The sequence below is a fragment of the Pipistrellus hanaki genome (genome assembly GCF_964339955.1).
Source record: "Pipistrellus hanaki genome assembly, chromosome: 2".
In the NCBI taxonomy this organism is placed as follows: Eukaryota; Metazoa; Chordata; class Mammalia; order Chiroptera; family Vespertilionidae; genus Pipistrellus; species Pipistrellus hanaki.
Window position 1 is genome coordinate 136,569,540 of NC_140504.1, and position 52,031 is coordinate 136,621,570.

General features: G+C 39.6%; 1 long non-coding RNA gene across 1 annotated transcript; it reads left to right on the forward strand.

Annotated features, from left to right (window-relative positions):
• The first annotated feature begins 15,267 nt into the window (after positions 1-15,267).
• Positions 15,268-18,280, forward strand: LOC311616683. The gene is made up of 3 exons (XR_014793972.1): positions 15,268-15,344; positions 15,495-15,538; positions 18,227-18,280. It is a non-coding gene; the product is annotated as an uncharacterized lncRNA (long non-coding RNA).
• Positions 18,281-52,031: the final 33,751 nt, after the last annotated feature.

Below are 52,031 nucleotides of genomic sequence, written 5' to 3' on the forward strand. Positions count from 1 at the left end.
AGAACCTGAAATTCATTCATTCAGATCAAGGGGTAAATAATTCATAAGGCTTAATGGCCAGCCCTCCCAGGTATCTATCTAATAAGGAGGGAATATGCTAACTGACTGCCCCACCCTCAAAGATGGAAGTGCCCACAGCCAATAAGGAGGGAATATTCTAATTAACTGCCATAGCCTCAAAGATGGCAGTGCCTAAAGCCAATAAGGAGGGAATATGCTACTTGATTGCCAAGCTCTCAAAGATGGAGGCACCCAGTCCCCTCAGCCTCCCAGCTGTCCAGGGCTGCCTGAGGCTCAGATAACCAGGGCCGGCCAAGGCTTGCACTGCTGGCAGTGGCAGCAGCAGAGGTGTGATGGGGTGTCGCTTTCCCCTATCACCAGATAGCCTCCCACCCCTGAGGGCTTCCAGACTGTGAGAGGGGGCAGGCCGGGCTGAGGGATGCCCTCCTCCAGTGCATGAATTTTCATGCACCATGCCTCTTGTACCTACATAAAGTCTCAGTCTCAAACTAAAGTTATAGATTTTCAAGGTGGGCAGTGATTCCTTCTGAGGCCCCTAAAATTGTAATTGCATCCCACATTCCATTTAGGCACAATAACAGCTTTAAAACTAGGGAAAGGATGCCAGCAACAAACAAACAAACTAAAACCTGGCTCTACTTGCTATTACTTAAAAAAAAAAAAAAAAAAAAAAATATATATATATATATATATATATATATATATATATATTTAAGTACAATCAATAAAGAAATATATATATATATATATATATATATATATATATATATATATATATTCAGAGAGGAAGGGAGAAGGAGAGAGAGATAGATACATCAATGATGAGAGTGAATCATTGATCGGCTGCCTCCTGCAAACCTCCTACTGGGGATTGAGCCATGATTCTAGGCATGTGCCCTTGGCCAGAATCAAACCCGGGACCCTTCAGTCCTCAGGCTGACGTTTTATCTACTGAGCCAAGCCGGCCAGGGTGCTATTACTTTTTAAATGTACTGTTACCAGGTTGCCTCTAGTGACTACAAAATTCAGTGCCATCCCTGTCCTGTTCCTCCAGCCCCAACAAGCTAACTTGGCTGTGGGACTCCCGGCAAATGGTGTGGAGGTTGTCACACCTCTCAAATCTTCTATCCTCCGGGCCTTCTGCAGGAGAGTGGGGTGGGGTCCAAGCACAGAGGAGAGTCCGGGAAGGCTGTGTGACCCGCCCTAGCACATCCTGGCCTTGCCAGCCAAAAGCCCTTCTAAGACATAAGAATTCTGAAGGTCATGTCCTTGCATTTGTCCTAGATAATTACAACTGCCTATAAAAGGACAAGGAAAATATGGTTTTAGTCAGCCTTTCTGAAAAGTAACCAGTCATGGCAGAGGTTCCTTCCAGCTAAGCAGTAAGTTCAGAAGAAATATCCCTTGATTACTACAGCAGTCCAACTGTAAGGAAATGATGGTGGTTTTGGTTAAATTTTACTCAAAAATGATTCAACTTAAGCTTTGAAGAAAGCTTTGGCCAACAATTAGTCAGCACCTAGTTTCTGCCAAGTGTGAACTGAACTTTCCAAAGCCATGTTGGGGTTGGAAAGAGCCAATGGGAAAATAGGAAGCAAGAGGTCATGTTGAGTTCAGCTCAGGATTGGGGGTGTGCGTTCCAAAACTTTGCCATTCCTGGCTGCCCACGGGTTAAGCAGTGCAAAATGATTAACAAAGCTGCATGTATGTGTGTGTACTGAGGGCACAGTCAACCATTTCAAAAATGCCCTGACCGACAAGAATGCACTCCTCAACCATGGCTCAAGAGAAAAATGATCCCACTCGTAGCCGATTTTGGACATGCACTCGTTGCTTATGGTGAAAATCTCAGAAATTTAACTGTGTAGCGAAATAACTTCCACTCTGTTCCTTCCTGGTTACCTGGAAACCCTCAAAGGTAGAGACAACAGCTTAGTTGTTTTGACTCCCTATCATTCAACACACTGTACGATACACAATAAATGCTTGATTAATATTTGTTAAATGACAGGATCACATCAGCAGATTAATACAAGGGAACAACGTCATAATCTGGCTGTGCGGTGAGGCCTCAGCCAGGGGTAAGCATGTGCAGAGGTAAGTTCACTGGGAAAATATCCTAACTCAGAGCCAGTCACTTCCGTGTGGTGAAAACCAGGAAGTGCAAAACACACAGAGCCATGGATTAGTGGATCAGGCAAGGTAGCTGTCACTTGGCATTGGGTCCACGGGAATGTCCATATGTAAGACAGAGTAGGGAATGAAAGTGCTGGGGAGGGGGTCTGAGAGCAGAGAAAAGAGAAGGAGACACTTTAAAGGAAAAAGGGATTGGGATTCTTAAGAGATTAGAAGAGAAGGGATCTATTCCGGTGGATATTCAGACTTCCGGGCCGGCTAGACATCCTGAGCTTCTAACAGTACAGAAAGTAGTAGCAGATGTTTTGGTTTGAACCAAATGCTTAATAAGATGCAGGCAGATCTCCATCCTTCCTTGTCATTAAGCAATAAGAACAGTACAGGCAACACACCAAATTTCCTTTCCTCAGGATAATACTTCACCCCTGTTTCCATTAAGCATTGACAAGAACACTTGCCTTGATTGTTCCTGCCTCCTTTTCGGCCACCTCTGCTCCTGTGGTGAGAGAAATGGGGTGAAAGGGGTTTGAAGTGAAAAGCCAGGAGCCTGGCTGGCTCATACCTGGTAATATAGCTCAGGGAGGAAAAGTCAGAATCAGACAGCAACAGGTAGGGGGCAGGATGGGATTCTTGAGCTCCTGCAGACCTCTGCCCTTCCCACCCTGCCTCTGGTGAGGGTGTCTGATTGTGACCACCCTGTAGCTGTGCAATAAGAGGTGCCCATCACTACTGGGGGAATTGTGTTGGGGATGAGTCCCACTGAACACCATAATGACACTCCGTTGCCTTTGAACATTTCAGCCAGGAATGGTTGTCCTGAGCAGAACACCAACCTTTCTGGGCTTCTCCTCTGCCAACGCTACAACTCTGGCCTTGATCTCATTTGTCTAAAAAAGGCACAACCTCTGCTTTCTGGTGTCTTGGTGCTTCTCTGGTCCCGAGGCTCCAGGGACCCACATCTTTTCTTGTCCTTCCCAGACCCTGCCTCCTAGGGGAAGTCCTTTTTCCGAACTGGGAAAAGCCCCTCTGTCTTGTTTCTTCCGAGACACTCTGCTTATAATTTCCCTTTTCCTTTTTTACGAATCTTCTAAATTCTCCCATGGGTTTGGACCTTGTGAAATAAAACCCGGAACTGTTGCTTTTGGCCTTGCTACTGCCCTCTCTGAAAGCCATGATATGCAGAGCCAGCTACTGGTTGGACAGAGGGCGAGAAAAGGAGAAGATAATAGGGGAGAAAAAAAAAGAAACTCATAAATGAAAAGCTTACAAATATTTTCCAAGTATATATGTATTTGTAGGTGCTCCAATCCCAAATAATCACAATAACATGAAGAAATAAAACTTTGGGCACTTCAAGGAGAGATATTTATAGACAGATACAACTTATGGGGCCCTTCAGATGCCACTATGTTTGCAACTGTCCCCAAGTGAATATAAAACTACCCCTGAACACAGTATCTTGGAATATTTGGTTTGTTTACTAATATTTCCTGCCATTTCCCAAAAACTTGAGTTCTGTTTTTTTTCTTAACTTTTTCTCATTCCAGTTTTGCTTTACTAATTGCAGGTCCTGGTGGATCAGATTTCCTTACCTCTTCCTCCTATCATCATTGGTTTATTTGCCCTGATTTTCTTCTTGCAAACTTTTACAAACATTACAAAAAGTTTGAAAATTTATTATAAACTTGCCTCTTTATATTATTTATTTATAAATATTTTTATTGAGGAAGGGAGAGGGAGAAAGGATAGAAACATCAATGATGAGAGAGAATCATTGATCAGCTGCCTCCCGCACACTAGGGATTGAGCCCGCAACCCAAGCATGTGTTCTTGACCAGAATCAAACACGGGACTCCCTGGTTCATAGGTCGACACTCAACCACTGAGCTATGTAGGCCGGGTTAAAATTTATTTTTAAATCTTCTTCCTCCCCTGCTCCCTTTCTTCTGCCCTCTGACTCTCTCTCCCTGTCTTTTGTCCCTTTCAAGTGCTGTAGAGTGCTGCAGCCCTAAAAAAACAAAACAAAAACCAAACAAATGACCCTCTGCTGCCCTCTTGTGGATACCCGTTGATTAGCAGGCATGCTTCTCAAAACTAATGAAACTGGCTGGTAAAATGGTTAAGAGAATTGGGATCCCCACCTGCCTCCCACCAGTTTGCTTTGCTCTCTGTTAGGGACAAGGGTACTGACCCAGTAGTTATTTGATTTAATGTGAGACTCAGCTAGTTTTCTGTTGCTGGTAGCATACAAGAAAGTTCTCCTATTTTTCTGTCTCTGTCCCGATTCTCATCTTGGATGGGACAGCTTGACTCTTGCTGGATTTTTACCAGGCAGAATCTGCAAAGTCCTTCCCTGGTGTCCAGGCTGACCATTCTGGCCACCAGGAAGTTACCAGCAGCTTTTTCTGCTGCTGCTTCTTTTATCCCCCTTCCCAAGGGTGAGGCATAATTTATTTTACTATAAATGTAACATGTTTATTTATTCAGTGTTTAGGAAAAGCAGGTAGTGAAACAAGTAATAAATGTCACCTGTGAAAGTCGACAAACTGTCATGCTGACAGCTTCCACTGTATCCTATTTGTAGATGTATCTCTGAAAATGTGCATCCAACTGTTGAATGAATAGAAGTGTGTTTTTTAAAGCTTCGTACTACTTTACTTTTTAAAATTAATTTCTTTATTGATTAAGGTATCACATATTTGTCCTCAACCCCCATTCCAATCCCCCTCCCCCTCATGCCTTTACTCCCATATTGTCCTTGACCACTGGTTAGGCTCATATGTGTGTACATAAGTCCTTTGGTTGATCTCTCCTTTACTTTTATTTAAAATGTGTTTTTATTGATTTTTAGAGAGAGTAAGGGAGGGGGAGAGAGAGACAGAAACATCAATAAAGGAGAAATATCAACACCGATCAGCTGCCTCCTACACGTCCTCTGCCAGGATTGAACCCACAAGCCTGGAATCAAACCTGTGACCTTTTGGTACATGGGTTGATGCTCAACCATTGAGCCACACCACCTGGGCTAGACGTGGTTTTATATCATTCTTTTCACTAACAACATAGCGCTAACATTTGCCATGTAAGTTGCCCATCTTTTCATGCTGTGTAGCCTGTCATGCTTGCCTCGCGGTCTTTACTCTGGGCTTGCCTTTGTGAGGACAGGAAGATTTAGGAGGTATTTCCTGGTTGGCTCCTTGTCATTCGAGCCTCAGATCAACTACTGCCATCCCAATGTAGCCTTCTATGACCCCTCAATCTAGGGGGCTCCTTGGTCATTTGTCATTTCCTCCATGCCCTGTGTCAATCCTATCTGACGTGAACTTGTTCATTGCTTGATTTGGGGTTTTCCCATAGTAGAATGTAGTCTGCCTGTAAGCCAAAATCTTCTTTACCTTCTTTATCACTCTATCCTCAGGCTTAGAGTATTATAGTATGTGATAAACATAATTTATTCAGATGGTATAGCTGAGTAAATTTAAATACATTTTAAAGATTTTTATTTATACATTTTAATTATATTTTAAATATATTTTTTATTGATTTAAGAGAGGAAGAGAGAGGGAAAGAGATAGAAACATCAGTGATGAGAAAGAATCACCAATCGGCTGCCTCCTGCATGTGCCCTACTGGGGATCAAGTCTGTAACTCAGGCATATGCCCTTGACTGGAATCAAACCGAGGACCCTTCTGTCTATAGGCTGACACTCTTATCCACTGAGCCTATCCAGTTAGGGCTCAGGTAATATTTTTGACTGACTGAATTCATTCTCTGGCTGAACTGACTGTACCAATGCTTTTAAACCATTTCTTATTGCAGAATATTTAGATTGTACTTTGTCTTTTACTTTTTTTTTTTTACAGCATTAGAAAAAGTCTTGTGCATATGAACAGTTTTTTTTCCTTTTCAATGTCAAATTGAAGCATTTTAAAGATATAGAAAAGTAGAAAGAATAGTGTAATGAATACCCATATACCTTCCATCAAAATAAAAAAATTGTTAATATTTTGCCACATTTATTTTCTCTCCTTTCTTTACATGTCTTTTCTTGATGAACCATTTAAAAATAAGACTTCAAAATTCTTCACCCCTAAGAATCTCAGCATGCAACCTCTAAGAATAATGACTCCTAAATAAACAGATTGCAAGCAGCACACCAAGGAAAGTTAATAATAGTTAATAATTGTCTAATAGAACCTTATAGCCTATATTTTAATGGTCCCAATTACCTCTAAAAGTAGTTTCATGACTGTTTTATTTATTTCAACTTTGGGGCCATATTTCATGCCTTGTATGTTTTTGAATATCTTTTCAGATTCATTCTCTAAGAGGCATCCTGTGTTTTGTTTTTTTGTTCATTTTTAATGACCTTGACTTTTTGAACAAACTGGATTAGTTTTCTTATAGAATACCCCATAGGATCTGCCTACTCATTTCCTCATGATGTCATTTACCTTGTTTTCCTTTCCCTCATGTTTCCTAACACTTAAAGTTAGATCTACATACTTGCCTAGATTATCTATACATATAAAAGCCTAATGTGCTACATGTCTGACCATTCCATTGACTGCTCAACCAGTCACTATGATGTGCTCTGCCCACCAGGGGCAGACACTCTGACTGATATATTAGCTGGCTGCTGGAGTCCAGATGATTGGGACTGGGCAAGATGGGCTGGACATGCCCTGGAGCCCTCCGGAGTCCCTCTTGGCCTCTAAAATATTTCTTCTAATTAATTTCCTTTCAATGTGCATCAATTCTTACATTGAGCCTCTAGTATTATTATAACCACTTACCGTCATAACTAAAGGCCCAGTGCACAAAAATTCATGCACTTGGGGGATCCCTCACCCTGGCCTGCATCCTCTCGCAGCCCAGGAATCCTCAGGGGATGTCCATCTGCTGACTTAGGCCTGTTCCCCAGGGGACTGGGCCTAAGCTGGCAGTCAGACATCCCTCTGGGAGCCCTCAGGGGATGTGTGACTAACAGCTTAGGACGCTCCCTCTGGAGACATCCTTAGCATTGCTGCAGAAGTGGGAGAGACTCCTGCCACCACCGCTGTGCTGGCCAGCCATGAGCCGGCTTCTGGAGGAGCGGCACTCTCCCTGTGGAAGTGCACTGACCATGAGGGGGCAGCTTCTGCTTTGAGCATCTGCCCCCTGGTGGTCAGCGTGCATCATAGCGACCAGTCATTCTTGATTGTTCTGCCAATAGGATCAATTTGCATGTAATCCTTTTTTATATTAAAATTGTCCCAAATTTGTCTATGGGATGTCCCATTAAGCTAGCTTCTGTTTCCTTTTTGATACAACCCCATTCATCTTTAGGCATGCTCTTGGTTTTTGGCACCAAATCATCCTTGAGCATAATCCCCTGAGAGTGAAGGGTGCAGATTCCCTTCTAGTTCACACTTTCTTTGAAATTTTATTCCATTGTCTGCCTCCTTGACTGCAATTAGAATCACCTGGTGAAGCATCTTTGAAAAACTCTCCTGCTCAGCTCCAAGTCCAGACCTATTAAATTGGTCTCTGGGATGAATCCAGAATTCAGGTATGAGTATTTTATAAAAGAAGCTCAGTTGATGTTTATCTGTAGCAAATATTAAAAGTAACTGTTTTGTCTTTTAACATCCAAAGGAAGTTTTCTACTAGATTTGTTGTTATTGTTTGTTAGTTGGTTGGTTTTTTGGATCCCAACATCCTCTACTGACACAGCTCAACCTTTGAACACTTATCAAAAGAAAAATAGTCAGAGTGTTAAACTGTTCCTCTCTCTATTTTTTTCTTTTTTCTTTTATGGACAGGGAATGAAGGCATAGTTAGAGTTCAGAGGCAATGAACTGATAAATAGAAATATCACACCGAGAATCACAGGAGGTATGGTAGTGAACATACATAATATGTTAACAGTGAACATGTTTAGTGCAGTGCCTGGAATATGGTAGGTGATTGATATATATAATAGTACTAATGTATTTTCTATACATCACATTCTAGTTTTATTATCAAACGAGGCTGAGATTCTAATTACTAGTAATGACTCTCTCTCTTTCTTTTTAATCTCCGTCCAAGGATATTTTTCCATTGGTTTTAGAGAGAGTGGAAGAAAAAGGGAAAGACAGAAAGAAACATCACTGTGAGAGAAATATATCAATTGGTTGCCTCCTGCATGAACCCCGACCAGGGCCTGGGCAGGGAGGAGCCTGCAACCAAGGTACATACCCTCGACTGGAATTGAACCCAGTTCTTTCCACAGGCTGACACTCTATCCACTGAACCAAACTGGTAATTAATGACTCTTAAGAGATGTGAGATGATGAATAATAATCATAGGGTTGAGATAATATCTATTCTCTGTAAAGCTAAGAAAAGGCAGAGCAATTACTTATTTACCTTATATGCATTAAGGAGCATACTGACCAATTATTACTATTATTTAAGACTTTAGAATGCATTATTTACTTACTTGCATATTTATGTATATTTATCTTTAAATTTATCTTTATTGTTGGAAGTATTAAAGATGTCCCCCTTCTCCCCTATTGATCACCTTCACTCCCCTCCTGCCCCCCTCCCTAAGCCTTCACTGCACTATTGTCTGTGCCCATGGGTTATCCATATATGCATATAAGTTCTTTGGTTAATTTCTTCCCACCCTACCCCCCACTCTTTTTCCTCTGAAATACATCAGTTTGTTGCATACTTCAATGTTGCTGGACCTATTTTGTTTGTCAGTTTATTTTGTTCATTAGATTCCACATATAAGTGAGATCATGTGATACTTCTCTTTCTGTGACTGGCTTATTTCACTTAGCATAGTACTCTCCAGGTCCCTCCATGTGTCTCAGAATGTGAAAGATCCTTCTTTTTTATTGCTGCAAAGTATTCTATGGTATAAATGTATCACAGCTTTTATATCCACTCATCTACTGATGGGCACTGTGCTGTTTCCAGATCTTAGCTAGTATAAATTGTGCTGCTATGATAATTAGTGGTGCATATATTCTTACTGATTGTTGTTTCAGGCTTCTTGGGATATATTCCTAGAGGTGGGATCACTGGGTCAAATTGAAGATCCATTTTCAATTTTTTGAGGGAATGTCACATTGTTTTCCGTAGTGGTTATATCAGACTGTGTTATGCCCAGATTTCAAGATCCCCAAGGACCACCAGGGAGCCAAGTCTGATGCAAAAGCAAAGAGCCTTTGTTAGCTAGCTCTGCGAGCGACTAACCGGGTGACTGCTCCACGCAGGGAGACCAGAGAGCAGCTGCGACACTTTTAAGCACATTAACCACATCCTGTTTTTGCAGAACAAGTAACCCAAGAGAAAACAGTTTTTCCCAAGCAACATCAGAGTCATGCTATTGATGACCATGTTGTTCAGAGGGTCATCCTTTCTTCAGAAAGCTGACAGTGATCTATGAAAGAAGACCTATGTGCTGGGAAGGGGCCATGAGACTGTATCTCAAGGCCTGGCCTGATGTCAGCACTGACAACTCTATCCAGGGCATAGTTCATGGCCTCTCTGGACACATGCTCAAAAATTCCCACTTTCCAACAACTGCAACAATGCACTGGGGCTCCTTTTTCTCCACATTCTTGCCAGCACGTGTTATTTGTTGATTTGTTGATGATAGTCATTCTGGCAGAGGTAGAATGATACCTCATTGTCATTTTAATTTGCATCTCTCTGATATTAGTGATATTAGGCATTTTTTCATAGTCTCTTGGCTATTTGTATGTCTTCTTTGGAGAAGTGTCCATTCAGGTCCTCTGCCTCCTTTTTAAATTGGATTGTTTGTCTTCTTTTTATTGAGTTGTTTGAGACTTTTTATTTTGGAAATTAACCCCTTATCAGATGTATCATTGGCAAATATGTTCTCCCATAGGTGGGTTCCCTTTTCATTTTGATGCTGTTTTTTGTTTGTTTGTTTGTTTTGTTTTGTTTTTCTGTGCAAAAGTTTTTTAATTTGATGTAGTCACATTTGTTTATGTTTTCCTTGGTATCTCTTGCTCTGAGTGATGTATCTGTGAAAATTCTGCTACATAAAATGACTGATATTTTGCTGTTTGTGCTTTTTTAAGGATTTTTGTGGGTTTTAAACTTACATTTAAGTCTTTTATCCAGTATGAGTTTATTTTTGTGTATGATGTAAGTTGGTGGTTCAGTTTCATTTTTTTTGCATGTACTTGTCCAATTTTCCCAACACTGTTGTTTGAAGAGACTATCTTTACTCCATTGAATACCCTTGCTGCATTGTCAAATATTAATAGAGTGTAATGTCTTGGGTCAATTTCTGAATTCTCTGTTATGTTCCATTGATATATATGCCTGTTCTTGTGCCAGTACCAAGCTGTTTTGATTATGGTGGCTTCATAGTATAATTTGATATCTAATATAGTGACCCCTCCAACTTTTTTCTTCTTTCTCAAGATTGCTGCAGTTATTTGGGGTCTTTTTGGTTCCTCATGAATTTTTGGAGTATTTTTTCTAGCTTTGTTGAATATGACATTGGTACTTTAATAGGAACTGCATTGAATCAATAGATTGCTTTGGGTAATATGAACATTTTAATGATTTTGATTATACCAATTCATGAACACTGAATATTTTGCTAATAATGCCACCCTTTCCCCACTCATTGATCTCCTCTACTTCCTTCTGATACTGTCTGCTCATTCTGTCTTTTGCCTCTGTAGCAGTGAAGTCATGGGTCATGGTATCAGTCAGCATAATGCTATCTCAAGTGTTTCTTCTATTCTCTCAGGCTTTTCTTTAAGGTGTCAAAGACAGTCCAGTTTATACAAGCAAAGCCTGTGAGTTTAGGGGGTGTGTTTAAGACTTCTATGGCAACTCTCCATCAATGGGAAACATGGGTTGTTGGATAAATCCTCACACTGCTCTTCTAGATTGTTCTTCACAGTATCTGCATTAATATTGATCTTCACTTTCTTACAAGTTTAACTCAATAATTCATATTTTTTACTTTTTAATTTTCTCTGTCATATTATCCCTTTTTCTCTTCCTTCTTCTGGCTTCCTGTCACCACTTTCCAAATAAATTACAGTATGTGCATCCAAATCTCTTCTTCTAGGAGGGGGAAACCAAGTTAAAACACATTCTCTCCAGAAGAGCTTAAGACCTTACTACTTCTCTCATAATTTTAATTATTCTTTAAAGAACCTACAATTCTTGCCAATGTTTATATCAGGAGACATACAGAGGCAACATTATCTTTATATATACATGATATATTTGCATATGTGAATTTTATTTTTATTTTAACCATATTTCTGTGAAATCTATACTGATATCAATAAAGCACTTTTCACAGGAAGATTTATGATATTGAATTACCACATGATGGCAGTGCCTGCAAGCCTTTGTATCTTTGGTATGTCCTTGTGCTGCATCCGCAGTATAACTGTGCTTGGGATGGATGGACTATATCTAGAGAGTGCAGATGGAAATACCCCCACTACCTTGACATGTTCCCAATGTTACGCTTCTGTGCTCACTCAGAAAGGCCTGCAGACCTGGGAAGGTGTTCCCTCACTCCCTTCCAAATCAGGCTCTTCCTTGTTATCATTAGCCATATTCCGTCACCGCTTGTTTCTCTTTGGCCTATCTAGGGGCTACTGGCAGTGCTAGGTGGGTGGGAGTTAGACAGTTAGTTGTGCAGATCTGAGAATGCCCAGGCACACAGGGAGGGACTCACTTGGATAATGCTCAGACAAATGGACTAAATAATTCCTTTCTCACATCTGTGCTCCAAAACATCAATCATGTTTATATGCTATTTGACCCAAATGTCCTTAGAAGCAGGCACAGATGGAGATTCTGGAATTGGACCATTGACTTGTAAGACAATGATATATGTGGGGATTACCCCATGTTAAGTTCTAGAATGTGGCAGTATCACAGTGACCTAAATCAGGGGTGAGCAAACTATGGCCCATAGGCCAAATCTGTCTCATTGTCTACTTTTGCAAATACAGTCTTATTGGAACACAGCCACACCCAGTTGTTTATGATCATCTATGATGCTGTTGCTCAATAGTTGTGACAGAGACCCTAAAATATTTATTCGCTGTGTGGCCTGTTACGAAAAGAATGGGCAGGAAGGACAGCTTAGTGTCTGACCTGCAAGGGTCTGGGGCTGGCTTTAGTTCTGGGGAAGCCAAGACTCTTTGCAAAATAACAGTCAGATGCAAGGTGCTCCACTCTTTTCTCATAAACAAACGTACACACCCAATCACTTTCTTGTCTGACTGAATCAGTTCCATTGGACCTGAGCCAGCTGGCTAAATTTCTGTAGACAGGAGGTGCCTCTGTTGGGAGAGGGTTCATGAATTTGGATGAAGTATAAGAATAGATGCTGCTCCGAAACCGGTTTGGCTCAGTGGTAGAGCGTCAGTCTGCGGACTGAAAGGTCCCGGGTTCGATTCCGGTCAAGGGCATGTACCTTGGTTGCGGGCACATCCCTGGTAGGGGGTGTGCAAGAGGCAGCTGGCTGATGTTTCTCTCTCATCGACGTTTCTAGCTCTCTATCTCTCTCTCTCTTCCTCTCTGTAAAATATCAATAAAATATATTAAAATAAAAAAAAAAAGAATAGATGCTGAGCAAAATGTCAATCTCTGGATAATGCAATGAGTGGTTATTCATTTTTATGTTACTTATCTTTATATTCTAATGATTGTATTATAAAGGATACTTGTTAAATTAGCTATGTAGATTAGAGGACATATTCAAAATGTTAATAGCTATTCACTAACCATAGGCTCAGGAATCCCACCAAGAAAAAAATGCTTGAAATATACTTGGTTTTGCACCTTTGCTTAAATTCCTGCCATGAATTTTCTGTTTTCCTTGTGTGCCAAGGAAAATTAACCAAGTGGGAGAGATGTATTGAGAAGAAAGGCCGTGAAAGCCTTTCAAGATGGAAGGACATACGATAGCTGGTGGAGTGTGTTTACTAAGGTGCAAGTGAGTTGAGTAAGTGAATTTTTGTAACCTCCTCTCAGCCTGCACCAAACAGCCATACTCATGCCTTTTCCAGATGGTTCAAATGCCTCTGTTAACTATAAAAATATCATGAATTGCTTTTACTTTAGGTTCCATCGGTCCACCATTTTCCTGGGACGACGACTAACTACCTCAGTCTTTTGAAATCCCTGTAAAGGAGGGACAAAGGGGTCGGAGGAGCAACCAACAGCTGAGAAGCGGCTAAGACCATTCTTAGATCTGTGCTCAGGGATGTCCATGTTTAAATGTCACTTCATCTGAAATTGAGGACTTGATTTCAGATTCAGAGTGACCCCTGAACAATGGGTAGGGAGCACAGCTTGCCTATTGTCTGACAGACAAGGCTCTGTGACTGGCTTTAGTTTTGGGGAAGCCAAAATACGTTCATTCGTTTCCTGAATCTTGAATAGGAAAGTGTTGAGAAAACATTTAAAAAAATATAAACTGGTAGTTTATCATACAAATTAGAGATAAATTTGCAGTCTTATCTCTACTAAGCGTCTCTCCTAAGTTGGCAGGTTGCCATGGCATCTAGACCCAACATGATGGCCCCCATTTGCCTGATGGAAAAAACAAAAAAACAAAACAAATAAAAGTGTTATTTTGTTTGAGAATGCCGGAGAAAAGTAGGTACATTATTTTTTATTAAATTTTATGTTACGTATATTTTATATAACAAATACAAAATTTTATTTTGAGTAGTTTTAATTTAAATTCAATAAATAAATGTATAAAACTTAACATGTGTTTTTATTTCAAGTTTTTAACACTAAACTTCACTACAGTTAGAAATTTACAAAAAAATCAATATCAGGTAAGTAGAGGGTCTACCCAAAACCGAAAAACATGGCAAGAGGTCTACGGCACAAACAAGTTTGGGAACCTCTGATGTAGATGAAATCTTGAAAGCCATTCCTGAACAAGATGGAACAGCTGCACTTTCCTTCTTTGAAGTTAAAACTTTTGTGGCTCATTTACATCTGAGAAACCAGAGACCTCGTTTTTTGTTTTTTGTTTTAATATATTTTATTGATTTTTTACAGAGAGGAAGGAAGAGGGATAGAGAGCTAGAAACATCAATGAGAGAGAAACATCGACCAGCTGCCTCCTGCACACCCCCCACTGGGGATGTGCCGGCAACCAAGGTACATGCCCTTGACCAGAATTGAACCTGGGACCTTTCAGTCCGCAGGCCTACGCTCTATCCACTGAACCAAACCGGTTTCGGGTTTCGGTAGAGACCTCGTTTTTATAAAGGTGTTTGCAGTCATCTCCTTACAGCTCCTTTAATCTCCTCTCTAAAGAGGGGAGCGTATAATTCTAGTCCTTATAAGGCAGCTGTAAGAGCCTCATGTCCTACCCTATATTCTTTGCTCTTGACAGTGAAGAATCAAACTGAAGTAGGTGATATAGAACTATATATAGAACAGTGTATTCGAACTAGCTTACTATTTTGCTCTGATAAAAATTTTATTGTACACCTTGTTTCCTAGTGATCTACAGTTTGTAGGTCATGCTGAAATGCATAACCAATGGGACTTTTTGCTTAATGCAATGATTGTAGCTTAATCTCCATCTAATTCAACACACAGATACTAAACTATTGTTTTGTGCTGCATGCTATGCTAAGATATAAGCTTATATATCTTATTTTATTATCACAGCATCCTCCAGGCTGGACCTATAATTTTATTTACATGTATCTTCCTCAAGTTCAATAATTTAATAAAATGGATGATAGGAGTCAGGAAAAAATTTACTTACAAGATTACTAGTTTATTTAAGAAAGAAAAATAATTCAGAACAGCCAGACGCCGAGATGCAAAAGGCCAGGTGTCAGGGGAGGGGCGTGAACGTCCATGCTCTCTCTGGGTGCCCTCTGAGCACCTCCAGGTGCTTACCAAGCTCTCTGGACACATGTAGATAGAGCTTCTAATGGGGGCTTCATTAAAAAGGCACACTTGATTAAATCATTGGCCACTGGCGATTAACTCAATGCCCAGAGCCTCTTCTCTCCCCAGAGGTTCCAGGAAGTGTGCGGCTGAAAGTTCAACTGTCTAAGCCAGGTGTCGGCAACCTAGGGCTCCAGAGCCTCATGCGGCTCTTTTGAAGCTTTACCGCAGCTCCGACAACTTGCAAGCCTGTGTGAAAATGAAGGTAACATCTTACAGCCCTGATGTGCTGACACTGTGCACTGAGGTTCAGGAGCAAAAATCCCATTAACTAAAAATTAAATATTTTAATTAGCTATTAATTTGCAAAAATATATTTTACATTGTTAAGTGAAAAAGTCCTTTTTTTCTTCAGATTGACAGCTAACTGCACGATCCAATCTGGTATATAGCATTAAGGTAAGAAACAATATATGCAGTGTTATATTTGTTTTAAATGTAGCAATGGTTTTGCGGATCTCAGGTTTTTTTTTCCTTCGGAAATGGGTCCAAGTGGCTTTTTATGTCTTAAAGGTTGCAGACCCCTGGTCTAAGCAGTGGTTGGCCTGCACTCTGTGGTTATCTAGGGGCTTTCCAAAAATCACCTTATTAGCATATGTTTAGGTGTGATTGAAAGGGGGTTGTTGTAAGAAACAAAAGAACCTCCTTTCACCTTTAATTCCCTGGAGCTCTTTCATGATCTGAGGACAAAAGGCCAAATATTATAACAAAATATACCCTCATTGCTATCATCACTCAGAAAATTACAAGGGTTTTAGGAACTGGGTGCCAGCAGTAAGAAAAAAGATATATGTCACAATATCTTACATCTATAACATCTTGCTGCAGGTGTCTGCAGGTCAGTTTTCCCATGCGGTGCCCACTGTTACTCTTCGGCTAAGATCCAAATTAGGCAAAAGAGGCTAGTCTTTTAGGCAGCCCCAGTCAGGTTAGAGCATTGTAAGCAAATTCTTCTCTGCTCTGTTCAGTTTGAAGGAGGGAATCCGAAACTGAGCTGTTGCCTTAGATAGTCTATTTTAAGTCTTCACTCATAATATCTTGGCCTAGACTTCTGAGGGTTAGGTTAGCTGCAGCTTTTCTCAGCAATGCCCACTGCTCCTTTCCAACCGAGATGCCACCACCTCCTCCTCCCTGGCCCATTTGAAATCCATGTGAGGTGAAATAAAGACTTGAAGAAAAGACTTGAATAGCTCTAAACTAAAATAGAACATTGTAAATAAAGCCTGCACTGTTTCCTCTGGATAAAGGGAGGGCACTGGGTAGTCACCTCCCGTAGACAAAGACCTGGGAAGTATGGGGTTGGGGGGAGGACAAGCATAAACACCACAGAATTTCTTACCATTTTGAATGTGGCTTTTAAAAGTTTTTATTGGGTGTTTGCTAGGTTACTTTAGGCCTTTGACTATTTTGTGGAATTGCTATAAAGTTATTTTAGCTAACTTGGGGTTGCTTTTTGATGTCACCATGTAAGACAAGGACTTAAAGCTTTCTAGTCTGCCATTTTGCTTGATTGTCTAGGTTTTTTTTTCTTTTTTTTCTTTTTTTTTTTTTAAATATATTTTATTGATTTTTTGCAGATAGTAAAGGAGAAGGATAGAGAATTAGAAACATCGATGAGAGAGAAACATCAATCAGCTGCCTCCTGTACACGCCCTACTGGGGATGTGCCTACAACCAAGGTACATGCCCTTGATCAGAATCGAACCTGGGACCTTCAGTCTGCAGGCCAATGCTCTATCAACATCCACTGAGCCAAACCGGTTAGGGCTGATTGTTTAGGTTTTTAATCCTGACCCTATAACTTATTCACTCAGCCTTTGTGAGACTCATTTTTGTTGTTGTTGTTGTTAATCCTTATTTGAGGATATTTTTCCATTGATTTTTAGGGAGAGTGGAAGAGAGGGGGAAAGACAGAGAGAAACATCGATGTGAGAGAAACACATTGATTGATTGCCTCCATCCAGGGCCAGGGCCCAAGGACCCTGAAACCAAGGCTTGTGCCCTTTACCAGAATCAAACCTGGAATCCTTTGGTTTGCAGGCAGACACTCCATTCACTGAGCCAAAAATACATCTCATTGCAAAATGGGTATAATAATTTTGAGCTTGCAGGTTCTCGAAAGTACAAATGAGGCCAGGTATGGAAGGTATGTATCATAGAGTTTGGAATATTGTAGTCCTTCAGTGTATGATAATAATTGTTTTAATTTTATAATAAATAAAACTTTATTATAAATAAAACTAACCTTATATATCATCACTAATATAAGCAGAGATTTGGGGGAATGATGGAGCCAGCTGTCTGCAGTCTGCTATTCAAGGTTACATTTGGTCCCATAGAAAGTACGGAAGTCTCAGTTAGTCCTAAGTTGATTTGGATAAGTTATCCTGAGTGCTTTGGATAACTCTGCGACAGAGAATAAATTTGCAATCTTATCTCTACTAAGCATCTCTCCTAAGTTGGCAGGTTGCCATGGCATCTAGACCCAACATGATGGCCCCCATTTGCCTGATGGAAAAAAACAATGAGCATCTGTCAGTGAATCAGGAAGCTCTAAAGATTCTTGACCAGATTTCTCAGCCAGTGGTGGTCGTGGCCATTGCAGGACTGCAGGACTGTATCGTCCTACAATGTTTGAATATCTATTATCTTAAAAATCCTTTGTGAGTTCACATTTAATTTTGGCTACTAGCCATTTGATCACTTTGCTTGGCAAAAGGATATTTTCTCAATTTCCTTTTTCCACTTTTCCCTTCCCATGTCTCTCTTTAATCCACTTCTTCCTGCCTTTGAACTTCACTTTTCTTTCAAAATGTCCTTGTCATGATTATCAATGACTTCTATTTTGTCTGGTTTATGGATATCTGTTTGTCTCATTCTGGAGTTCTAGCCTCACTGGTATTCTCTCAGTTAACATAGTCTTCTCCTTGAAATAGATGACACACAAAGTAGGAAATCCTTAAGAAATGGAGAAAGCAATACCTTGTATGCTGGGATACTTACATTTTAACAAGTCTGATAATGTAGAATCTTGAGTGCTTAGGTTATCTGCTGTCATTGTATGTTTCTTTTCCATGTCCCTTGCAGGCTTCCCTCTGGGCTCTACGGTGCAGTCTAAAACCAAGGGCATCTGGATGTGGTGTGTGCCTCACCCCTCTAAGCCTGATTACACCCTGGTCCTTCTAGACACCAACGGTCAGGTGATGTGGAAAAGGTAGTCAGAGAGTCACAGATACATCCTTTTCAATCTGTATTTTCTCCTTATTTCTTCATGATATTTGGTGGTTTAACTGCTGTGACCTATTTGTGAAATCTAGAAATCCAACTCTAGTAAATGAAGCAAATTTTGGTTTATTTGCCTTTCACTTCTAGGTAAGGTATCCTGGTATATTTAACCGATTTTTCATTATTGCTTGGCACTGGGTGAATGATTTGACTCAATTTAATAAATGATTATTGAACATCTGATTTCTAGTTCTCTGGCATTAGCAATGTAAAAATTAATGACCAAAGTAAAGGTCTTACCCTCAAAGAATCTGCTGTCTTCTGGTGAAGATCATCAAGTGCTCCTAGAGCCTTCTAGAAGGCTTTGAGATACTTCTGAATGAGCTGCTTCTATAAAAGCATGTTTGTTGTACAACAAATATTTTTAAATGAATTTTTGATATTATAGCTTTAGGTCCAAAGAGGAGTTACAAATTCTGTGTTAATTTTTAAAATCATATATCAAACAATGATATAGTCTTACTGTCTAAATATTTTGTCATGAGTGCCATTTCTTATTTTAATTGAGTACTTCTAAAAAATTGTGGTCAGAAAAATAAATAAATCAATAGGCTATTTTTTCCCCTCCAAACTCTTGTATTGAGTCTTTTCAGTATAAATTTCAGTGTTTACATTTGCTCTACAGAACAGCTTTTAATGCTGTTTAGAATAGAAATAATTTATGGTTTATGCCACTATTTAGACAAAGTTATAATTTATACAAACAAATTAGCTTGCCTTTTAAGGCCCTTTGGCTATACTAGGCTCACTATCCAGCCCTAATTTCTGCATCTAACCTCTGGTCCAGTCAAGTCAAATAACTCAAAAACTATCTATTTGGCCATCTTCTGTCTTTCACCTGTGGGATTACTTTCATTTCTTCTTCTTCTCCTTCTCCTCCTCTTTCTTCTCCTCTTCCTCCTCTTCCTCCTTCTTCTTCTCCTTTTTTTTTTTTTTTTTTTTTTACATATTAAAGGAAGGTTTATTCACCAGTAATGAATGGGACTCATTACGGAGGTAGAGAAATCAGAATTAAAGGAGAGGGGAGAGGAGAAAGGGGGGACCCACCCAGGCTGACTCCACAGGTGGAGAGAGAACAGCTACCTTAATTTCTTCAACTCCACATTCTAACAATTCTTTAACACTTAGTTTAGGACTTTGACATATCATGTGCTCTTTTCTTACTTTCTGAGCTCTGCTCTTCCTTGATGGACTTCTAACTTGTAATTTAATGTCATAGCTATAGATTCCACTGCTTATATACACTACATATAGATATTGTCATTTTTGTTGGATTTATTGCTATGGATAATTGCCACTGTTTTGAATAGTCATCTTAAAAGAAATAATTGTCATTTAAAACTTTGAGTTTTAAACTTAAGAAGAGAAGGAAATATTGATTAGCTTTCCATAAAAACATTTGTTGAATTTAATTGAACATAGTTTGAAAGACTAATTATGTCAACCACAGTATAATATATATGGCCTAAGACCAATACATAAGTATAGACTGAATACATGCTAATACCTACCACTGAATACCTAATTGCACTCCAGGTGCTCCATTAGTTTTTCTATATATGTTATTTTATTTAATCCAATTGAACTGAAAAAAGATTTGTAAAAATGAGAATTCTTTTACCTATGAAAAAGTCAGTCACAAGAAATGTCTTTCTAATTGTCAAAGCTGATATTTATGTCTGTCTTCAAACTTACTTATTTACATGGTGAGTACATTACCTGAAATAAAGTGAAGGACTGCTAGACTTAGTGTCTGAATGAATTTCTATAGGGTAAACCCCTGAATGTCTTGCCCTCATGTACTTCCAGGGTGACCCTAAGAATGACTCATGGATCTTTGCCCTCGCCGTGCTTCTGTGTAGCAGCTTCGTCTACAACAGCATGAACACTATCAACCACCAGGCCCAGGAGCAGCTGCAGTATCCTTCCAGGAACCCAACCTCCATGTGCCATGGAGTCTTTGAGAATGGAGATTTCTCCTTGCTTGTCTTTGGTGGAGCAGAAGGACCCAGAACAAAAGAGAATGCTTATAATATATCATGTTTATTAGAGAAATGTGGGAATTGTGGTTAGAAAGTTTATTTTCCTTAGCCAGGTCCTAGTTATGTGACAGAGCTCACAGAACTCATCAGGGCAAAGTCATACCCTAGACACGTTGGAATAGAAGATTTAACAGAGTTTCTGAGTTTCTTTCCAGACTATCTGGGCTGTACAAGATTTCATCCTGGAGCTGAAGTTAAATGGCCACCCTATCATAGCAGATGAGTACCTGGAGAATGCCTTGAAGCTGATTTCAGATATCAGTGCATGACTTGGGCTATGAACATCAACCATGTCAAACTCAAATGCTAACACAGACCAAATAAACAAGGTATAAGTTCATGTGGACTGCAAAAAAACGAAAAGTTTCAATTTTCAATGTATAACTTTGGTACACTAATAGCATCATTACATAACAAGCAAATTATTTTATTTTTTACTTCACAGCAAAAATACTCCAATTCCCACTTTGCTTGGAAATTTCGATGTTTGTCAGCAATTTTTTGTTTATTTTTACTACCACTGGATTTTGATAGAGACATGCTGAATACAAAAGGCTGAAATAAATGAATAATCATTAACATAAAATAATAGAACATTTTAATAAAAATTAACATTTTTTCTTGAACATTAACTTATTAGACACTGAATAACTGCACAAATTAATAAGTATAATGCAAATAAATTTATTTTTCTTGTTCTCCAAAAGCAAAATATTTCCTTTTGCACACACCAAACAAGTCAGTACAAGACTAATGATGTGGTGATTGGCTGTTAAAATATTCGCTACTAGTATTAGTGGGGAGAAATGGTGCGTCTGCGTGTAAGGCCTGTAAGGAAAATCAATGCAACATGATTATAGTAATCAGTCATTAGCGAACGTTATAGTTTGTTGTTATTAATAATTTTGTATAACAGGATTTTGTAAAAATCAAGTTATGAAATTTTATTAAAATGTTTCTTACATACTGTTATGTTAGCTGGGTTTCAAAAATATTCTTTGTGGGCTGTAAGTTTGATATTCTTGCAATACAAGGTGGGAGGTACTAAATGTTGTCCATGATCTCTGGGATTGTATTTGTGTTTTAGACTAGATGAAGTCTGTAGAAGTGGTGATTGGAAGATGGGTTGAAAAGCTCTATGGACTGGAGTTTAAGTTCACTTAAGAAAAGTAGAGTATAATTACTCAAACCAATTTGTTCTTTACACATAGTAATTTAGAATCCAATTGTAACTTTGAATACAGTGGTGCTAAAACTTTCTAAAGATCAGACAGTTGTATTCTTTATTATGGCTTCTGCTTTTTTGTTTTGAGAAAAACAACTGACCAGAGATTTGTTATACATGGAATTACAATTAAAACCATATATAATGAAAATTTTTTCACATAATTAGATTCTTACTCTTCTGACACAAGGATATAACTTTCTATTGACTTTATAGATACATCATATAAAAATAATTTTATGTTCCAAAAACCTGAAGCATGCATCTTTTCAATCTATGCTGCTCTCATATCTCTGATAAATACCAGAACATTCATTTTATCTTCTATAGCATAGCTTTTAAAAAATTCCCACATTTACCTGTGCTATAATTTTAAAACAATAAATTATTTTAATAGGATACATTTATGTGGGTAAATGTATTTATGTATCTGATAAAACCTCAAGAGAAGTATTAATTTTGAGTTATTTATTCCTGTCTTCGTATTTCTATTTATGTTTTCTCAAAACACTTAATGAGAAATTGGCTAGGCAGAAGAGCAACACTGTCAAATCAAATATACTTTTTATATTAAAGAGTTTATAGTTTAGGTGTATAACATCATAAAATAACACTTTAAGTTTTTGCTACAAAAAGAACTAAAACTATACACATTATTTTTAATATTAAAATAGTTTTCTTTAAATAATCAGGGTATCATTCTTAATATTGCTTCGTAATCCCTTGTTTGTTATTCTTCTTTTTGATTCCATAACTAAATTTCTACATGGAATAAAATAGATAGAAAATTTAAAATTTTTATTTCAATAGTCATTTATTTAGTAAACCTTTACCCTGGGTAGGTCTGGAGATGCCAGCAATAGGTTTTTATTTTTTGCTTAAATTACAATAGATGTCTCCCCTAGGTTTGTATCATTGGTAAGTTTCAGGTTTAAAGAAGCATTGGCTAAAGGAGTTAAAAACAGAAGTCACAAACATATGGGATGGCAAAGATATAAAAATCTTGTCATAAAAATCTTTAGCCTCTTGTCCTCAGACAGTTCCTTCTTCATCTTCATCTTTTTTTTTTTTTTTTTTTTTTTTTTTTTTTTTTTTTAATCTTTCAGGCAGGAATCCCAAAGCCCAAATATCCAAACTCCCTAGAGAGATTTCTTTCCAAAAGGAAGTGTTTTGTCTTTGACTGGCCAACAAATGACAAAGAACTCCTAACCTGTAATGAGAATGTTCCAGAAAAACAACTGGATCCTAAATTTCAGAAACAAACAAAGAACTTCTGTTCTTACATCCTCACCCAGGCGAGGACCAAGACCCTCAGAGAGGGAATCACGGTCACAGTCACTGGGAAATGTATCTCCTTTTTACATTCTGAAAGGCTCAGTATAAGTTAAATAAATTATGGGTATGTTTCCTAATATTTTTGTTGGGTTCTATATATAACTTTGGGTTTAAAGGTATTCATATTCTGTGAACAAATCTTTATGTTTTATAATTATCACTTTTTTGGCATTTTACAAAATCTTATAGAAATCATACATTTTATCAGTAACATCTGTGGCTTACAATATTTGAAAAAATATTGATAATAAAATCTCTAACTAGGTATAAAAGCAGAACATATGCCTTGGGAGTGTTCCTCAGTGGTTGATCATTAGCCCATGAACCAGAATGTCATGATTTGATTCCCTGTCAGAGGACATGCCTGTGTTGTGGGATTGATCCCCAATGTGCAGGAGGAAATCTGATCAATATTTCTCTCTCATCAGTGTTTCCATCTCTCTATCCCTCTCCCTTCCTCTCTAAAATCAGTAAACTATATATATTTTTTATTTTTTTAAAGAACATAATATTTTCTCAAGGTAAACCCTATATAATAAGTGTAATTTGCATGAAGAATACAAAAGGTAGCTTAGGAGTTGAAAGCACTCCAAGAATAACTATCAACCCATAAATCCCTGAAAATCCATTGGGAACTTCAGAATTAGGAGTGAAAATATCTCACTTATCTACCTATGTAAACAAAGTTACTTATAATTTTTTAAAATTAATTTTGTGATTTATTCCATTTCAATGAGTTTGTCAAGATTACTTTTAATTTTTTAATGGGTAATTGTTTCCAGTATCCTTTGGTATGGTAGATGAAGGTAGATATGGGATTATTTTTTTAACCCTTGTGACCTGAAGAACCATAAAAATAAGGAGTCAGTAGGAAAATGAAGGTGATGCTAGTAGGAAGAGGTAGGTAGGGTTGTGTGTGTGTGATTCATAAATGTGATCTCATATTCTTTGATTTGTTGAGTGATAACTTGATATTTTCTCCTTAAATTTCCTGAGCTCAGTGTGCCAGCATTGGTGGGCTCTTGATAAGAGCCCTATTTCTGCTTTGCCAGGGGCTGTTTTCTTGATGTGTCTTCACATGGTGGAAAGGGTGGGGGGAGCTTCTATGATTCTTTGTTATAAGGGCCCCACCCTCATTACCTAATTGCCTTCCAAAGGACCTACTTCCAAATACCATCACATTGGAACATTGGGGGTTAGGGTTTCATCAAATAAAATTTAAAAGAACACAACATTCATTTCAAAATATGGTTGGAGTCATAGCCAGCTGGGCCTGATTCTGAAGATGGTGAATACAACAGGGCATCTGTAGGGTTATAAGGGTTGGGGAAAACAACCAAATGAAATCTAGATGTCACCAGGAGGCTTAGAGATAGTCAGAATAACATGTCACAACCTGCAGCCTGAGGTTGAGACCCTGAACCTGTCTCTTGGAGGATGGGACAAGATCACAAGACAGAAGATCTTGCAACCTTGGGACAGGAAATACAACGTTAATAATTTTCCCAGCCTTTCTTTAGGTTACACCTCTGCCCATTTACTTGGTACCTGTGTCCTAGGGAAATTGGGATGATGAAACAATTTGAGCACTGTTGGAATCAGGATCCAAGTTAGCAGTGATACCAGATACGGGAAAGATATCACAGTCTCCCCGTTAAATAGGGGCACATAGTGTTCAAATAATAAATGCTGTCCTGGTCCAGGTGCAACTACTTGGTATCTCGTATTTGTTTTCAAATAAAAGTGAGTTTCATTTGAGGATAGGAACCATTATATCTCCTGCACATCTCCGGGGAGTGTTTTTAGGCACAGACTTCTGGAAAAAGAAAAGGTTGACACTTACATGATGTTTTTAATTGCCAGAATGCCATGAATACATCAAATATTTGAGGCAATGGATAGTTTGGATTTTTGCTATCCGATGAAGATCTCTAAGGTGATTTAAAGGTAGCACAACAACACAACAACAGCAACAACAAACCCTTTTCTGGGAAAGCCTGTGTGACTTCATGTGTCATAATCTCTGTGAAGAAATAACCACATTTGCAATGGAGATTTTCCAGTTGTGACTTCAAGTGTTCAGAGGAAAGAATGGCTTTGTCTTGTTAAGAAGAAATCATACAGTAATGAATATGTGGCCAACAAGTAAAAGGGGTCAATGGAAAAGCAAACTATTCTATGGAAATCTCTGTTCCTACTGAGAGTGTGAATTGATCTTCTAATCCTTTAGGGACACCCTGGATTAAAAAAACAAAAAGAGAAAATCTTGACTATTTTAGATGCCACATGTAAGTGATATCACACAGTACTTTTTTATTCTGTCTGACTTATCTCACTTAGTATAATGTACTTAAGGTCCACCCATGTCCTCTCTCCTGGCTGAGTAATGTTCCATTGTGTATACATATATACCATATTTTATCCATTCATTTATTGACGGGCATTTAACTTGTTTCAGCATCTTGGCTATTGTGATTAATATTGGGATAAACATCAGAGTGCATGTATCTCTTTGAAATATTCTTTTCACTAAAACATTTAAAAAATGAACATGTATTAATCACTTTAAAATATATAAAAATGCTTTGAAAAATAGTTAACAATTTATTCAGACATCTATTATTCACTAAAGAATAATGTCAATTATTTGCAGTGTTTGCTAAATTCTCATTTTTGACCTGCTTTTGTTTCTGTATTCAGTGGAGAGAGAAAGGCAAAGATTGTGTCCTCATGTAGCTTGTAATCTATAAGTAAAAATAAATAACATTTTTTTAGAGATCAATAAATACTGCAAACACATATTTGTGCAGTGGACAGTGATTAAAGCTCAGAATAAAAACCAACAGCCTTCCTTTAAGTTTAGCTTCAATATAATTCTAATTGTGTAGAAATATAATTGCTTGTTTCTTGAGGAAATATTCAGTATTGAGTTGTAAGGACCAAATACTATAATATTAAAGCACTAGAGGCCCAGTGCACAAAATTTGTGCTCAGAGTTGGGGGAGGGGGGTCCCTCAGTCCGGCTTGCACCCTCTCGCAATCTGGGATACATTGGGGGATGTCCGACTGCTGGTTTAGGTCCGATCCTGCAGGGGTTGGGCCTAAATCGGCAGTCTGATATCCCTCTCGCAATCTGAAACTGCTGGCTCCTAACCACTTGCCTGCCTGCCTGATTGCCCTTCACTGCCTCTGCTTACCTACCTGATCGCCCCTAACTGCCTCTGCCTTGACCCTCTGTACCCGGGACCCATGCTTCCCTCCCTCTGGCCAGCCACAGGCACCCGGGACCTGGGTTTCCCTCCCTCCAACTGGCTGCAAGCACCTGGGACCTGAGCCTGCTTCGCCTGGGCCAGCTGCAGGCACCTGGGACCCTGGGCAGCTTCACCTTGGCCCCAGCTTTGTCAGGAAGGACATCCAGAATGACATTTGGAAGATGTCTGGTCTATCTGATCTAATCAGCATATTGCCCTTTTATTAGTATGCTAGAGGCCTGGTGCATGAAATTCATGCACAGGAGTAGAGGGGTCCCTCAGCCCAACCTGCCTGCATCCTCTCCAATCTGGGACATCTCTCTCGCAATCCGGGACTGCTGGCTCCTAACCGCTCATTTGCCTGACTGCCTAATTGCCTCTAACCTCTCTGCCTGCCTGCCTAATTACCCCTAACTGGCCTTCCCTGCAGACCTGGTCTCCCCAACTGCTCTCACCTGTAGGCTTGGGTTCCACCTCCCCAACTTCCCTTCCCTGCAGGCCTGGTCACCCCTAACTGCCCTCCCTTGCAGGCTTGGTCCCTCCCAACTGCCCTCCCCTGCTGGCCATCTTGTGTCCACATAGGGGCAGTCATCTTTGACCACATAGGAGTAGCCATCTTGTGTGTTGGAGTGATAATCAATTTTCATATTATTCTTTTATTAGATAGAATTAGGTAGGTTAAAGGCCTGGTGCACAGGTGTGGGATGGCTGGTTTGCCCTGAAGGATGTCCCGGATCAGGGTGGAGGTTCCCTTGGGGTGTGGAGTGGCCTGGGTGAAGGGCCTGTGGTGGTTTTCAGGCCAGCCACACTCCTGAGTGACCCAAGTGGAGGCCCTGGTATTTGGGATTTATTTATTTTCTATAATTGAAACTTTGGAGCCTTGAGAGAAGGCCAGAACTGTGGGAGCTTGGCTTCCTCCATCACTGTGGCAACTCAAGCCTCCTGCTCTCTCCAGCTCTGTGGCTGCTGCCATTTTTTGGGGGGATTTATTTATCTCCTATAATTGAACTTTTGTAACCTTGAGTGCAGGCCTGGGCCTGCCAGGGTGTGTGGGAAGCTTGGTTTCCTCCATTGCCAGGGAAACCCAAGTCAGATATAGAGTTCAAAGTAATTGTTATAAGTATACTCAGATGTTATGTGGACACCCCTTTCTGGCTCTGGAACTCCTGGCTGTGGAGCCCAGTCTGAGGTTTTGGCCCTTCACTTATCAGGGGGAACCCCCATAGCTGATATATCCCACCAGAACCTCAGCCTTCCCCTCTGGGAGTGGGGCCAGGCCTTTTTGCGTCCTACCAGTTGATTATAAGACTTCTCTTCAGCTAGTCTTTGGTGGTAATTCAGTATGCTCTTTAATTTAGTTGCAGTTCCAGTTTGGTCCTGGCAGGAGATGATTGCAGCTTCCACCTACTCTGCTGCCATCTTAGAAAATGGTGCATAACCATCTCTTTGTGGGCATTTGTCCCATGCTGGAGTGAATATGGTGCCAACTCCTTGTCCAATTGATTGGTCCAGGAAAAGACCCTGAAAAATAGGAATTAATTAATCATTTTCCCTGATATATTTTGTCTAGGGGATGCTCCAATTCCTCTTGTGTCTATTGAATTCAAATCTATAATAATAAAAGTGTAATATGCTAATTAGACCGAAAGCCCTTCCGGATGAAGCTATGGTGGTGGGGGCCAAGGCAGCTGCCACCACAGAGGGAGACAAGTGCCTTGCATGAATGTTGTGTATCGGGCCCCTATTTATCATCTATCTATCTATCTATCTATCTATCTATCTATCTATCTATCATCTATCTATCTATCTATCTATCTATCTATCTATCTATCTATCTATCTATCATCTATCTATCTAAAACCCTAATGTGCAGGTAGACTGAACTGCGGAACAACCAAACAACCAGTTGCTATGATGTGTGCTGACCACCAGGGGGCAAGTGCGGAACATGGCAAGTGTTGGCAGCATGGGGCAGAGAACAGAACATGGCAGGTATTGGCCACAGTGGGATGGTGGAGCAGTTGAGCTGGGGCACCAGACCAGGGCAAGGCACCAGTCATTGTCATCAGGGTGAACCTCTGGTGTTTACTGACAATTCTTTACTCCCATCTGCCACAGTCCCACCCGGCACTCACACCCACTGCCAGTGCAGGCCTCACTCGCACCCATAGCCAGTGCCAGAGCCTCTGCTTGCACCCACTGCCAGCACCCAGCACAGGTCCCGATCACTTGGTGCCATCAGTGAGTGCGAGCATTGGCTGCCAGCCCAGATTGCCCCTGAGGGTTTTTCCACCTCTTCCTGCTTTTGAGGGGTGATGACGCCAGCCCTGCTTGCATCTGCTGCTGGCGCCAGCCCCAATTACTTGGCGCTGTCAGCAGGTGCAAGAGGGGCGGAAGCCATCAGCGCATGGGAGCAGTGGTGGTGGGAGCGGGGCTGCCAGCAGACAGGGAACTGTGGGCTGGTCAGGGGAGTGGAGGATGTGCTGAGATCTGCTCCTGTGGCTTCGGCAGCTTCGCGGCCCACAGTTCCTTTCAAGGTGCACGTATTCCTGCACTGGGCCCCTAGTTAATATATATAAAATGCAGAAATGATCGCATTCTGTTTTCCTTTAATTAAAGCACTTAAAAGTTTTTTTTTTATTGTTATAGTGACATATACACAAAACAAGATTTACTATTTTAGCTATTTTAAAGCATACAATTTAGTGGAATTAAATGTATTTTTAATTGTTATGCAACTATCACCACCATCCATCTCCAGACTTTTTCATCATCCCAGAAGGAAACTTTGTATCCATGAAATAATAAGCCTCTGTTTCCTTTCCCCAAGTTTCTGCTAATCACTAGTCAGTTTTATGCTTCTATGAATTTAACTCTGGATAACAAGAACTTCTCATCCTGGCACTGAAACCTGAGCTGGAGGGCCTGCTGCAGGGCTGGGACTCCTCATTCCTCAGTGGGGACCTTCATAGCTGAGATATCCCTCCTGATTTTTAACCACCACATGTGGCTGTGGTACCAGCCATTTTGTGTATCCGTCCCTCCTACCAGTCTCAATGTGGCTTCTTCTTTACATTCTTAGTTATAGGACTTCTGTTCTGCTAGATTTCAGGTGGTTCTGAATAATGCCTGTTATAAAGTTTAGTTGTAACTTAGATGTAGTTGTGGGAGGATGCATGTACTAAATTTACGTATACTGCCATCTTGACCGAAGCCAGTTCTTTTATAAAAATAAAATATTCAGAATAATATGATATGAAGAATTGAACTCAGAACAAAATTTAAAACTCTCATTATTAGCAAAATCCCTAAACATTCTTGGTTTTGTATTACTTGTTTATCTTTTAGAGACAATGTTTTTTTTTTTTTTTTTTTAAATCACAGAAGCATCAAAGGCAAACCAAACGCACAGGATGATGGTGATGATGGCAGCAACAAGTACAACACTACAAGAGCACACCTTCATCAATTAATGTTTTGTTAAAGACAGTTGATTCTCCATAATTTTTTCAAGGTTCTAATGCAGAGAGCAAAACTCATATGTTCCTGTCTGACATCAAAGTATGCACTTTTAAATGTGACTGCATTTCATCACTCAATAAATATGTATTGGCCACTGACCATGGGCTGGACAATGGGGAAGGCATTGAGGACTGTGTGGTTAGCATATTAGGCATGGTCCCTGTGCTCATGCATTTTTTAGTTCAGAAGTAAGACAGTAAAATAAGTTACACAAACAAATGTAACATTGAAATTCAGATAAAACATTGTAAAGGAATAGCACAGGGTACATTGTTGGAGACAGGGTGTAAGCTGATAAGGCCCTTGCATTCGAGGGGGCTAGCAAGGCTGACCCCCTACCCACACAGTTTTCCCAGACTTGTTGGATGGCTACTATCAGTAGAATGAGAGCAATCTTTCAGAGCTTGCCAAACAGTCTGTAACTATTTACTGAGATTTGCTGTACCAAGAATTTGTTCTTCTGCTCTGTCTCTCCCTTAGAGATTAAGAGGAACAAAGTGTACATTCCTCTCGACAGATTTCCTATTCAAGTGTTTGTGTATAAAAGGCATTACACAGTTAATAAAGCTGCTACAGTCGGTCAATGGCTTCCTGTAGTCCTCCCAACCCCGTTTTCCTGTCTTTCTTTTCTCAATTCCCACCTCCCTACCTCAGCCCGGTTCAACCGTCAGGCTGGCCCTGGCAGTACATGAGTTAAGTAAAAAGAAGATTCAATTTAGAATAGTCAGCTGGAGCCTCCCCTGATGAAATGAGATTTAAGGTGAATTTTTAGTATGAGCACAATTTGCAAAGAAATGAGAGAAGTGAATTATATGCAGAAGGGGAGTTGGTGTACAAAAGTCCAGATTAGTGAAGAGAAGGGTGTATTTGGTATTTGAATGAAGGTCCATGTGCTGAAGCTAAGATAACATGTGATAAGGAGAGGGGCAAGCAGAAGCCTGATTGTTCAGGATCTTGCAGTCATAATATGGATAAAGAAAGCTTATAATGCTTTTGTGTAGAAAAAAAAATGACTTAATTTTTGTTTTAAAAAATTCACCATCACTTCTGTGTGAATATGAATTAACACTGCCAAAACTGATTATTTCTGGCCATGCTTTTAACTCTAAAAACAGGCCAACCAGCACCTTTTTAAAATTACTAGCCTGTTAGTTAAAGACTTAAATAAGTGCCACATATTTGTTCTTGCAATTGACAATGAGAGGTGCTGGAATGCTTAAATAAGATGTTTCCCCCCTTCCCCTCCAGATTGCACACACTTGCAGTCATTACTTTTTCTTTCCAGCTTTAGTGATATATATAAGATCAATGATACACACACAATATTCTGTAAGTTCCAGTTGAATAATAATTGGGTTTTAAAATAACCTAGTATGAAGATTTTTCAGCCAGCAAAACAATCTGTTAGGTCATTCAAGGCCACGGGAAATGGCGTTTTCTGGAAATGTTCTTTCTGAAACTGAAAGCAATGAAGAGCTACTTTCATAACGGGCCCGTTTCTGTGAAATCAGCTTCTTTTCTGTAGAAGGAATCCAGGAGCCTGGTTTTTATAATCTAAATTCATAGCAGAATGTGCAAAAAGTATTCATACAATTAAACAATTGTCCCTAATGTGCTTTTGCACACTCTCTTTACCTTATCCCCCTTCCCCCCCCCCCCCCGCCCCCGACACATACCCATTGGGGTCCACTTGTATTTCACAGGCAATAATAATAATAATAATAATAATAATAATAATAAGGTGCACCTGCTGCTCCAGAAAGCTATAATTAAACCTTTGGAATTAAGTTTAAGATGCATGCTTCTGTCCTCCTCTGGTACATTTTACTACAGAATTTCCAAAGTAAAGGTATCTGGGCACTATTTGATCTCAGAATTGTTCATGCACAGCCTCCTTTCTTATAGCAGAATAGATAGGCATTGACATATTATATTATAAAAAGATAACATATAAAATGATGAAACAAAAGTTGATTATTTTAATATCTGACCCCCAAGCTGTTAATAGAGAAGAAGATATGTGCATTTGTAAAAATTCATTCATTTAATCCTATGCTTCACACAATCTAGTGTTTATTCCTTTTAGTGTATTTTGCATTTCAGATATTGCATTCTTCATTTATTACTGCTTTTTTATGTTTTCTGTGTCCCTTTTCACGTTGTTATAGTTCTCACTAAGTTTTTGAACATCCATGTAATCATTCTTTTAATTCTATATCTGGGAAATTGCTTACCTCCATTTCATTTAGTAGTTTTCTAGAGATTTCTTCTCTCTCTCTTCTTTTTTTATTTGGGGCATCTTTCTTTGTCTCCCCATTTTGGCTGTTCTTTGTGTTTATTTCTATGTATTATGTAGATTTGCTGTGATTCTCTATCTTGGCATGTTGGCCTTATATATTAGGTGTTTTGTGGGACCTTATGGTGCATTTTTCATGATCACCTGTGCTGGGTGGTCCAGGAATGACCCTTGTGTGGGTTATAAGGGCCCTCTTTCTGTAATTCGGTCTTGATTGCTATTGGCTATTTTGTGTGTGGGGTTAATACTCAGGATGGCTGACTTATGAAGATCAATCCCCATCACAGTGTGAAGGTCAATCCCTATCACAGTGTACAAGGTTCTGAATTTGCCTCAGCAGAGTCTTGTGCCTGCTGAGATCTCTCTTTGGACATGCCACTTGTGAAGCTAATTGGATCTCGTGCAAGTCAGTTCACTGAAGCTGGACATTGTGTTCATTGGTTGTGGGCCCTCTTGTAAGAGATTCTGGTACAGATCAATGTCAAACACTGATTGTGACTGGCCCTGGGCACTTATTTGGAACTTCAAAATTATGGCTACCTTTGCTGAGACTGATTGTACATGAGAATTATCAAACTGTTCACCAACGCTGGCTTTTTCCAGCACCACGCCCAGGAAAAGGTCAGCAAAAGTCCCAAGGAATTTTGAGGGCCACTTCCATCTGCCTTTGACTGACAGCTGAAATAACCGCTGGCAGTACTTGAGTTGTATGAAATAGGTTCTCTGTGAGTCACCAGGTAGGGGTGATTGATGTTCACCAGATTGATGTAGTTTCAAACTTGGTGATAGTCCTGGGATTGAGCAAATGTCCCAAAGTATAACAAATCTAGCTGCCACCTGCTGATTGCTCACATGACTTTGTAGTGGGGCAGGGTCTCAATGAGCCAACAGAGTGAGGCCAGTAGAGTTTATGAGGCCCTAATAGACCTAGATTTGGCATGTGAAGGGAAGGCTCAGCACTGGTAAGGTGTGCACAGAAAAATTTTCCTTGTCTTAGAGCCACCCAACTTAGTCTGTCCCAAAGTCTGCCAGGATCCTGATCTCAGCAAAGTGGACCCGCTGGGAGAGGGGGAGGTACAGGTAAGGTTTGTGGAAAGGTAGGGAATGTTACCCCTGCCTCAGAGCCACACAACTCTGTATTACCCAGATTTTTCTCAGATCTTATCAGGGTGGAGTCACCAAGAGTCAAGAGAGTGGGCCTCTGGGAGCTAGGAGAGTGTGGTTAGTGCATCTTCCCTGAGTGGAGGGAGCAAGTCAGATTCATGGTAATGTGCGGGGATATCCCTCTCCCTAAAGCCATGCAATAGGTCACTGACATCCCCTGAGTCTGTCTAGACCTTTGCACCATGGTCTAAATAACAGTCTCCGCAGCAAAGTATGAGCTCTACAGTGTGGGGTGAAAGAGAGTTCAGAAGGTGGCACTCTTGCATTCACCCAGGCTAATTCTGTAAGGTGGGCTATGCTCTGACCAAGAAAGATGGCATCTGCAGTGTGGTAGAGTGATTGAGGACTGGGGGTCTATCCCCTCAATTCTCCTCCAAGAACCACAGACCAGATTCTCCTCATACAACTTTAGTGCATTCCATGCTCTCTCTGCCATAACCCAAGGTGAGTGATTGCAAAAAAAAGATTTTATTTGTTGGCCCTTTGAAAGTGTGTCTGTGTCTCTAGCAAATGCCTATCGCTTCTAGACAGACAAAATCCTTGCTGATTTTCACAGCCAGATGTTATGAGATAGCTTGTTTCAGCTCTTGTGCACGGGATTGGGAGCCTGGTATGGGGTTGAAACCTCATATTCTAAGGGAGAACCTTTCCAGCTGAGATATTCTCTCTCTTTCCCCCCCCCCCACCCCCCTCCATGTACTAGGCCTCTAGTAACTATGAATAAAGAACAGTCTGAGATAAAGAAGGACATAGCACAAATAAATAATACGTTGGAAAGAATACACAGCAGATTAGGGGAAGTTGAGGACTGAATTAGTGAATTAGAAGACAGAGTTGAAAATATCACTCAATCAATGAACCAAAAAACAAAACAACAACAACAAAAAAAAAACCCAAAAATATGATAAAAAAGCAGGAAGAGAGCTTAAGGGAGCTGTGGGACAGTGTGAAATGTAACAATATTAGAATAGCAGGCATGCCAGAAGATACAGAAAGGGAGAAAGGATTAGAGAATATGTTTGAAGAAATATTGTCAGAAAACTTCCCTAAACTGGTAAAGGAAAATGTCACAGTACAGGAGACACAGAGAACCACTAACAAGAAGAACCCAAATAGGCCCATACCCAGACACATCATAATTAAAATGCCAAAAATTAAAGACAAAAGAGAGAATCTTAAAGGCAGCAAGAGAAAACTGTTACCTACAAAGGAGTTCCCATAAGGCTCGCAACTGATTTCTCATCAGAAATTCTACAGGCCTGAAGGGAATGGCATGAGGTACTCAAGGTAATGGAAAGCAAGGATTTGAGACCAAGATTATTATATCTAGCAAGGCTATCATTCAAAATAGATGGTCAAATAAAGAGCTTCCCAGACAAAAAAAAAAAAAAAAAAAAAAAAAAAAGGCTAAAGAAGTTCATTACCACCAAGAAATAATACCTATACTCCTCAAACTATTTCAGAAAATCCAAGAGAAAGGAACACTTCCAAACTCTGTTTATGAGGCCAGCATTATCCTAATTCCAAAACCAGATAAAACATTACAAAGAAAGAGAATTACAGGCCAATATCCCTGATGAATATATCAATAGATGCTAAAATCCTCAACAAAATATTAGCAAATCGCATCTAGCAATATATTAAAAAGATCATCTACCATGATCAAGTGGAATTTATTCCAGAGATGCAAGGCTGGTACAATATTTGCAAATCAATAAACATGATATATCAAATAAACAAATCGAAAGACAAAAATCACATGATCATATCAATAGATGCAGAAAAAACATTTGACAAAATCAACACCCATTTTTGATAAAAACTCTTAGAATAGAGGGAACATAACTCAACATAATAAAGGCCATATGTGGCAAATCTATTATTTATATTTATATTTAGTTTTTGCCAACATTATACTCTGTTAACGAAAAAAAACCATTGAAACCTGTAAAGAAATTTTTTGTGAGTTTATTTGAGACTAACTGTCGACATATGCCGGGAAGCAGAACCTCAACGGATTGAGATAATGCTCCGGAGAATGGTGGGTTACATTTCTATATTTATACATTGCAATCAAAGGAAAGGGACTAGGTTAGTTACATGAAATTCATTGGTGATAGATTAGGGAGGTGGGACAAAGCTAAGCGGGGGAGACCTCTGGGATAGGGTAAAAGGTTAAATGATGGACATGAGCTTCTTTTACAGAGGTGGATACAGGATACTCTAACATAATTAACAGTTGACAATTAACTTGATAACAATAACAATGAGGGAATGTCTCTAGGCCATTTGTTGTTCCATGAGGGGTCGGGGTAAAAAGGAAGTTACAAGTTACCCAAACATCTCACAGATATGTTATCTCAGATGCAGGAAGGCAGATGAGCTCAGTAAAAGATCAAAGTTGATCTTTGTCAGGTGAAATATCTGGGACATGACTACCTACTATAACTTGTTAGATATTTAATTTTCAAACCATCTTTTGTGGTTATCTTAGGTCTCTGGGTTTGTAAGACTGAGCTTGTCATCTGTGGCTCTTTTCTTTCACACTCTGTGGGAAAAACTAAAACCATTTCTCCTAAGACCAGGAACAAGACAGGGATGCACATTTTCCACATAGTACTGGAAGTGCTAGTCATAGCCACCAGACAAAAAGAAGAAGTAAAAGGCATCCAAATTAGAGAAGAAGAAGTAAAACTGTCATTATTCACAGATGACATGATATTGTACATAGAAAATCCTATAGACTCTATCAAATAACTCTATCAAATAAATAAATGAATTTGGTAATGTAGCAGGATACAAAATTAACCCCCAATAATCTATAGCTTTTTTACACACCAATAATGAACTCACAGAAAAAGAAAGTAAAAAAAAAAAAAAAATTCCATTTACCATTGCAAACAAAAAATTAAAATACCTAGGAATAAAGTGAACTGAAAATCCTGATGAGGAAGTAGTCATACAAGGAAAAAGCCTGATCTTGAAGTTGTTGACCTTGTGGTTTGAGGGCATAACTTTGCAGAAGTAAAAAGTGCATAATAATCACATTATTGCTTAGAAAGCATGATGTTGGTAACAGTGGTCGGCAAACTCATTAGTCAACAGAGCCAAATATTAACAGTACAACGCTTAAGAGCCGAAAACCAACTTATGAGCATGGGCCACGAAGTTTCAATTGCATTGTTTGTGTGCACCCGCACGTGGTATTTTGTGGAAGAGCCGCACTCAGCGGCCAAAGAGCCACATGTGCCTCGTGAGCCACAGTTTGCTGACCACTGGTATAGGAGAATCAACAGAGACTCCCTGTATTTTATTGATCAAGGTGTACATGGAGTAATCACTGTTTTAAATAATTAGTCTACCATTTAGTGGTTGCAGAGCAAGGCATGGTAAAATGTCATCCAGGTTTCAAATTTTGGGTCTAAAACTTGCTTACTATATACCCTTGAGGGAAATCCTCTACTTTTCTGAATTTCATTACAGCATTTAAGTGGGTGTAGGATGCTTAACTCAGAGTGTCCTTATAAATATCAAAGAGATCAGGTATGTGATTCTTTCATCTATACATGTCTAAATTTTATAACTTTTTTAAAGAGCAACAATTTTTGACCTAGTGATACTTTTCAAAGTAGGACATAGACTCCTCTTGTTCTGACCATGCAGAGCACTTGTTCCCATTTATTAGAATCACCACATTTCCTTCTACATTATAGCTTTTGGCTCTACTCCTAGAAGAGATTATAATCATTTTGTATTTATATTTTTACACGTGTATCTGACCATCAAGCAAATCATCTTCTTGAGGGCTTGACTTAACTTTCTGTTACCCAGGACATGTGAGATATCAATTCTTTCTTTTGGCTATCAGAGAGACTACCCCTTGTACCTATGGAATAATTTAATATCCAGAAACACTTAAATTTGTCCTTTCTAAAACCTGACAAGACAATTTTGGCTTTTCCCAGGCATCCAAAAAATGTCTCTCCAAATTATTTCCTAGTGAACAATTTATACATTTTACTAGACATCTGAAGACAAATAAAACAAAAACAAACCCTCAAGAAGTCCTTCTAGATCCACACTGCCCTTTGCAGCACTTCAAAGGGATTTTATAGATGCCCTAGCTGCAGGCTATTCTCACTATTTGGTCATTATCCACATGCTCAGTGCATGAACTGAATGCTCTACAAGTAGATGTGCTAATACCACAACATTGGTGACAAAAATTAGTAACTGAGATAATCTGTGTTGCATTTCTTTTTATGGACTGAACAGGAGCAGGAGTAAACCACCTCCTTGCACAAACTCTGGGGTACTAATAAAAATGTCATACCCCATATCATCTTCAACCATCAGGGCAAATAAAACATAAAAATCTTTGGAAAAGACCTGCCAAGAAACAGGACATGGTCAGAAGCGTTGATCTTGGCCCTAATTATAAAGATCTGGAATACTCAAAATAGGAGAAATGGATTGACCCTTTTAAATAATATTTGAACACCAGATGCCTACTGTCATCTTTAAATCTTCTATTCTTGGATTAAGTGAATCTCATGGGAATTTAAGTGAACAAATTGATGTCTATGACTAGCTATGTACAGGAACTAACTAGCGTACTTGAAGCATATAGGCAGCAGGTAAAAGAAGCATAGTCTCAATCAACTGACGAGCCTTGCCATCCTTTTTGACCAAGAGCCTGGGTGTATATTAGACTTTTTAGGAAAAACACACACTATTACTTCCATAGAAAGGAGCACCTACACTGCCATCAAAATTAAAAAAAAAAAATCCTCCAGGAACCAAGCAAGACACACCAAAATAGACCTAGACCATCACTCTCAAACCCTCTGGGAGATAGTCCCTACTTTGGCCTTCAATTAAGGATTTTTCCCATGTAAAAGGTGTCCTTCCTACACCAGGATTGCTAGGGTTAAATAATTCAGAACTGAAAATTCTGTGTAATCCAATATCACTGCCTCTTTTCTAATTTACTAGTGTTTTAGACTTCTCACTGGTGAGTACCCAAACCTTGCTTAGATTATGTTCTCATGAGCACATTCATTGTTCTGCCAATTTCTCACTAATTTATTGTCTCTGTTTAAAAAGTATAAAAAGGTGTCTGATTCAATGATTTCTTTGAGCCTCCCTTTACGATCTGAGTATTATAATGTATTTCCTGTCTGCCTATATTAAATTGCTTTTTATCTTGTTAATCCAATCTTGTGTCAATTATTATATATTGTTTTATTATTAGTCCAGCCATAAGAAATAAAGAAGGATAAAGAGGGAGAATTCTACCCCTTCCAGACATCATCAATGCCCAATTAATACTTGTTGTATTTGCATCTGTGTCCCTAAGTTTTCCCAAGACTGATAAAGATTTGCTAAAGAAATACTTGTTCCCTTACTGTGCACCTACTCTGTTCTAAGCCTTTCTAAGTATTTCAGACACATTGACAGCATTATTCACTTTTTAAAATTCTCATCTTACCACCTCTTCCTCTTTGTCAACCTTCAGCTTGTTCTCTATATCTATGAGTCTGTTTTGGTTTTGCTTTTTTAACTCATTTTTTAAAAAATAAATCTTTATTGTTCATATTATTACATATTATTACAAATGTTCCTCTTTTTTCCCCCCTCTGTTACTCCCCTCCACCAGGTTCCAACTCCACCCTCTGCTCTTTCCCCACCCATCATTGTCCTCATCCATAGGTGCAGAGTTTATGTTCAGTCTCTTCCCACACCCCCATCTCCCCTTTTCCCCGATAATAATTAGTTCACTCCCCTTCCATACCTCTGATTCTATTATATTCAACAGTTAATATTGTTCATCAGATTTAAAAAAAATTTTTTTTGGTTTTTAGATTCACTTGTTGATAGTTACGTATTTGTTGTTCATAGTTTTTATCTTTATTTACTTTCTCTTCTGAAAGAACTCCCTTCAGCAATTCATATAATTCTGGTTTGGTGGTGATGAACTCCTTTAGCTTTTTTTTTTTTTATTGATGAAGCTCTTTATCTGGCCTTAGATTCTGAGTGATAGCTTTGCTGGGTAGATTATTTTTGGCTGTAGGTTCTTACTATTCATCACCTTGAATATTTCTTGCCATTCCCGTCTGGCCTGCATGGTTTCTGTTGAGAAATCAGCTAACAATCGTATAAGTGCTCCTTTATAGGTAACTACCTGCTTTTCTCTTGCTGCTTTTAATATTCTCTCTTTGTCTTTTGCCCTTGTAATTTTAATTATGATTTGTCTTGGTGTGGTCTTCTTTGGATTCCTTTTGTTTGGAGTTCTGTGCGCTTCCTGGACTTGTAAGTCTAATTCTTTCACCAGGTGTGGGAAGTTTTCTGTCAATATTTCTTTCAGCATGTTTTTGGTATCTTGCTTTCTCTCATCTTCTTCCCATAATTCTGATGTTGGTTCACTTGAAGTTGTCCCAGAGGTTTCTTACATTATCTTCAACTTTCTGGATTCTCTTGCCTTCTTGCTTCTGCAGAGGAGTGTCTTCTGGCTCTTTATGTTCCAAATCTTTGACTTGATTCTTGTGATCTTCCATTCTGTTTTTAGGACTCTATATAATATTTTTTATTTCAGACAATGTATTCTTTATTTCTTGTTGATCCCTTATTATTTCTTGTTGATCCCTTATTATTTCTTGTTGATCCTTTATTATTTCTTGTTGATCCCTTATTATTTCTAGTTGATCCCTTTTCATATCCTCATCGGTCTTGTTTATTTTATAGGCCTTTTCTAGGAGATTCTTGAACAACCTTTTAAGTGTGGTTTTGAACTCTATATCCAGTCACTTTTTGTCCTCCATTTCTTTCGTTTATGATCTATTTCCTTGTCTCGGCATTTTCGCAGCTTCCCTGAGTTGGTAGCCTTAAAAGTCTCTGTGTTCTGCCTGGATGGGGCGGAGTTTCAGGGTGGAGCCTACAGCCTTGGCTTCCATCAGCCATGCCCTATGCGGCTCCTGAGTCTCAGTTTTTCTCAGGGTCCTTCAGTACTCGCTGCAAGCACCTCTGAGAGTGAGGTGCCCTCGAGTTTCTCCTGCTACCAAACAGTCTAGTCTCTCCCCCAATGAGCCTGGAACTGGGGTTCAGTTCAGTTGGAAGTGGGATTGGAAGTGGGGTTCAGAGCAGTCTGGAGCTTTTGTCTCCTTCCCACCAGGGCAATCCTGCAGCACAGCCAACCGTTCCTTCTCTGCGTGCAATGTGCGTGCCTCCGGGGGCTCTGCCTTTGGTTGCTCCCCCGGGGTTCCGCCTTACAGCCCAGTCTTCCTCTGTATGAGCCTGGGTCCCTGGGGTCTGGCCTAGAACTGGGGTTCAGAGCAGTCGGAACTGGGGCTCAGCACAGTCCGGAGCTTTTGTCTCCTTCCCACTAGGGTAGGGGTGTCGAACTCAATCAGAGAAGGGGCCAAAATCTAAAATCCAGCCTAAATCGCGGGCCGAATGGTTTACTGAACAGTCATAAACTGACAATGTCATAAACTGACAGTGGAGTGCAGTGATGACAGCGCGGTGCGGGCCACATTGCAAGGCCTGGCGGGCTGGATTTGGCCCGCGGGCCTTGTGTTTGACACATGTGCACTAGGGCAATCTGGCAGCAGAGTCAACAGTCTGTCCTCTGCGCACAATGTGCGAGTCTTTGGGGGCTCTGCTTTTCGCTGCTCCCCCTGGTTTCTGCCTTACAGCCCAGGCTCCCTCTGTATGAGCCTGGGTCCCCAGGGTCTGGCCTAGAACTGGGGTTCAGCGCTGTCGGGTTTGAGGTTCAGCACAGTCTGGAGCTTTTATTTCCTTCCTGCTAGGGAACTCCAGCCAGGCACTCAGCCTCTCCCTCCTCTCCGGCTCTGTCCTCTCCACGTATGCCGCGTGTCTCTGTACCTTAGGCTTTTACAGCTCCTCCACTCTTCCTTCTCGTTTTCTCCTTGCTTCTCATTGTAGAATTTCCAGTCAGTCGACTTTCCTGTAGTTCTGGGTAATGTCCATTTTTATATTTTAGTTGTTATTTATTGAAATTGTTGTGTGCGGCTGCGGTTAGGTATTTACCTGTGCAGCCATCTTGGATCCTCCCACCTGTTTGTTTTGTTTTTAATTCCACATGTAAGTGAAATCATATAGTATTTATCTTTTTCTTTTTGACTCACTCCACTTAACATAAGACTCTTTAGATCCATCCTTATTGTCACAAATGGCTAGATTTCATTCTATTTTATTCCTGAATAACAATCATTTACTTTTTTTTTAATAGTTAAAGAAATGAAGGCCCTGAGCGGGGTTAATGTAATAGCAAAGCTGAAGTTTGAACATAAGATTCTCTTCAAAACTTGTATTTTTTGCCGAAACCGGTTTGGCTCAGTTGCTAGAGCATCAGCCTGTGGACTGAAAGGTCCCAGGTTCGATTTTGGTCAAGGGCATGTACCTTGGTTGTGGGCACATCCCTAGTAGGAGATTGATATTTTTCTCTCATCGATGCTTCTAGCTCTCTGTCTCCCTCCCTTCCTCTCTGTAAAAAAATCAATAAAATAAATTTAAAAAAGGAAGAAGACTGTAAAAATGATTTAAAAATATTTTAAAAAAACCCTTGTATTTACCCCTCCCCCTTATTATTTTGCTATATATCCTACATATCCTGAAATAGTGAATGAATAAATGAATGAATGGAGAATAAATTCCTAAAGCCTTCTCTGCAATATGCTTGCTTCTTAGGTTGACTGTAAGACTGCCTCATGGATCTTTGTGCTGTCTATCCTCTGAGCAGCACTGTTGTTCACTACAGCTTGAACACCATCAGCCACTAGGCTCTAAAGTAGCTACTGTATCGTTGGAGAAAGAGGCAAGAAGTGACTTTAAGTTTTACCCAAGAGCTAGACCTAGGCAATTGGAAGTTCCCTACTCCCTTCTCTGGGCTTGGAATGTACCCTCTGCTTGAATTTGCCCCAGGACACAGCCTTGAGGTAGTATGTGGTGACAACATTATCTGGACTGAGTTTGTGACTTAACCTTGTTAAAGCCTCTTGTGTGCGTGACTGAGCCCAGTTAAAACCTCTCTATAAACGTCTAAAATTTAGCTGATGGCTGTAGAAATTTACTTGTATTGCAGCTGTCAGGATAAGCCTTGTAAACCACATCCCTTGTTTGTGTGCTAAATCTGTCACCATGAACAATCTAGAGTGGTCTGTTTTTCTCTTTGGTCCCTCTCTGCTCTTCCTGTGAGTGTGGGAACTTGTTTCAAATTATATATGGGAAGCTCTCCCTGGCTGCTTTATACTCTTGTTTGAGGAATTGTGCATAACATACTCTGGCAAAGAAATAAAACAAATGGCTGTTTCAGTGGCTGCCTCTTTCTGGGCAATTCTGCTGAGCACCGATGCCCAACTAGAGGCCTAACTAAAAGTAGGAAGTTGGGAAAAGAGCTAAGATTAGAGAGGGACATGCTGTTGTTTGTTCACTTCCAGGCCATTTACTGTGAACTTACTCTGCTCTAAGCACTGTATTAAATACTTTACACGCACGGTATAATTCACTTCCTTTTAAAAAACATTTTATTCTCATGCCCCCATCCCCCTCTCCTCTGGCAACCATCAACTTGTTCTCTGACACTGAGTCTGTTTCTGTTTTGCTTTATTTAGTCATTTTGTTTTGGAGACCAGCAGAGATGGTGAAAGAGCAGGATAATAAATGAGCATGCAGTTTTGCAAAGCTAGGAGGGTGCAAACTTCTTTGGATTAAGATCAGAAGGCTTGTGACAAAGCCTGATTAGGATACCAGAGGTGGAATCCCTGGGAAAGTGAAAGCAATAGGATGTTATGATGATTGACAGTAAAGCAGATGCAGTGCCTCAGGCCCTCTGACCCCTAATACAAAGGCAAATTTTTAAATACCATCTAACCCAAAATTCCTAGAAGAAGACTTGCATTTACTCTGTCTCTTGAAGTTATAGATATTATCATGTCTCTTAAAGGTAAACACTCTAGGAGCTAACCAAAACTGAGGAAAAAATAAAAATGGCTTTTATAATATAGACAGCTATAAGACGTAGACACAGACCACAGGGTGCTGATAGCCAGAGCGAAAGGGGGATGGAGGTAGGGGAGGTGGGCAAAGGGGGAGTGGGTATGGGCATACCTTGCAGTGTGCAGATGATGTTTTGAGTTGTACATTTGAAATCTGTATGATTTTGAGAACCAATTGAAGTATGGTAGCAATTATTTCAGGTAGAAACTGCAGGTTTAAAAAAAAATTAATAAATCTTTATGTTCATATTATTACAATTGTTTCTCCTTTTTCCCCCCATAGCTCCCTTGCACCTGGTTTCTACCCCAGCCCCTGTCCTTACATCCCCTCCACTGCCTCATCCATAGGTATACGATTTTTATACAGTCTCTTCCTGCACCCCCCATACCTGAGAATTATCAGTCCACTCCCTTTCTATGCCTCTGATTCTATTATATTTACCAATTTATTCTATTCCTCAGATTTTTAATTCACTTGATTTTTAGGTTCCCTTGTTTATAGATATGTATTTGTTGTTCATCATTTTTATCTTTACTATTTTATTCTTCCTCTTCTTAAAGAATACCTTACAGCATTTCATATAATACTACTTTGGTGGTGATGAACTCTTTTAACTTTTTCTTATCTGGGAAGCTCTTTATCTGACCTTCCATTCTAAATGATAACTTTGCTGGGTAGAATAATCTTGGTTGCAGGTTCTTGCTATTTATCACTTTGAATATTTCTTGCCACTTCTATCTGGCCTGCATAGTTTCTTTTGAGAAATCAGTTGACAATCATATGGGTGCTCCCATATAGGTAACTAACTGTTTTTCTCTTGCTGCTTGTAAGATTCCCTCTTTGTCTTTTGCTCTTGGCATTTTAATTATGATGTGTCTTGGTGTAGTCTCCTTTGGATTCCTTTTGTTTGGGGTTCTGTGTCCTTCCTGGATTTGTAAGTCTAATTCTTTCACCAGGTGGGGGAAGTTTTCTGACATTATTTCTTCAAATAGGTTTTTAGTATCGTGATCTCTCTCTTCTTCTGGCACCCCCATAATTCGGTTGTTAGTATGTTTGAAGTTTTCCCAGAGGCTTCTAACTCTACCTTCAACTTTTGGATTCCTTTTTCTTTTTTCTTTCCAAGTTGAGTTTTTTTTTTTTTTTTTTTTGCTTCTTTATATTTCAGATCTTTGACTTGATCCTTGTATTCCTCTAATCTGCTGTAGGGTCTCTGCATACTATTTTTTATTTTAGTCAGTGTATGTTTAATTTCTAGTTGGTCCATTTTCATATACTCAGGGTCTCATTAAATTTATCGGCCTTTTCTAGGACATTCTTGAAAAACCTTATAACCTTGGTTTTGAATTCTATATCCAGTTGTTTGTTTTCCTCCATTTCTTTCATTTGTGATCTGTTTCTTTGTCTTCACATTTTCGCTGCTTCCCTGAGTTGGTAGTGTAGCTTCGTGTGCTAGGTTTCCTATATGGCCCAGTGGCTCAGCCTTCCTAGTTACCTGAGGTGGACACTCTTGGTGCACCCCTTTGTGGTCTCTGTGTACAGCCTTGTTGTAGTTAAGTCTTGATTGTTGTTGGTATCACTGGGAGGAATTTATCTCCAGGATAATTGGTTGTGAGTATCAGCTGTGTCTATGCTGGGAGATCTTCCGTGCTGGAGACAGCCTTATGGGACCAGACTTGCAAAATTTCAAAAGCTTCTGTGCTCAGCTTGGATGGGGCAGAGTCTCAGGGCTGCGCAGACAGTCTTGGCTTCCTGTCAGCCTTTCCCAAGGCACCTGGGTCTCAGTCCCTCAGTAATCGCTGCAAGCATTTCTGAGAGAAAGCTGCCCTCAAGTTTTGCCTGCTGCCAGACAGTCCAGTTTCTACCCCAGTGAATCTGGATTCCCAGATTCTCACCTGGCACTGGTGTTCAGAGCAGTTGGGAGCTTTTGGTTCCCTCTAGTCAGTCACACACTCAGTAGTCAGTCCTCTCTGCATGTACTCGTGTGCATGCCTCCTTTCGCAGCTCCCCTGAGTTTCCTCCTGACAGTCCAGATTCTCCCTGTAATAACATGTGTTCCCAGGGGCTCACCTGGAACTGGGGTTCAGTGCAGTCAGGAACTTCTGACTCCCTTCTGCTAGGGAAAGCCAGTGGCAACCTCCACAGTCAGACTTCTCTGTGCACACTCATTCGTGCGCCTCCAGACACCTGCATGCCATGGCTTTCCCAAGTCTCCGAGTCTCCTTGTGCCTTTCTCTCTACCTGACAGTCCAGAATCCCCCCTGTATGAGCCTGGGTCCACAGGGTTTTGCCCAGAACTGGGGTTAAGTGCAGTTGGGAGCTTCCTTCTCCCTCTCAGAGAAAGTCAGCCAGGCACTCAGCCACCCTTCTTCACTGCGTGCATGTCTCCGTACCTCAGCCCTTTTCAGCTCCTCAAATTCTCCATAAACTTTTATCTTTCCTTCTAGTTGTAAAATTTCCACTCAGCCAGCTCATCCTGTGGTTCTAGATAATGTCTGTTCTGTCTATTAGTTGTAGTTTTGAAATTGTTGTGCAAGGCAGCAATTTGCTGCCATCTTGGTTTCTCTCAAAACTTCAATTTTTAATCTTAACTTAACCTGCTATTTGGCTTCTGTATTCATTTGCTTGCTAAAATAATAGAAGAGTTATTTTGATTTTCTGAACTTATGTATGATTGAATACTCCCTTGATGGAGGCTTAAATATACCATTGGTTGTGGTCTCACTGGTTACTGAAACACATTCTTCTAGGAGCCAGGACAGCTCAATTATCCCAATTGTCTCAGTAGCTACAGATAACCGAGCTTTGGTTGACTCAGTGGTCCTAAAACCAGAACAGCACAATTTTCCTAAATTTCCTCAGTAACTACTGATAATGCATTCTGGTTGACTCAGTGATCCCGGAACAATTATTCTAAATTGCCTCGGTGGTCCCAGATAATGTGTTTCTGTTGATTCAGTGATCTGTAGACCCAAAACTATACGTTAGATCAATTTTGCTTCTTTAACTGCTTGTGCAAACAAGATTCCTCATTCCAGACCCAATGATGTAATTGTGATATTCTGCCAATAAAAGCCAGATCTGGCAAGATGTTTGGGGATTCAACACAATTTCACTCCAATAAACTCAATTAACAAAATTAAAAGTTGATTTTAAAAGAGCTAAGGTGTTTTTTTTTTATTATTGTTATTTATTTTTTATTTTTTTATTTTTTTAATTTTACAAAACTACCAGAAAATAATAAGGATAAAAGAAAATCTGTATATGGGAAGTATAGTATGTTTTCGATTGAAGAAGGTATGAAAAGGAGATTATAAAGGATACTTCTGTTTGTTTTATTTTGTTTCTGGTAAAGAAATAGAAGTAATTTTGTCCTACAGTAAAATGTATTGATGTAAAAACAAAAACAAAAACAAAAACAAAAAACAAAAAACAAAAAAACAAAAAAAACACACATTGAAACCTGTAAAAAAATTTTGTGAGTTTATTTGAGCCAAACTGTTGACATATGCCAGGAAGCAGAAACTCAATGAATTGAAATAATACTCTGGAGATTGGTGGGTTACATCTGCAATAAAAGGAAAGGGATGTAGGTGGGTTACATGAAATCCATTGGTGATAGACTAGAGAGGCAGGAGAAAGCAAAGCAGGGAAACTCCTGGGAATGGATAAAAAGTAAAATGATAGACACATACTTAGGTGGGTGCAGGAACAATTAACATGATAATGAAGGAATTTGTGGTATTTGTCCTGGCACCCAGCATATTAGGTTGGGCCCCAAGGAGTCCAGAAAAAGGAAAATTACAAGTAACCTAGACATTTCACAGGATATGTTATTATAGATACAAAAAGATAGATAGGCTCAGTTAAGGTAAAAGTTAACTGAAGATATCAGCCTAGGATATAACTGCCCACCATAACTGCTTTTAGTTAAAGTTTAATTTCAGACCATCCTTTGTCATTACTTTAGGTCTCTGAGTTTGCAAAACTGCTATGCAGGCCTCCCCTGAGCTTGTCAAGTTAACATGTGACCCCTTTTGACCACAAATGGATGTTTCACAATAAGAAAGAAAAAAATAGGGCGAAGTGAATGAAAGTTTATGAATGTTGCAAAAGGTTTGTGCAAAAGGAATCTTGAGAAAAAACTTTTATGTGTGGTCTGTTGTGGGGTTGAACCCTGGGTTCAAAATAAGACCACTGGAGGCTGATGATTGATTAAAAAAAGCAGGCAAGGATTTATTGAAAAACTGGCCAGGATGGCCGAGAGAGCACCATATGCAGGTGGAGTCCACAAGACTGTGCTGTTCCAGGTGTAGACAGTCTTTTTTAAAGGTCCAAACCATAAGAATTTTCCTTTGTTCTAAATTCTAAATTCTAAAGGCTGGGAACAGCCCACAGGGTCTGCACTGCTGGACATTGGAATGTGGCCCTATCTTGCGATAGCCAATTACACAGAAGCAGTGCTCAGTGGTTAGTCTCTAAAGGTTATCTACAGTTTCTATCCCTGAAGCTACTGAGTCAGTGGGAATCAATCTCATTTAGTTCTGGTCCCAGGCACAGGAAAATTGCCTTAACCTCCAGGTCTCCAACTGGAAGCTGAGGTAACTACCCTATTGTTTAAGCAAGTAAGCGAATGCCAAAGCCAGATAGCAAGGTAAAATTCAAACAGCAGTTTTACCCAAGTATGGTTGCTACCATATTTCAGTCAAGCTAATATTAGAATGGCTAAGTCAATTGCATCATTTGTGTGTGTGTGTGTGTGTGTGTGTGTGTGTGTGTGTGTGTGTACTTTAACTCTCAGCAAATATTTAAGCATGGCCATTTTTAAGTGTTTTGTGATGTACAGATAGTTGATGTTTTTGCCTGTAATGATACTTTATCTTCAAAGAGATTCAAAGAAAAGACTGACAAGTACAAGTTTCTGATAACTAAGATCAACTTGCTTTCATGTAAGAGGGGCAATAATAAACTTTTCAAGTGCTTCCCTAAGGCTCCTTGCCCCGCCTACACTATGGCAGAGGAAAGTCACCTGACACCTGTCCCTTCCCCAAATCAGTAAAACATTGATGATACTGTGGACAAAAGGGGCCATATGCTAACCTGACTAGTTTGCATGGCATTTGTGCAAACTCAAAGACCTAAAATAACCACAAAAGATGGTCTAAAAATTAATATTTAACTTTAAGCAGGTTATAGTGGATAGTCACGTTCTAGGCCAGTGTTTTCCCTGATAAAGATAAATTTTTATCTTTACTGAGCCTATTGTCTTTTTGCATCTAAAATAATATACCTGTGAAATGTCTGGGTAACTTGTAACTTCCCTTTTCTGGACCCCTCAGGGCACAACAAGTGGCACCAGGGCATTCCCTTATTGTTATTATGTTAATCACCAACTGTTAACTATGTTAACTATCCTGTATTCATCTGTATAAAAGAAGCATTTGCCCATCATTTCACTTTTTATCCTATCCCAAAGCCCCCTTGTCTCCCTCCTTCCACCCCCCATTTGCTTTCTCCCATCTCCCTAATCTATCACCAATGAATTTCATGTAACCCACTTACCTATTTTCTTTTACATGGCAATTTTTAAAACAAAATATGAACTCCCCTTTCTCCGGAGCATTATCCCAATCCGTTGAGATTCTGCTTCCCTGCAATTGTCGACAGATTGGCTCAAATAAACTCACAAACATTCTTTACAGGTCTGAATGGATTTTATGTGACCAACATAATGTTAGCACCTGAAGATTGGCCTCTGCTGCAGGATACTGCAGGCTTTGCTGGACATCTGAGAGGGAAATTCAAGACCAGCACTGCCATAAGGGTTTGTGAGTTGTTTGGTCAGGGGAGGTGCATGTTATCCCAGAAGCTGTGTTTGATAAGATGCAAGCTTATCCAACACCTGCGAATATAAAAGAGGTGCAAGACTTTGTAGGGATTTGGGGGTTTGGGAGGACTCTTATTCTCTTCCTGACAAAGGGCTTTTATCCTTTAGACCACCTAGTAAAGAAGGGCACCTATGGGACTGGACATCAGAGCAGAAAGCTACCTTTGAGATGGCAGGAATACTAGTAAAGAAGATTAAAGCTCTGGGTATCTCCCTAGCAGGGCTAACCTCTGAGAGGCATGAGACTCTGTAAAGTTTGGCCAGGCACTGTGGCAGAGACAACAGAAAAGGAGGATAGCCCTAGGATTGTGGAATTAGCTCTGGAAAAGGTGGAAACACAGTATATTCCCGTAGAGCAGCAGTTTCCAGCAGCATACACAACATTCCTCCAGGAAAAGCTTCTCAGGAATGAATAACTGCAGCTGGGCTGAGTGCATGTGTTTTGGCTGGTGATTACTCATGAGCTCTGGCCATTAACCTTTTACACTGACAGTTGAGCTGTCTAAAGAGGTTAACCCTAAGGCTTAGACAATGAGAAGCTGAGGGGTAGATGATTCCTGAGTGAGCCCTTGTGGGGTCATGATGAAGGGACATTTTGGTTTGCTTGCAAGAGCCTGAGGCAATCCAAATGTTTCCATGTCACAGATGAGGTTGCTAACATCCTCAGGCTTCATTACATTTAATTAATCAACCTGCAGGGCCTGTTGCCCTTAAGCTAGACTGAGTATTACTGCAGAGACACTCAATGCCATAAAGTGTGGCAATCATGGGAAACAACCATTGCCTTAACTCCCACTGTGAATCAATGAACTATGCTGCTGAGAATACCAACCCCCATCTTTTCAAGTAGAAAATGTCCCTGAGTTTGTGAGTTTCTTCATAGGCTTTGTTAGGATTCTGTGGATTTCATAATTAAACTAAAGATAGAGGATCACCCCATTAGCAAAGATGAGTACCTGGAGAATGCCTTGAAACTGATTCCAGGTTGCCTGGGAAGTGAAGTTTTAGAAGGAGAGGGGATTCACCACTTGATGTCAGATTTTTGGTCAGTTTATATTTGAGATTGATTGAGGCTTATGCTAATGGTGATTGTTGAAAAGTGTTTGGTAATTCAATTTCATGGGTAATTACTACCTGAAAAACTTTGGAGCCTAGAGTTTAAGCTCATTAAGAAAACTTAAGCTCAAAAGTGGACCAAATGATCCTTGACCAATTTGTACCATGAAAAAATGTCCAGGTTACAATCAGTGCCTGAACATTTTTTCCTGGTACAAATTGGTCAAGGATCATTAGTTCCCAAGGCTCACACACTTGACTTCCATATCAAATGTTCCTTTTTCTCTACATTGAGAAAATAATAATAGCTAATCAGATTAGAAGTAGTTAAGCAAAAATCACAATGAAATTAAATGATCAAACAGAACGTGTCATATAGCATATATTACTAGTGACTAGAAAATTACATATTTCAGAGAAAGTATGAATATTAAAAAATGTGAAGAACAAAACATTGAAATACTTTCTAGTAAAATGACTCAATCTTTCATTTTACATTTTCAAGACATCACCTTCTTTTTCTTTCTTATAGCCTGTTCAATAAAGGTTAACTCAGTGCATTTGATTCCCTTCACATTCTAAGAAAGATTTGGCTCTTGACTGCCTCCTGAGGAAGAAAATTTCTAACGCCTTGAATAACCTGCCTAATAAGAATGATTTGACTATGTGCAGGCCTTGGACCATACCAAGTAGTTTTAGCTGACAATGTGATTTATGGTGAAGATCCTGGTACACTGTTTCAGTTTGACTTCTAAAGGGACTGGAGTCTAAATAACTAAGATCAGCCACTGAGCACTCCCACACCTTCAATTATAATACTGCTCTGTGGGAGGTGCAAAGAGTCCTGCCAAAACAAAGTGAAACTCATAAGAACTTTGTAACCATGTTGACCACTTCCTTGTTTTGCATTAACTATAAAATAAAGCTTCGGCTTTCAGGCTGGATCTTTTCTGTGCCCTCATTCAGGCATGGGAGAGCCACCGAGCCTCAGCTATTTTCTCGTCTGTCTTATTTAATCCTTCACCACCTCTGCTCAGGTCCACCCTTGGCTGTGCTGGCACGACACCTGTGGCACCCATCATGGGGCCTGAGTAAGGGTAACTGCAATTGCAAGGTGAAAGGACGCTACAGTGAATCATGAAAGCAAAAAGTAAGTTAAGGAGCGCAATTTAGCAATAGCTAGGTGTAAAACATGGGAAATTCAGGATTTCAAGAAAGAGATCTCTAAAACAATGCAAATTCTTACACTTCTTAAGGTGTCAAAAGGCACTCTCTTAAATCAGGCTCAAGGAAAACAAATACCCTTGTAATCTTTAACTATGTGTGTTCTTATTCAAATTGCATTATGCCCATTTTGTATTGAGGATCAAAAGTCTGTAAAATTACCACATGACACCTTGGGGCAGAGAGATTTTAGCAAAAATAACTTTAGACACCAGTCAATGCTATGGTTTGCAGAATATGATAAGATATGTGAACAACAGGCTGAGATTTAGGCTGCATTCTGGCTGTAAGTCCCAGGCAATATATATATATATATATATATATATATATATATATATATATATATATATATATATATATATATATATATATAAATATGAAAGATCCATGAAAAGAACTCTGATTTATTAAGTCTTTTCTATGTGTTATGGGCACTTGTTTCTTGATTGTTATTTTATCTGTCTTTGTTGTTTGGTTTAATTTATTTATTGTTAGTCTATTAGTCATTCCTTTAATTTAATTTCAAAGAAACAGTAGATGGCCAGACCATTACTAAATTTCCCCAGAATAAATATGAGTGGTACACATGGC